Below are 57,584 nucleotides of genomic sequence, written 5' to 3'. Positions count from 1 at the left end.
CGGCTAAAATTTTAACCAACATCCCGGTTGATTGTCGCCCACCATCTTGGAAGCATCCTGATTGGAAACGAACTTCTATGACGAATTTGAACACATACAAGATTCAACGCCACCAAAAATCTCCGAACGCGAAACAGCAGAAACCTCCATCAACAGGGACAGAAAAGATGGACACAAGAGAGAGAGAGAGAGAGAGAGAGAGAGAGAGAGAGAGAGAGAGAGAGAGGAGAGAGAGAGGAGAGAGAGAGGAGAGAGAGAGAGAGAGAGAGCAACCGCGGAAGACAACATCCAATCTCCAGAGCCGATCTACGCTCAAGTAACATCAAAAACAAAATCGAAATTCAGAGTCCGCACGGCTTCGACACCAAAATTCTCTCCGGGTAGCCTCCTCTCGTCAACGATCCTTGAAGAATCTCCAAAAGGAAAAAGACGCCTTCCGAGGACATTCTGAGGAAACTCTCAATCTTCGAGGACAGCTGGAAGGACACATCGATCCGCGATGACTGTAAGAAGGCCTCGCAGAGTATGGAACATAGAACTTTGACTTTGAAATCAGAGTGTGATAAACCACTATCGGTCAGCTACGAGGAAACATGTAAATGTAACCAGAGACTGAGAAACTTATTAGACAAGAACATCCGGTCAATCGAACCAGTTCTCTTCGAGCCAGTGGCCTCTCCTAATTCATCAATTTCGGTTCGAGAGATCGTGAAGAAGATGGAGAACATTAGTATCAGCGAGAGCACTCCTGTGAAGCGATCCCATCTGGAATGGAAGAAACCGATGGTTCCTGAAGATTGGAAGAGCATTGAAGAGGTTTGGTAACGAGGCTTGGTAAAGAGGCTGTGGAAGGACAAGGAGATGGAGAAGAAGAAGATGGAGTCTTCCAGTACTAGAATCTCGAAGGCACTGTGTATTGGAAATGAGTGGTAGTATAAACGAAAACAGCGTATACTGTTAAAACTCTCGTTTATTTGACTGAGCTCGGAAGGACGTCGTATCGCGTTGAAGGCTATACTCGAAGTGAAGAGAAGCGAAAAATGCAACGTGGAAAAGTCCGTTGTCCACTTGAAATAATGGACCAGGCCTGTGTTCTGCCTTTTTCCCAGGCGGTTAGGTATGCTGAGAAGTCACAGGCCCATGGGTCCAAAAGCCAAGAACATGAGTGGCGTCACTCGGGAATGCGCCGAGGGGTGAATTGAAGAAAAGGCCTCCCTTGACGTTCCGAGTAAGCTGGAGTTGTTTCCTGTTGGAATGAAAAAAAGGCCCATGGGTCCGCTGACATCTGGTTTATTGTTAAAGCCGGTGATTCTCACACGAAACTAATTTCGTTTTTGCATTTGGACTGACGCAGTGTTACAAACAATCCAACACTGTGGACGTTCTCCGAGGACTGCGCAAACATATCGCAGATCTGCGGTGTACCTTACAGCTCTACGTACGTTACATTGGCCACGTTGATCTCTGTAGATTCCAACATCCCAATTGCATAATAATGTAGGACATAGTCACTAGCGGTAGCAGTATTATAGAGACCGCACAAACTCTAAAGAAAGAGGGCTTGAAGGTGACGGATGCTTTTGTGGTGATCGACAGAGAACAGGGTTGCAAGAAACACATCGAAACCCATGGTATAAACACGACGAGTCTGTACTCGATCACTAGTATCCTCGCTCACCTCCTGGAATGTAAGAAGATCACACCGAAAGTTGTGAAGAAAGTAAAAGACTACTGGTTGGAGTTCCAAGCTCCTGTTATGCCTGCTCAGGGTAAATACTTTGCAGAATATTTTCTGTTTTGAGAGGATGCTGGCGCAACAGAGGAAGGAGATGGAGAGAAGTAATGCAGACTCTCCCGCTACTAAATTCTTCAACTCCAGAAGAACGTCATGGGGGTCTCCCTCTCTCTCTGTCTCTTGCGAGATAAAGAACATTGAAGAGTCCTCGAAGGGGAAGAACACTGGCCAGGATCCTGATCGGGCAAACTATCCGAGCACCAGGTTCCTGAACTCAAGGAGGAAGTCGATGGATCTTGAGAATTTGGTGAGGAGCAAACAGCCTCCTAAACAGAAGAGCGTGGTTCGAGAGATCATCACAGCTATGACAGCGAGGGCTATCAAGAAAGCCCTGTTGCGAAAACAGCACAACGTTCCTGGAGCACAGCAGAATTTTGTGAAGACCGTGGTGGACGCTTTGGAGAAAGGGAACTCGTCGCTCTTGGATGACACTATTCAGGAATCATTCACTTCGACGATCAGAAATGAAGACGATTTAGAAAGTGCTAGCGAGTCAGATGCCAAATTCTGTTCAATGGCAGTGTTTTCCAACGGCACCGAGAGCAGCGACTCTGAAGGAAGGTCTCCAATTTTGGTGGAAACCGATGACAGTCGCAAAACCTTCGACTTCGATATGTCTTTGGACACCGGCAAGGCTTCGGAGCAGAAATATCGCAAGCAGAAATATATCAGCAATATATTATCTACTATTAAGAAAACAGACTTTTAATGTTTGTAATCTTTGTAATGAGTACCCTCCTGAGAATGAGGGTAGTAGAAGACTATTTTTAGATCTATAGACCATTGTAAAAACCAGAATCATCCCCCACGGGGCAATGTTTTTTCTGCGTTCGCGTTTTGCGGTTTTTCTGCGAGTTTCTTGTAATATTAGATTTGCTTGCGATCGAGTATTGATAGATTTAGAAACGTTCTTGCAACGTTTCTAAGCTGCGTTTTGCGTTTCGTCGTTGAACGGACCGCTGATTTTCATATTTTAATCCGCCGAGGACGAGTTAACTCGTCGATTGTCATCGACTCGGACTTCCTAGATATCATTGATGTTATTATATGCTAAAACAAGTCGCACTACAGTCGCCGAAATAATGATAGGTTCACTTCAATTTGTTGACATAATTTAAGGGGGATCTGTACCCTCAGATTTTGGGGTATTTATCAATGTTATCAACCTCTGTGCAGAAAAAAAGTTTGGTAACATTGATAAACACGCAACTGCCTAATGAACACGAGATTGAGTTGCTTGCAATTTCCATATTGTATTCAGCTCGTCGCGAATGCTGTTATACAGGGCATGATTTTGCTATGATTTCACGTTGACAGCAGTGCAGCAGTGAAATGTTGCAGCATATCGCAGCACTGATTGACAGTCCTCCTGACTAGACGCCATCTCGCCTAAACTAACTGAACTAAAATTGGCCTTAGACTGGCTCTGCATCAGAGAGGACCTCTGTCTTTATGAACGTAATATGGGGAAATCTCTGCTATGTGAATGAAATCACGCGCCTCGGTTTTTTCTCCTTATACGATCATATTTTGAGCTGCACGAAGTTTCATTTAATAGAGGAAGGTTCATCGCGGCGCGCTCTGCTCATCACATCAGTCAAAAAAGTCTTGGAGACAGAAAAATGCATTGAAATCTGCGGTTGTTTTTCTCGATTTTTGCTCTACTTTGGGAACTCATATTATTAGATATAAACATAATCTCGTTAAATCAATAGCAGAGCGCGCTGCGTTTAACCTTCCTCTATAGAACGAGCCCTCACCCAGCCCAAACTCTGTTCAAATAAGGAGAAAAAATCGAGGCGCGCAAACCCATGTTTCGACCCAAAATCTAGTAAGATTCCAGTTCCTTTCTAGTTACTTCATTAGGGTACAGTTCCCCCTTTTAATGCAGCATATTTGATTTTACTTAACAAAATTATTATTATTACTTAACAAAATTAACAAAATACACAGCTCAATTGAATAACACAATGTTAATTAATGTTAATTACAACAGTCGAATTTTTAGTTGCGAAATAAACATAGGTTCATTATATATTTTTACATAAAAAATTTAAAAAATCCTAATGAAGCGACAACAAGATCAGGAACAACTAATAATTAATAATGAACTGCTATGAACTATGTCTCTTTCTTTCCCATACGCTCTTTTTTGATCGTTCATTATTTTTGAAATGAAACTTTTTCTATGATTTTTTTCGTATTAGTTGTTCCTGATCTTGTTGTCGTTTCATAAGGATTATTTACCATTTCCAATCTTAATTTACTTCTAAACATTACCAGACTGCGAGAAGTTTTACTTATGCCGTGCGTGGTTTTCCACGCGTATGTTTTTTATTTTTCATTGTCTTTTTATGGGTCTTTAACCAACATATTCGTAATATTTTTCTAATGAAAATGATACCAAATATGATATAATTCCAATTATATTTTACATACTTTCGATGAAAGTTTCGATGAAAGTTTTGATGCGAAGAAGAACAGCGCATAGGAAAGAAAGAAATGCGGAGAGACGCAGCGCACCGGCACAGTTCAAAGTATAATATTTCCCATATATGCTGTTCTTCCTTGCGTCCGAAACTGTCATCGTTTATTACTAGACTGCACAGATCTTTATGCAAAAGAAAAATTCTCAGCATCGATTGCAAGAGATGGAAGCTAAGTTTAAAATGTCCCCATGTAAAAAAAAAACAGTGTGGTATAAGGGAAAAGAAAATTTATATTTTTTCTATAGCTACATTTATTTTAATGCTACAACATTGATTATACGCGAATTAAATTTTGTTTCATCTAAACAGAAACGCAACAAAACTAAATACACCAATCATGAATTTCATCTATTTAATTTTGAAGTTATTATATTAACGCGCGCGGTAGCGCGCGCACCAAGTTCCCCTCCCGCCACCTCTAAGCTGCCGAGTAGTTATTCTCGTACGATAGTTTAGCGCTTTTTAGCCATATTGCCACCGCCGCTCTCGCCGGTAACCGAGGTCAACCAAAACTTTTAATGCAAAAGCAGAATTATATAGGACCGCTGATTATGTAGCAGGCTTATTAAAAGGTATTATGAACCAATATAGTATAATTTATTTTCAGTACAATGTATTAATTCTTGTTAGCAGAGGAGCTACCTAAGCGACCGGAAAGTGGACCAGCAGCTCCCGTCAACTATATTTATGAAGAAAGCAGAGTACAAAATGTATGTAATTCGCAAGAATTACCTGTACCAGTTGTAGACTATAACTAATCGACAAGAGCATGCGCGTGGTTTCGGGATCGAGTCAGGGATTCGGGCGTAATACGAACATTTGGTCCCCGGATTCCCACCTCGATCAATAGTCGATGTGTGGAGGGCCGGTCCATTGACCGTCCATTGAGGTTAGGTTTTTAGTGGGTATGGGTACGCCGACCAAACGCGGCCCGAGAACCAGCTTGCGCGGAAGCTGCCCAATATCGGGGGGCCGCAGTTGAGTGTCTGCCGCCTCTATTTGGGGGTGGTGCGGTCCATTGATTGCCCTGTATGGGGCCCCCGTGTGGCACCGCTCGCTCGAGGCCAGCCGACGCAGCATCGCGCTCTTGGAAAGAGTGGGCGTCGGCTGGCCCTGCGGTCCATACGGGGTACCGCACCATCTCCACGGAGGTGGCGGGCCTCCTGGCCGTGGTTCCTCCTTTCACGTGGTGGCGGCGGGGCAAAAAAAAAAATGGGAAAATGCTCTATAAACTGTTGTAGAATATTTTAAAGCATTGGACATATGTCCGTGTGTAGTTAATACTGAAAGCAAAGAAGATACTTATCGTTTATTTTACAATATTTACACCGGTATTAGGAACGGTATCATTACCTCGCAAGGAAAGGTCTAATAACCATAAACACATGAATAGCAAGGTAGTGTCTCTCAGACACCAATAAATGACCCCGCAAATAGCCTCGTTTTCAATGTATACTGGGGACAAAGTAGTGATGGGCATTATCATCTTAAATTCAACTATCGACTAATTACTATTTAGTTACTACATACTATCGAATATTTAGTCGATAGTTTTTAGTCGACTGAAATTTCGTTTTAGTGGTTATACGTCTAGATTGCGGGCTATAGTCTATGCCTACGTATAGATCTCATTTCTCACTCACTCTTACAGCATTGTACTGCAGTGCTCACTCACAAGGAGAGCGCAAGGCCTTCGGGTCACCGATTTAGTTGAGACTTCGTATACTTATAGATTATGATCTCCCTTTCACGAATATATACCATTATAGGGGCAAACACTCAATAATTGTTGAGATATTTATAAACAAAGTTTTTTCATAATCAGTAGTGAAATATGCTGTTGTAGAGTTAATATACCGGGTGTCCCAAACTAAGTGTAAGTCCCGGAAATGGGAGGTTCCTGAGACCATTCTAAGAGACATTTTCCTTTGCACCAATGTCAACTTCGGCTTTGTTTAGGAGTTATTAACGAAAAACACGGACTAATCAGAGCGCGCCCTGGGCCGCCGCGCCACGCCGTGTCGCGCCTTGCCGGCAAGCGAGTGTCGGCGGTACGCCGTGACATCGCAACGAACAAGAGTTTCTCGATTATGTGAATGCTCTCCGATTTCAATGAGCTTTGGATATGTGGTCAAGATCATTATTCTGAACAACATTTCTCTTTAGACTTTTTGGCGATCGGCTTTAGTTTACGAGATTATCGCGAGAAACTTTACTTGTAAATCCATGGGATCGATGTACTACTAGCTTCTATCCGATTTCGATGAGCTTTGGATATGTGGTCAAGATCAGTATTCTGAACAACATTTCTCTTTAGACTATTTGGCGGTTGGCATTAGTTTACGAGGTTATCGTAAAAAAGAGAAGAAGCAGAAACTGATTGTATTAAAAACTCACGTATTCAGCCGTAAATCCATTTGCTGCTTCGAAATGTGTGTCTTGAAATTTCTCCACACTCACAACCACTGTTCACATTTGTCAACACATAGTTATGCACTAATAATAATTGCCATATCCCTTGTACTGCTGCACAAATCACAACAATCAGGTAATGCAAACACTAGACCGCGGGTTTCATGCATGTGTAGCAAACATGAGTAGGTGCATTTTAATACAGTAGAGAGATTAAAATAATTTCAAAACACCATAGTATTATTTTCAACTTCTTAAAATGATCACAGTGAGAATCAAATATCTGTCTGGCTCCTGTCCCTTGTAATAGCGGCAGCCAACATTAATTTTGCATAAAGATCCGCAATCTAGTGATTAGTTTAAATATCACTATCAAAAACACAGCTAATAGCAACCGTTAGCTTTGAATTGACAAGTCTTTGGAGATGTTCTCTCTACCGTGGCTCGAACGACACTGATTTTCCGCAAGATTTTTCTAAAGAATTTAGGAAGGGCATTTAGAGTGTCGAAATTCGAAATGCACGCTGTAGCACGGTTACGAAAACGACGGGACGGTTAGACGAAAAACAGAACGCGAGAAGGACCGCTGTAAGATTTACGGCAAACACATGTTTAGTTTTTCCTGCAGATTGGTACGCAGAGTCGATGGGTAACCGCGCGTTCGAAAACGTCATCCGTCCTTTTACCCAGCAAGGGGTAAAAATGTCAGGTCAGCGTAGCATCCCTATTGTCGATTATCGAACGTCGAATGGTTGACGGTCGGCGTGAATGCCGACCGATTTCAATGAGCTTTGGATATGTGATCAAGACCATTATTCTGAACAACATTTCTGTTTATAATTTGTGGCTGTAGGCTTTAGTTTACGAGATTATCGCGAGAAACTTTACTTGTAAATTCATTATGGGTGTTCATGATAGCGGACACGGCCTGCTAATGTCTCCGAAACTAAAGCCGACCGTCAACCATTTCAAAGGAAAAAGATATTTAAAACGTCGAGTTTTACAACATTATTTCAAGGTCATTGAAATCGATGACGACCCGGATCATCCTTACCCGACTTACGCCAACTTTACCCGAACGAGAAAAGAGGCAGAAACTGATTGTTTTAAAAACTTACTTATTCAGCCGTAAATCCATTTGCTGCTTCGAAATGTGTGTCAATGGGTCAGTCGGTGACGAACTGCACAGGTGTCTTCAGGTATACGACAGCACCGCAATCCAAGGGGCGTACAGCCAAGTCAATGAACTGCACACCTGGTGGTAGATAGCAGGTATACGACACCCTGACGGATACGCGATCAACGATCTGGACTTTTCACTTCCACTTTCAAATCGATAAATAAATCACATGTGTTTCTCACACAGATGCACTAATAACAATTGCAATATCACTTGTATTGCAGCTCAATAAAATTTAAATCACAATGTTCCGGCCGATCTAGACCCGGCTGATCCGCTCCAACCGACATCGCGTAGTCGAGCGGATGACGTCACGTCTGCCGCTCGACCCCCCACTTCGCGATACGCCGAACGCGTGATTTTCGGTTACGCACCTGCTGATCGAGATCACCAGATCACTGTTAACGGCTACCGCGGATCTACCTTCGTTACGACGCTCTCGCGTAACCGCTCTAAACTCTACTCAAGTCTAGTATTCATTCGTGGCACCGCATTTTCACGTAATTTAATGTACCTCATGGTTGTGTTTCGTTTAGTCTACTCATTAAACGTGTGTGTGAAACAACGTGTACTCGCTGCAATTTATAACCCACTGAATCCCACTGATCCTCGTATCCGATCTTCAACAACAACTTTCTAAAAGAAGAACATCCCGAATTTTTCTTTCACTTTTCTCTGTACGGTCAAACGTACGTCTCCACACTGGGAATATTTCACGGCGACAGTCGATCGTCCAGGTCGACGCACCTGTCACTTCAGCACGTACCAGGTAGTTCCTACGTGATTCCTGCGTTAAATATTTGGGGCCCTGAAAAGGGCCGATTACAATTGGACTCAACGCCTTAATTGTTCGAAATGTCCTCCGTTTTGTTCGATACATAGTCTGGCTCGCCGGATCGTCTCCCGCATGACGCGGCGAAGGGTGGCCGGCGTTATGTTCGCGATCGCACCGTGAAGTCGTGCCACCATCTCCTCAGGCGTGGTTAACGGGCGCTTGTAGACCTCATCCTGTGAAATGATATTTATAAAAGAAAAACAACACGTAAGTATACACGTATACAATAACGATTAAAAAATACCTGAAGAAATAAATGAAAATTGAAATTACCTTCAAGTAGCCCCAGAGGAAAAAATCCAGCGGATTCAGATCAGGTGACCGTGGGGGCCACGCAACAGGACCACCGCGGCCGATCCACCTGTCCTGGAAGGCTTCATTCAAATGGGCGCGGATATTTGCGGCGTAATGCGCTGGCGCACCGTCCATTTGAAAGTACATGTTCTGCCGGATCGCATAAGGAACATCGTCCATGAGATCCGGCAGAGCATGTTCTAAAAATGTCAAAAACGCCGAGCCGTCCAGTCTAGCAGGTAGCATGTACGGCCCGATAACATACTCGCCACAAATACCGGCCCATAAGTTGACCGACCAGCGGATCTGTGATGCGCGTTGCCGAACTGCCCTCGGATTCTCGACACTCCACATATGCAAATTGTGGCCGTTGAAGCACCCTTCTCTTGTGAAGAGTGATTCGTCGGTCCACAATATGCACGGGAGGAACGCCGGATTTCGTGACAGTTCATCCACCAGCCACCTGCAATACTCAAGCCGCCGGTTGAAATCCGCTGGTAGCAATTCTTGCACCCGCACAAATTTGAATGTGTAATACTGTGTAGAACAACAACATTATTTAAATAACATTTCTTTTCGCTTTAATGAAATATCATAGCGGTGTACTTTGACTTACCCTGTTTGGCGACTGACGTCGCGCACGCTTACGGTGCCATCCTCTTGCACAATTTCGCGGACACGATCCACATTCCGCCTGGATCTCGTTATTCTTCCTGTTCCGGTGTCCCGTGTACGGCGATCGAAACACCCCGTCGAATATAACCGGTTCGCCAAACGCCGGATGTAATTCGCTGACGAGAGTCGGATGTGTGGCCGCTCTCGCCTGATACGCCTGAACGCGGCCTCAGCATCGCCCTCGCAGCGGCCGTAAGTGAGAATTATGTAAAAATTGTCTTGCGAACTAAGCATGATGCGACAGAGACTTAGACTTTAGACTGACTGCAGCTTCCCAAAAAAGCTGCGAACACCCCCGAATATCCCCACCACGAAGGAAAACTGAGGATAAAGGAACATTCTAAAAAATCACGTGTTTTGCAGGCGTTGAAAGTGCAGCAGTTTGAAAGCTCTTGCCTTTCCTCCACGATAGAAAACAGGCATCCTCGTCTCCGCGGAAGGGATCGAGTCATAAATCAGAAATGTGCAGTTACTCGGGATTGTCCGCTGGACACGAGTTTTATGCGGCTTACGGGTTTGCTTGCCCATAATGCATGCTTCACACTGAAAATCTTCAATCTTTTCGAGCACTAAATCTTTATCCCTTAACACTTTGCTGGTATTAAGTACAGCCTGTATGTTTATATGTCCCATTCGCTCATGCCAGAGCTTTAGCATGCTGTGCTTGGGTTCGGCGACATTGCACGTATAATTATTGCACAATGAAATTGAGATTCCTTCATTTATCGTCCCCAAACAAGTATTGAGATTAATGGGAACTATTTCACGATTTTCTCGTCGAAGGTCACGTGAAGGTCAACATATCATACATCGTTGAATCTGTTTTTTATGAGCTATAAGGCTGTTGTAATGAAAATATGTAGTCCCGTTTAAAAAAACTTCGATAATCTCGAAAAGAGTGACCTTGAGAGAACATTTTTTGCCTATCACCGCATTTGCCCCTTTGAACCGAATACTCTTTTCCTTTCATCTTTTCTAATGTTCATGTCAATACGATTTTTACAAATTTACAAATGGACTTGTAATATTCGTCAACCTTGAAAAGCCCACTTTCCTTAATGAAAGCTGACGATACAATGAATGATAACAAAATGAAATTTGTCCACTTACGTCGTCAACATTCTTTGCTAACTCCCATCCTCCGAGCTTGATCCTCCCAGTGCCTTTTTTTTAACGTAGGAAAAATGCTTCACGCATACCCCGTCCTCCTGGGGGAAAGACGGGGTTATGTGGGGCTCGTCTGTCCAGAAGGGCCAGACCTACCCACTAAAAAACCTACGGTGACCTCCCTGAGCTAGTTTGGAGGTGGTCGGGATCTCGTAATCGAATGCAACCGACCACCTCCAGCCCCGGCTTGAAAGCCCCTATCGCGGGGGGAGTGAAGCTCCCCCCAAAATCAAATACCTAAGCTATTTGGACCCCGTGCAGGTCACCCACACGGTGTCCCCCTTCCCTGGGGTCGCGCGGCTGGGTGCCCGCGACCCCCGGAGACCCCACTCCTCGCTCGGGGAAGAGAACCCAGAGGGGTTCCCGCCCGGCCGAGGAGGGAGGTTTCCGCACGCGACAAGGAGGGGACAGAGGCGAGTTCCGGCTCGCGTCTTCCCCCTCCCCCCGTCCCACCCCCCTGGTCGACCCGCATAAAACTTAAAAATATGATAACATAAAAGATAAAATCAATAAATGAAAACGTGTATAGATCAAATAGATAAAATAAAAGTCAATAAATAAATAAATAATAATAAGTAAATAAATACAATGGACAAAACACAACAAACATAAGAAGGGGGGGCAAAATAAAAGGGAATAAAAGATAAAGATAAAATTTATAATATAGAATATAAAAAATATATAGAATAAAATGAAATATTATAAAATAAAAGGAGGGGGGTCGACCGGTAGGTCGCATCTTTGTAGAGGGGGGAGGGGATTATAGCTCCACCTCGCCCCCCGGAACCTGCCCACCCCGGGGGCGCCTTAACGGCCAGCCCCCCTTGGCGGCGGTGGAAGTACTAAGTAGCCCCACCGCCGCCATTACGTCTGCGGCCCCTTACAGGCAGCCGCGACCCTCGTCGAGAGTTTATGACCTGACCGATGCGGCCCGGCGCGAAGAAAAGTTTCGGAGAGAAACCGGACGGATATTTCCGAGGCCGGGCGCCCTATCCTTAAGCATTGGTGCCGGCCGGAGTCTGTGGCAAACTAAACAGTCCTTTAAGAGAATAGGGGCCTTGCGGTCTCGTAAAATTGGCCGGGACCGTAGCCCGCGCGTGCTTCCAGCGGAGGTTTGTTAATAAGCGGTCTTCCGAACGGTTTATTCCCTCGTACGTCTTCATGGAGAGTGGCTCGGCTCGAATGTAACGCGGTTACCATAGCTCGTTACTCGGCATCACGAACGGCATCGCGGAAGCCATCCATCGAGCGAAGAAACGGTGCAGAGCGGTGCAGAGCGGTGCGGAGCTAACAAACGAACCGCGGGAGGAGAGGCTGGCTTGTTTTTCCGCGGGGAAGGTTCGACCAATCGGCGAACCAACCCCCGCCCGGCCCCATCGGACGCCGCGCCGATAAATGAATACCGCGTCGATCCGTAATTAGAAATAATACTTCCATTCCCCGTCGCCCCTGATGTTCACCTCCCATTTTATCGGAGAGCCTGGCCGCTCTGCTCCGCTGGCTTCCGACTAATTATGTTGAAAACGCTGTGCAGCTTCCACGTTTAATCCTGCGCTCGTTGGATATTCCGCGGACGGCCATCGCCAGACGGAAAAACGACCACGCCGATAGCCCCACGCTCGCGATAAACACGAACGCCTTCACGATTAATTGCCCCGCGATCCTCGGTGACGGCGCCCGAGCTTTTTCTCGATCGATTCATCTAATTGCGTTGCGATCGGAATCGCTGCGTCCCCCCACCCCTGCCCCTTGTCTATCCACTAACCATTATGCATTCTTCTCCTCCTCCCGCTCCTCTCGCTCCTCCGCGACCGACGCTAGCACAGCAAGAACGCGTGTGCGCCGTACACGTGTTTCCACGTGTTTCTTGCACAGTGACAGCGGCGCGGCGCACACCCGTGTGCACGCCTCGAGCGGAATTACGATCGGAACAAAGTTTGGTGTATTAATTATTAGCCGTGTCGAGCGATCGACATGATCGGGCCGCGTTTTTTCCTCAATCGCAAAAAGCTCGCTGATTTACGCGCGTGGACGCGACACCGTTCGCTCTTTGTATCCCTCAAGCGAATTATTTCGGCGAGCTTTGCGTTTGTTGTGGCGTCACCGACGACGCGACGCGCGACGTTCTGAAAATTGTTGTATTATTGCGAGCTGCTTTCCAGGGCTTGCGATTTCGGCTCGGCCAATGCCAACGTCACGTTCAGCGAGATCTTTCGCCGCGCCGGAATCCGTCTGCTGTAGCCGGGCTCTGATTGGTCCGTGTTTTTCATTAATAATTCTATATATTATTAAAGCCGCGAAGAACATTTTCGCAAATTTTTTCGACACTGTATATGTACATGATGTTTTGATGGTGATTGTTCAAGATAAGCGCCCATGGATGAAAAAGAATCGAAAAGAAGCATACTAGAAAATATCCTCCGAAATATTAAGTCAGTGGCCATGACTAATAAATGTGTTTGGGGACGTTTTCGGTATTATGTCATGCCCGCAAGTTGGTGCGTTTTTCTCACGAAAATCCGCTGATACTTTCCAGCGATACACGGACCGTAAAGCAATAAATTCGTTCAAGAGTCACTCGGAGACTTTCTGAAAAATGACATTACCTAAATCGACCGTAGCGCAAACCGAGACTAAAATTGGGGTTGGGGACGCAACGTTGTCCAGACGCAAAAAGGTTTTCTCCAGCGAGTCGCGGAAAAATTGGAGCGCGGAATCGGTGATTTTGATTTAATGGGTGGAGAACCGGTGATTTTCATGATTCACCCGACGCGACGACGCGACGCGGTTTATGGTAAATCTGAATCGCCTGAATTACCTTAATGTCGCTATTAAGGGAACAGGATGAAAGTATACTTTGTTGCAACATAATGACACTTCGTATTAAGGTACCGCATATTTTGTCTTAATCGCTTCATTGGACGACGCATTATGCGTACACGGCGGCGGGGTTTACGAATAGAACTTTTTGCGCAGACGAGAACTTGCAAAAAAATTGTTCATAGGACGTTGTACGCTGTCCGCGAGTCTGGTTTTCACGATAATGATGTACTGCTTTCATAAATTAGATATCAGTAAAAGAGAAAAACGTAAACGTTTTCTTGTATTTTTTATGAATTTATGACATAACTGCGCAGATATTGGAAGAATTTAAAAGTGCTATTACGGTATTTTCGGCTTATTAACCGTTAGTTCGTATGGTGATACGTTAACAGATATAATCCAAACTAAATAGCAGTTTAACTAATGCTCAGGATTTATAATAAATCTACATTTTATGTAATTGCATAGCAATTACAAAGTGAACAATTTGACGATGAGGACGTGCGTTGTTCTGTGTGCTGTTTTATGTTATGTCGTTGTTGTGCTAAATTCATTTAAACTTTAAACTTTGAATAATTCGTTGTGTTCGCTCGGCTGACACTAGAGGGTGTTCTTAAATATAGGCGCTCTTAAAAACATCATCGTATTAGTTTCAGCTTAATAAAATAATTAAAAGAAGAAAGATATTTTTATTTAGCTTCTGTGTCTTGGAATCGACCCGAAAATTTGTTATATTGCTTAAAGATCCGCAGTCTAATCATCAGAAATAATTCGTAATTGTAACCACTTGTTTTGTTTAGCTATACGGACTCTCGTTGGATCCAATAAGTCAGGTCGGGCCACCTTAGGCGGGTGTCTCAACGCGACATAAAAATGTCGGGATTACCGGAGAAAATTTTATGAATTGGGTTCTGACCCAACTCAATATTTTCGGTTCTTGAAATGTAGATTGGTAATAGCTAATTGTTACAATATACCTATACATTCAGGATCCCGACCCGATCCTGAAATTTCGGGTACCCGCACATCCTTAACATTTCTACTATCGAGAACTGGATTCGCAAAGCGAGCATGATCGGCGTGCAATCACATCGTGAAAAACTAGAATGCAGGTCGGTATCGCAGCCTGTATCGTCTTCCACGCCGCGCCATAACCGGATGTCGCTAGTAATCGGCCGCTTCCGGAAACATTAATCGTGCGACGGGGGTAGAGCGGTTTATCCGCGCGAGTAAGTCATTAGCATTGCGGTTGATATTACGAATTAGAAAGCACGCGTTCCGTTCTGCTCTGGTTGCACGCCGATCGGGATCGGGGAATCCGATGGCTCGACTATCAACGACGAACCGCAGTCGCCACCGCTGCCGGTGTCACGTAATAATAACTCGGTTATTATAAAAAAAAACCAGATGCTAGACCGTTGTCCAGCACTGACTCTCTTTATTCAATATTTATGACAATTACACAAAGAAACCGACAGTATTTCGATCCGCGTACTTTTCTGGTTCGTTAGCGACTGACTATCCGTATCCGTTCTCCTGTATTTATAAGATGTTGTTATCAACCGGGCGAATTCCGGGCAACGGTCGATCCTTGGTGGCGGAAAATTAGGGGTGATGTCATCCATTCCCCTGTATTTGTCCTATGTTGTTATCAACTGGACGTAGTCCAGTCAACAGTCGATCCTTTGTGGCTGAAAATTCGGGGTGACGTCATCTGTGATAATCGGCAGAAACTTGGGCGTTACACTCCCCCCAACTTAGATTGAAGTTAGTCCTCTAACTTTGATAGTTCCGGAGGATAGACTTGTGGAATTTGACTGTCCTTGGCTGGAATAAGATCTCTGGTTCCGGTGATGGTTGTGATTGTCGTTGGCTATTCACCAATGTGGCTAAATCTGTGTAAATGTTTAGCAAAGGTGCGGTAGCGCCTGATGCTGGCGTTTCTACATTATTTTCTATATGAGTCGTCTTTGACTTACAACTGAGAATATGAATACAGAGTTTCGATGGTAGAAAGGATTTGATACAGTTAAAAACACCTGTTTTGTCTAGTCCCCAAATGACTAGGGCGGTTAATGCTGCGTAGCCGGCAATCTGCAGTGTGGACAGTCCCCACGACTTTACAGATTCGATTCGACGTTCGAATTGGAGTCTGTTAATTTCTTGCTCGATATCATCTAATGTACCGTGGTAACAGTTTAAGCTGTTTAATACTTTTGGTGTCTTGTCTAACTTTTGCAAGATTGATACATAATCGCTACTATTCGGCGTTCGAATTTCTTTGTGTCTGGTTTCGTATGATACGCTAAAACGGGTTTGTCCTATTCGCATATAATTGTTATTATATAATAATTCGCAAGATGTGTTTGATTTTAATAAACTAGGTTGTCGTAAATATACAATACTGTGTTGCGTTCCGCAAATGGTGTCAATCTCTATTGGTTTCTCTGGAATAGCTATATACTGATTCTGTTCTTTTAATGGCATAAAAGTAATATCGTCTATTTTCAAAATTACAATTTGGCATGAAATGATTTGATTATTGAAATTAATGAGCTCTGTGGTACAATCGTGTCGTGTGTTTCTGTTGTGAATTGGTTGAGTCTGTTTACACATGGTTATACCGGTTTTTGTTTTGCAATGTGTATTCAAATATTCTTGCTCCACGTTAATATAATTTAACCCTGAAATCAAATAAACTTGGTGTTCTACGAGTGGAATCATAAATACATTGTTCTTCTTCGTTGGGATGGGGTAGATTCGGTCTATATCCCATTGCAACGTAGGTAGAATTGGAACTGAGATTTTGAAAAATAATTTGTTGTTCGTAATAAACAATTTTAGTTCTGCAAGATCAAGTATGGTCTGGAAATTCTCGTGAGTTGGTTCTAATGCCAAGTGTGTAGTTTCGTTTTCGAGTGTGCGTTTGTATGCGTCTAGAAATTCTTTTGGTTCTAAAATTTGTGGGCTAATGATTCCCTGTTTCGCTAGTGTGATGGTGGTGAGTAGTTCGTCGTATGAAAAGTGTAATTCCGCGATTGCTCCTTCTGTTCTAATGATCCAGTTACTCATGAGTGCATCTCGTTCGGCTTTAAGTGAATTTGCTCGTGCATCTAAAGTGAGTTGATTTATGCGTCGTAAATTGTCGGAATCTAAAATTTTACGGATGAGAGCGGTTTGGTTACTGACTATCGTTTTCAATTTATTGTTCGCGTTGAAAAGTTCGTCTATGTTCGCGTTAACAGTGGTTAAGTCGTCTTCGTCTAACGTTCCGAATAATGATTTTGACAATGAGCCTATTGCGTTTATTAAACCTCTTTTAATTCTAGAATGAGTAATTATGCTCAGGTGGTTCCCGAGTGAACGGAGTTTCTTAACTCGCTCGTTGATATTTCTAACTTCGTCGGCGTAAGTACATTCTAAAGTGTTACAGTGATCATTAAGCGTTTGTGTAAATGATATTAGTTCGTCGAGTTGTTCTGGAATCGTGCTTATATCTAAACCTACATATATATCAATAACGTTGTTATACAAATACGCTTTGCCGGTCTTTTCGTGGAAGATCGTATTCTCTTTTAACTCTGCCACCTCTAGCCCGTTTGAGATGTGGAAGCCAATGGCTGCGATCGCCCTGGAAAATACAATTTAAGCCTATTCCCGTGAATTTTCCTAATAAGTCCGTCTATTAGCAGTTCGTAATATGGCGTACAACATTTTACAATCGGATATGGTCCTAACCATTCCGTGTCGAGCTTGTGCTCCTTGTGATCGTTATGCAAGAGAACTCTGTCTCCTTCGTTAAGTACTGTTTGACTTTTAATTATTTTTCGGTTCTGGTCCCTTTGATGTCGCTGTTTACTTTTAGTCAACGTATTGATTGCCTGTTGCAACCTTCCGTCCCATTCTCTTTTCCTAATTAGTACGTCGTTTGCGTAGGATCGTTGTGCGTCAGAGGAAATGGATGAGGGTAGGTTTGCTAACTGCCCAAAAGTTAACTCGAATGGAGTAAATCCCGTAGATTCATGCACCATCGTGTTATAAGCGAGACAACAGAAGTTCAAAATTTCATCCCATTCTTCATTTCGTTCTTTCTGCGTGGTTCTAATCATGTCCTTTAGAACTGCGTGAGTTCGTTCGAGCGATCCGTTGCTCTGCGGATGAAAACTAGTGGTCTTTATATGCTTTATTTTGAATGCTTTCTCGTATTCCTGCATGAGTTTACTGATAAAGTTATTTCCCTGATCTGTTAAAATCTTTTTGGGTGCTGAGAAAATATATATATAATGATTTAACAACCCCTGCCATATGCTCTCAGTTTGCTGGTCTTTGAGAGGTACAAGAATCAAATACTTCGTTAATTCGTCGTGAATAGAAAGTATGTACTGATGTCCTCGTTTAGTCTTTGGTAATGGCCCTACTATGTCCATTGCGATTTTATCGTTGGGTTTCAAAGGTGTGTCTGGCATAACCGGTTCTTCTTTCGGTCTAATACGCGTCAATTTATTTTTTTGACAGATATCACATTCTTTTATATAATTCTCTACTCGTTCAAATAATCGGGGTATCTTATGTCGTTCGCGTAGTCTATCATATGTTTTCTGAATACCTGAGTGTCCTAACAAGTCGTGATTCTCTTTTATAAGCTCTTTGATCAGTTCTTCACTAAGTTCTACAATTTGTTTCGATGCGAATGTTATTTCTTTAACGTTATTGTGGAAATATAAAATCATTAAGTAAATTTCGCGTTGTTCTTCTTCACTAAAATCGGTGTGTCGAAGTCCTATTTTGTTATAAGAATTTACTAAATCAGCAATTTTAATAATCCATTTAGACTTGTCGAATGTCCCTAAAATTCCTCTAGTGATTTGAAAAAATGATCTCTCGTTTGGTTTCATACTCATTGGTCGCGTTATGGTTGGTTCTTTTAGCCATTTGTTGTACAATTGTTCGTGACTGATTACTACTTTCCGTTTCAATATTTCGCTACGTGTAATTGCGTGTACTCGAGAGAGTGCATCTGCAGCTGTGTTGGCTTTGCCTTTTACATATTCTATATCGTACTCGTATTCTTCCAACCTGAGTCTCCAACGTATAAGTCTCGATGAAGGGTCTTTACAATTATGAAGCCATTTCAATGCCTGGTGGTCTGTTTTAATTATAAATTTCCGTCCTCTTCGAAATAAACGGTTTGAACACGGATTTCACCTGGTGGTGCCACGACCGGTTTCTGCAACTGAATAATATCGTGGTCTAATGTTAAAGAGTTATTGGTGAGAGCATATTCATACTTTTCGAGAAAAGGTAGGCCTGCGATGCCATCCTCAATTAATGGAAAGTTGTTTTCGACAATATAAAATGTATGGGTTTTGTTCAAATATCGTATGCTTATGCTTTCATTCGCGGTGTATTTGTCGTTTCCCATAAAAAATACGCGTGGTTCGCAATGCTTCGTTACGTGATCCGTTCGTCGCTTGATCAGATTGATCCCTGATCCTGAATCGATGAGTAGTCGCTCGATTCTTCCGTTGGAATTTCTTCTAATGCTGAAACTGGGTAATCTTCCTGTTGTTGTATTGACTCGAATTCTGTCTGTAGGTGGTCTTCCTCTTTGGTAATACTGTTTACGTGGTTGACTCTTCGTGGTGGTTGCACTTGTTGACTCGGTACGCGAAAATTTGCGCACTGGCTAGCGAGATGTCCTGTCTGGTTACAGCGGAAACATTTCATTTCCTTACGTTCCTGTAGCGGTCGGTTCTCGGCGTACTGGAATGAATTTGGCCTTGGTAGGGGTCCTTGGTGGCTTTCGGCTCGTACTGGGGGTCGAGTCGGCTGAAAAACAGTTTTTCCTTGCGAGCTTCGTAGTCGTCTCTTTTCGTTTACTATGGTTTCGGCACGGAAAGCTGTTTCCTGGGCCTCCATTAGCGTCTGTGGTGACGATGCGGACACTCGTGTCTCAATATCATCTCGTAAGTTGAGCATGAAGATCTTGACTGATCGTTTGTTCTCTAAATCGATTGCAATTGTTCTCTCCACTTCATTTTTATGTTCGTATTGTAGAGCGTATGTTAGCTCGTTCATTAATTTTCTGAATCTAATTATATAACTGTGCACGCTCTCTGTTGCACCTTGTCGTACCTGTCGCAATCTATCCCTTGCGCTATCGGCGGTGGTCGGGATGCTAACGAATTGTCGTAACGCTTCGAATAGTTCCTCGTACGTTTCGATTTCGAGGTGGCGTATGCTCCTCTCTGCGTCTTCTGTGACTCTTGTAGCTAATATCAGGTCGAGTAACTCGTCTCGTTCCTTACAATTCCTTCGCGCTTTACGCACTTTTTTTATGAATCTTTCCACCCCAATGTCGTCACGCCCTTTCAGCACTGGAATGAATTGTACTGATAGTTTAGCGGCATGCGTCGGATGGGTGTCGTATTCGTCTTCAAATACTTCATCCTCGGTGTCGGTGGATGGTTTAGGTATTCCCGGCTCTGTAGGCTTCGATGTTCCTGTTCCTCTCCTGGGCTGCGAACGCGTAATTCGTTGTCCTTCCGTCATAACCGAAGTGAAGTCAGAGGTGCATAGGCTTTCTCCTGCGACCCGTAGGCTCGCGAGACTTTTGCCTAGTGCCTCTATCTCTTTCGCACGTTTATTGTTTTCCTCATTCGCAAGTAAAATCATTTTCCTTAGTTCTTGCATACGCGTACGCAAAAAAGCCATTATTGATTGCCACATTTTGGAGCGTATTAGGAGAATGTCGTTCACACAATATTAAAGGCAATATGTTCTCAAACGGCACAGGCCTTGTATCGCTCAAAAGCGTTCTCCTTAAATTGCAGGTAACTTGTCTCCAATCCAAGAACTTTCTCCTGTTTTCACTGTAAGAAAACAAGTCCTCACTATACCGGTGTTCGAACACCATATGCTCTCCAAACATATTGCTCAAACTTAGGACATAAGGGTATCTAAGTTCTCTCCCCATCGGCACCAATTCGTCCTGGAATCCCATCTCATCGAAGTACTGAACCCAAAACTTAGTCAAGAGAGCCAAAATCAAAGCCACAAATAATTCAACGAAAATGCTCAATATACAAATCATTAACATTAGCAGAATCCAGTCAATAACGGAAGCCAAAGTATACTCGTCAAGCAAATTATACCTAACGAACCAAAGCAAATTACTTCTACATAACTTTATGATCGTCGCGGGCACCACAGCAGGATTGAGTTCCACAGCTTGCGCTGACTGGACAAAACCAACAAGGTAAAAACCGAGTAAGCATGCAATGCAGTTAGCCAAGTTTCCCCTAAGTAAGCTATTGTAAGCTACTATCAATATCGCGATGTACAAACAATATTTAAACCAATTTCCCTGAAACCAGCCCGTAATCTTTGAAACAAGTGATGCCAGGTTGAAGGTGCCGATCCAAGCCGTGAAATCACCCGCTATTTTAGATGGATCAGCTGCCATGACAGAACCCATTGCTATATTTGTCACCGTCGTTCTAAAAGGTATCCAATTTTTATTGACTTCCTTGATCGTTTCCAATTTAATCTTCCCATTGCTGTTGAGTTGCAAATTGTTGCTAGCGTTGCCGTGGCAGTAAAACTCAAGGCCAAGAGATCCGGAGGGGGGAAGTATCAACACAGAGGACTGCAGAGGCGTGCAGCCAGGCAACCAAGCCTGCACTTTACACGCTCCCGCATACCTATTGTGCAGCTCAACATGTGTGGATTGTCTAAATCCCCTCTCTCCCGGAATCGGTTTCACTGTTATAGTGTCAAGGTGACACCAACCGTGAGCCTCTACGAATGTTAAACCCTTGGATATCAGAGTCACCAGTGCCATGTTAGAAGATTCTGTGTAATATGCTTCTTCCCCAACGAAGCTGATATTGGAATCCCGATTACACAGATGGAATGAATTGTGCATTAGCGCCTCTGCGTCCTTCGGCTTAAACTCTACGTCATAAGTCGCACGGGCGTGGTTCCAGTCCAATTTAGTCTCATAGCAGTCAGGCGATATGTCGTTTGGCTTCAACAAGGTCAATGAACCACACAGTGACTGCAGCTCAACTGACACAGAACTGCAAAACTGCAATGCTCCGCGCTTAACTATCGAGAGCGGAACCTGTTTGTGGTGCATCATAACTCCTTGCAGAGTAATCCCACTCTGCGTCTCTCCCTCCACTAATCGGATCGGGTTCTTCTTACTATCTCCGTGGTACAGTAAATCACCCTCGATGATAATAACTGGGTCATATGATACATGTTTGTAAAAGCGACACTGACTGCCGAATTCACCAATTGAAAAACATAGATCTTGGCGCATCAGAACCCCTTCCCATAACGCAGCGCATCCGCTACCGGCAAATGCCGGAACTTTCTCTTGCGCAGTCTTGGTTACTCCTTGGGTGCAACTGCCAGCGCACTCATTTCCTCTATGGACAAGCTGACTCTGGCCACCCCCCCAACACGCCCAATCAACCTTGGCGCATGTTAGTTTGGTCTTAAAGGGAACTGTCTTTTCAAAACGATACAAGTGCCTCTTCTGTATTGAGGTCACATGTAGCATGCCTCCGCTGACGGACACGCACTGTCCACTCTGGATCTTGAATTCAGCCCTATATCCACTATTAGTTGAAATGGTATCCAAAACAGACTCAGTAGCCACTATGTTATCAACATTACACAAAGCTTTAGCTGCGGCCACGTGGTACACAGCCCACAGACTGAGTGCCAAGCCAGAAGCTGACGGGCTTATAACTAACCCAATTATCATAAGCAAAGGCAAAGCCAACTGATAATTCAACCCCAGCATTGTGTGGTATAAGTTGACCAATCCTAAGTACACACTTTCCACGGCAGCCACTGACTTCATGGAACAAGCACAGTGCTTATCCACGAAAACCAGGCTAGTCGGCGTTGCTGGTCCTCTTCCTCCACAGCAAGTAGCGAAATTGTACGTATTTTGGCAAACAAACTCCTTGTTTCCAATGTCAATGACCGTGTGGTGTTGGTATATGACGATGCTTTTAATGTCCATTGCCTTGTTCCGGTAAAGCTCATCAACACAAGTAGTCTCCCAAAAGACGTCCATATATGGTGTTATACAAGACAGGCATAGAGGTTGATTGGTGAAGCTTTCATATAATTCGGTGTAATCAAAACATCCCAAAGAGCAAGACTCGTTTCCATCAAGCATTGCTAGACCGTACTTGCCGTTGCTGCTCTTTCCAAATGCTCGATATCCAATTCGACAACTAAAGGCAGCCGCATTTACGTTCACCCTCACCTGTTTGCTGCATTGACGAACGTTAAAATCGAATGCATGATCCAAGCCTGTGGTACAACTAGCACCTCTTCCGTTGGTCAAATAACCCCATTCTTTCCAGTTATTCTCACCAGCACATCCATTACCTGTCGTATCAGGCAATTCCTTGCCAAATTCATGATGGTGAGCAGAATGTCCCAGGCTGATGGTCTTGTCCCATAACTCACGTACCACTTTTAACTTGTCACGGCAGTACTGTAAGTTCTTCGAATAGAGCTCCTTCTCTTTTAGGTCATGGTTCTGTTGCCTGAGAGCATCTACAGTGTAATTGTAACTCTGGATGCAGTTTTCCAAGTTAGCTAAGTAACTAGTTGCTGTAGTGTGCATCTGGAAGACCTCAGTTAACAAGTTATTGACTTGTCCATGGCAAGCAGATAGAGCATCAATTGAATCTTGCAGATAATCAAGATACTCCTTGTAGGCAGACAACTCGAGAGTTTCATAAGCTGGAGCTTGCTTGAATTTGACGTCTTCAGGTCCCTTAGCCGTCTTAAGCTGCGCTGATAACTCTCCTTTTGCAAAATTGTAACCCTTACACAAGAAGTGATCCACGGGTGCTCCTTTGTTTATTGTAGCCGATTGGGCAGCGCCAAACATCAATGACAGTAAGATCGTTATCCCTACTGCAGCAAGCAACCCTTTAGTTGGGCTTGCTTTTTTCTTCTTGCTCTTCCTACGGTTGGTTTTGGGAAGGCCTTGGTCAATTGAGGTGTTTAACAAGGAAGCTTGTTGCACCTTAATCTCCTCTAACTGACGGCTTAGATCTTTAGCCATTGTTGCAAGTCCGCTTAATTCAGCACCAGCCTGAGCCGATGCGGCCTGTAGGCGGACCGCTTTCTTGATTTTCTCCGATGAAACGATGAAATGACATACATAATTGACATATCGCAAGTTTTAGGTTATTGCCGCGTATCGTACCTATCATGTACTTATACTTAATGAAATGAATCGTTCCACATAGAGATTATAAACATTGTTCATTATAAATAAAATGAATTTCAGTATATATTCTCATATGACACATGATTTTTCGAAACCCTACTTACAATTTTTGAAGTACATTTTAACACATTTTAATCAATACAATCGCTTATTTCAATCACACGATATTTTAGTACATCAACTTGCTGAAGATTGTTAAAAAATAGGATTCATAGGGACCCATTTCATTAAAACAGAATTTTTGGAGAAAGACAAATTTGGAACATTAAATGCGAATGATACGAACACATTAGGCTTGATGTAATGGCACCTACAACGTCGACACCCTCGGACATAAGGAAGAAGAAAAGGTTGTGGTCGCGGCTGGTGCGTTCAAACAACATCCGAAGCAGCGGCCGAAGCAGCATTCGCGACCAAACCTTCTCGGCAGAAATGACGATCAGTCGAGCAGTACCGAGTCGATGATGGTATCGTCCAGAACACCGCCGAGCGGACGCAGTGTCATCACCAGTGATGCCATATGAGGGGAGTCAAGCGGAAATGATGTACCCCCTCTCTGATGACGGGGATTGAGTGGGGCGAATGGTAGACACGTTGCACATGCGCGATGGGGATCTTGAGTGGGGCGAGTGGAAGCCACGTTGCGCGTGCGCGATGCGTTCCAACATCCGTGATTTCTATTGCAATTGCTTGGATAAACACAGCCTCACGAACGGGTCGTCTGAGTGGAGATGAATTGAAGGAGGCTTTCCACGTTTACGCAGGGGTTCCAATAGCCATAACAATAATCACGGAGGGCATCAAGTGGATATCTAGTTGGAGAGGAGTGACCGAGGTCAGCCACAGTCTTTTGAGCAATTTGCTTATCACCATTCCAACAGCTTTGGCTGGGTTGTTCGGGAGTGTTTATTACATGAGCAAACCTGAAGTTAAAGAAGCTCTGGAGCAGGGATGGAGTTTTATGTGCGATACTATTATCAGCATGTTCAGGGGATTGATTGCTGCTATTGCCTACTTTTTTAAGATGAGCATAAAGTGGATAGGAAAACAAATTGGGGAAGGCATGCTGCAAAATCTGCCCAACTGGATGCGGCCGGAGCCATCAGATGAAATTGACTCCGTAACTTTAGGCGAAGCATTCTCAGGAATGCGGCCGGAACCTGAAGAAGTGGGAATCTGGATGAAGAAACAGTGGTTAGAGAAGGGCGGACTCACCTTGATTGAGAGATTGCACCTATCAACAAAGATAGGTGACAAGGTTAATAGTGGTGCGATGCCTCCTCTCGCTCATAGGAACTACCTGAAGAACACTGGTCAAGGGGTTTCTTTTATATGGGAGGGGGTTGCCAATGTTCCGTTTGTCATAACTAAGGTCGGATCCTCTGAGTTAAGATCTATATTGGGTCATTTCACCTTAGATACATCAAATGATGCTGGGACCATAACCATGAAGCGAAATGGATACGTCATACATATGGAGATGAGCTACAATGAGAGAGCGAGCGTATCATGGGTAGATGTGGTTGCAGGAATGTCCACATTTGGGATATTGATAGTTTGTTATCCTAGAGGTCAGGCTACTGGAGTCACTGTTGTCGGCTACAAGATATCGGGCGGCCTCATGCGCAGCACTCTGATGAGCTTGAGGAGTGTTCACCCTGTGATCTGCGAGTTGACCAACCTGAAGGATGCAACTGACTTGAACAATTCTTACATCGATCTGGACTCTAGGATTGACCTCAAGAGATATAACATCACGTTGGAATGGCAGGCCTTGAGGACAACAATATTGTTAGGAGCAGTAAGTCTATATTCGAACATCACTCAGAGTTTTACCAGAGAAATATTGACAACGAAATTTACGGCGGGGGCGGTTCCTGACGAGTGGATAAAATGCCCCAAGGAGTTGAGCTTAGATGAGTGGAGAGTCCTATTGTATTACATCTTTGCTACATATGAAGCAGGCATGTCTGTTAAGGATGCAAATGTACCACAAGCTGGAAGGGACCTACCACTGCAAATATATGCTCGGAGTCAAACACAATGGCGCAAAATACCGAGCGGGCTAGATGAGGACATGAAACATTCTAGCAAGAGGATAATGTTGTCATTGAGTTATAATAGTAGTGTCTTGTTGGTTAGAGAGGTTGAGGGAGTCAGGTCCATATACGCTCTTCTTTTCGAAGGTCGTATAGACGTAGTTGTAAGATTCCACTGGGCCATAAGGCCTGTAATTAGTCCCCTCAGTAGAGACATCAGGCAATATTTCAATACCAATATCCTCACTTACGTGGCTTGCCCACAATTTAATGTCGCGACAAACTAAACCCTTTCTGTTGCCTTCTATGTACATATCGTACTTGACCCCCCACTGATCTTCATACTCTTCTACGTTCAAATCGCTAAGTGGAGACCTCCTCAGTTGCTCCCTTCTACTAGGGTGACTTGGTTCAGAAGACGGACCAGGTGTAGGTGCAGGTGGATCTTCCTTCTTGCATACGCGGCACCTTACATCTATATCAAAGGGTGCAAGAGGCTTCGAAGCCTTTGGATAACTGACCAAGATACCATCATAGTAGTGTATCTATGGGGATTCTAACTCAGGAAGTGAATTTCCGTTGTCGTGAAATCGCGTTCGGCTCTGACGCGTGGCGCCATCTTGATTTCTTGCGGTTTTCCTTATCATTATCATTTCCTTATGATTTCCGACGCGCCTTGCTTGCTACCTTGCGGTTTTCCTTATCGTTATCATTTCCGGTGCCGTCTTTGTTTCCTTATCTTTTTCCGCGTTTTATTATTCTGTAAATATTATGTAGGTCAATCTTTTGGGTGGGGGAACACATCGTGTCTTGCAAGGATCGATTGATGGGGTCATCGTCCTTGTGGTTTTCCTTATCTTTTCCGGACCTAATTAGTTGCAATATTATGTGAAGCAATTTCCTTATCATGTTCGGTGAGGATTATATCATGTCTTTACGGGAAAGAGAGAGAGACTTTTATTTCTCTTAGGAGCATATGATTGTAGAAGAGGTATTTCTATATCTATGGGGGTTCTAACTCAGGAAGTGAATTTCCGTTGTCGTGAAATAGCGTTCGGCTCTGGCGCCATCTTGATTTCTTGCGGTTTTCCTTGATTTCCGACGCGCCTTGCGGTTTTCCTTATCGTTATCATTTCCGGTGTCGGCGCGTGCCGTCTTTGTTTCCTTATCTTTTTCCGCGTTTTATTATTCTATCTTTTTCCGCGTTTTATTATTCTGTAAATATTATGTAGGTCAATCTTTTGGGTGGGGAACACATTAGTATTCTTCATTAAATTTTTTCCGCGTTTTATTATTCTGTAAATATTATGTAGGTCAATCTTTTGGGTGGGGGAGGGGGGAACACGTTAGTATTCTTCATTAAATTTTTCCATGAAATAGCGTGTCATCGACCTTGTTATTTCATGCGTGGTTATCATTATCTTTTGGGTGGCGATCATGTCCGAACACGTTTCGCATCCTGTCTTGCAAGGCATTGTTATCTGTAAGACCACACGTATTTTTAAAGATTTTTTAAGTTGTAATATTATGTGGAACGATTTCCTTATCTATCACGTTTCCGTATTTTTTCAGTGGGGATTTACATTCTGCGCGATCGGGTTATCTGTAGGACCACATCCTTTGTATTTCAAGCTGTTTAAATATTGCGTGAAATAATGGGATGTGTAAAGAATGATGCGGTTCGCTAACGTGCCATCGTTGCAGGCGTTCGCTGCGACGAAGTTATTTGAATTCGGCATTCATACCGTTTTGCATCAGAATATTCTTGAACAATATTTTCGCGTTCTTTCGTGCAAGATTTACTGTGTTTTTCGTGAAAGATCGGTCATTGTCCCGTACGTGGTGGTTTCCATGTTTAGTCCGTTGGACTTGTTGAACGAAGTGCAGAAGGGGCGTATTGATATTTTAAACGTGTTTGTGTTTTTAAAACCTGAAGGACAGTTGGTGAGACATTTGAATATTGTGGTGCTTCGATACCGTAGAACCGATTATGTTCGTGTGGGGGAATGTCACCGTCGAGAATACGGTTTATCGGATTTGATTCCGCCATTTTTACCGTTGAAAAGACGTATACTTCATTTACGTATTTGATTCAACCTTTTTTTTTTTTTTTTTAAAAAGAGAGAGATGCCTGTCCCAACGTTAAAAAGTTTGGCTTGGGTTCGCGTTATAAATTTGTATTTGGACGATAGTTTTCCCATTGAGCAGAAAACGTTGATAGTACGTTTAATGCGAAACGATGCAACGAGTCGCGTATGTTTCTTTTATACGAAAAGATTTAGTCAAGTCGTGGCGCGATGGCCCGCGATCGATTCGCCAGCAACGATACTGGATATCATCGAGACGGGCGAACGCCGCATCGTTGGATGCGAAGTGTAATTACGTTTTTGAGAACAGGAAATTTAACGGATGACATTAAATTGAAGTTGAAAAAATATTTTGTGCAACAAGATGATTCAAACGTTGAAAAAAATGTTAAGGTGTTTGACACGCATGTCGATGATGGTTAGAACTGTCGATGAGTATCGCGAATGGTCTCGCTCATACATCGAGTCTCTACAGTGCTGTATCAATTATCTAACATGTATGAAGGATGAATTGACGATGGGCGCGAGATTTAGTTTAGCATCGATCATGTGTCGCATGAAAAGTTTGAACGTTTCGTTGAGCTATAATATTTCACGGGTCGGTGGAGGTTTACGTGGTGTTGGTGCGAGAGCCTCGACGCTTCGTTCGGAGACTGTCGAGTCGGCGTTTAGCAATCGCATATCGACCGGTATCGTTATTAACATCGAACATATCGATCCGCGCAAATTTTTACAACACGCGAAACGGATGATTACGGGACGTGTCACGGAATTTTTGAACGCTCATTCGTCGTTGAAAGTGAACGTTAGGTTGGAGGCGGAATTTGTGCTGCGCGACGAGGTTTCGGTGAAAAGTTTCGGTACGCGAAACGTTGTGCTGTTTCGAACCAGTAATCTACGCCGATGGTACCTGAAGGACGTTGTGCCGCCGATTTTAGCATCGATGGAAGAGTTTCAAGAACGAGACAGCGGGTGGGCGTTATCGAAGATACTGCATCTGATAGTGAGCTGCAACAAATACCAGCCATTACAGGCCGGTTGCTGCGTTATCGTGCCTCGAAATATACAGTTGAAGAGAGCGATCGTGAACGTGATCAGCAACGATGAAGCATGCTTTTTTTGGGCGATAGTGGCGGGTCTCTATCCGGTAGAAAAAAATACATCACGTTTATCATCGTATCCTCGCTACCAGACGGTGCTTCGAACCGAAGGTTATACACTACCGATGCCGTTCAAAGACATTCGGAAATTCGAAAGAGAGAACGACATTTCCGTGAATGTGTTCGAATGGGTGGACAAGAGGTGTGTAACGCTTCATCTGACCGAGAAGAAACGGATGAGGCACGTCAACTTGTTGTTTCTACAGAATGAGGCGAAAACGCACGGTCATTACGTGTGTATACGAAATTTGCCACGATTGGTTTCGTCGCAGCTTAGCAAGCATAAGTGTATGAAGTATATTTGCGATCGGTAAGATTGTTTTTTTAATTCTTGAAAGCAAAGAGAGAGAAATGTTTTTTTTCTTTCAGATGTTTACAATATTTCTACACGCTGGAGAAATTAAACGTTCATACGATCGATTGTGAACGGATGAACGATTGCGCTCTGTCACTTCCAGTATCGGAAGAAGATAAGTGGTTGCAGTTTAAGAACTATGTGCACAAAGAACAGGCGCCGTTCGTTATCTACGCCGATTTGGAATGTCTGTTGGAGAAGCAGGAAGGACAAGGTCGTGGAGCACGCTCGCTGTATCAGCATCACCACGCGTTCAGCATAGGTTATTACATGCATTGCCGCTACGACTCTTCTTTGTGCGAGTATCGAGCTTGTCGCAAGGAAGAGGGATGTGCCGCGTGGTTCGCTGCAAAGTTGCATGATATAAGCAATAAATTACAGCCGATATTCGACAAAACGGTACCTATGGACGAACTAACTGAAAGACAGGAGTTAAATTTTCAGACGGCTACGCATTGTCATGTGTGCGAGCAGCCGTTCAGCAGTTCCGACACAAAAGTACACGATCATTGTCATTTTACGGGAGCGTATCGCGGTCCGGCGCATATCGCGTGTAATTTAGGTTATCAATCTTCGTACGTGATACCGGTGGTCTTTCACAATTTGTCCGGCTACGATGCGCATTTCATTATTAAAGAATTAGCAAACACGTTCGAGGGTAAGATAGCTGTGTTGCCGTTGACAAAAGAGCGGTACATCTCGTTCACGAAAGTTGTTGCGAATAAAGATGAAAAGAGAAATTATGCAAAGTTGTTGAAGTTTCGATTTATCGATTCCTTCAAGTTCTTGAATTCGAGTTTGGACAAGTTATCATCGTATCTGGGCAAAAACAAATTACGCGTTGTACGAAATCAATTTGATCATCTCAACGTCGACGATTTCAATCTCTTGACTAGAAAAGGCGTCTTTCCGTACGACTATCTGGCGTCGTACGACAAATTAAACGACACGTGTTTGCCGTCGCGCGAGGCATTTTACAATCAGCTTTGCGACAGGGGGATATCGGACGCCGATTACGTTCACGCGAGCACGGTTTGGTCGCGTTTCGCTATAAAAACGTTGGGACAGTACAGCGATTTGTATTTGAAATTGGATGTGTTGTTATTGGCTGATGTTTTCGAAAATTTCCGCGACGACTGTCTCGAGAACTATAAACTCGATCCGGCGCATTATTACACGCTTCCCGGTTTCGCGTGGGACGTGATGCTGAAAATGACTAAGATCGAATTGGAGTTGTTCACGGACGTGGACATGCTTTTATTCGTGGAGCGAGGAATACGCGGCGGATTGAGCCAATGTTCTCAGAGATATGCGTGTGCAAACAACAAGTATTTACCAAAATATGACTCCAGCAAACCGTCAACCTATCTAATGTATTTCGACGTTAACAATTTATACGGTTGGGCTATGTCGCAACCTCTACCGTACAGAGACTTTCGATGGGTGGAGGACATAGAGAATTTCAACGTTGAATCCGTTCCAATCGACAGCCCTGTAGGATACATTTTGGAGGTTGATTTAGAGTATCCTAGTGAAATTCACGATGCTCACGCGGATCTACCGTTCTGTCCGAGTCACGACACGGCGGCCGACTCGAGCCGGCAGAGAAAGTTGATGGCAACGCTTCGCGATAAGGAGCGATACGTTCTGCACTATCGGTATTTACAGCAAAGTTTAAAGCATAACCTAAAATTGAAGAAAATTTATCGAATTCTAGAGTTTCAACAATCGCGATGGTTGCACGGCTATATCGATTTGAACACGAAATTACGCGCCGAGGCGACTAACGATTTTTCTAAAAATTTGTTTAAATTAATGAACAACGCTGTGTTTGGAAAAACAATGGAGAACGTTCGAAATCACGTGAACGTGAAATTGCTTTCCCGATGGGACGGTCGATACGGTGTCGAGCAATTGATAGCCAGACCAAATTTTCACAGTTGTACCGTGTTTTCGGAGGATTTCGTCGCGATACAGCTAAACAAGCTGTTACTCAAATTCCACAAACCCATCTACATAGGCATGTCCGTATTGGATATATCAAAAACTCATTTGTACAGCTTTCATTACGAGTACATGTATCCCAATTTCCAACAAAATTGCAAGATTTTGTACACGGACACGGACAGTCTGATATACGAGATCGCTTGCGACGATGTGTATGAGACGATGAAACGTGATATCCATCGATACGATACAAGTAATTATGTCGAGAACAACGCGTACGGCGTTCCGATCGCGAACAAAAAGATGCTGGGATTAATGAAGGATGAGAACGGAGGCAAAATTATGACTGAGTTCGTGGGGCTTCGCGCGAAAATGTATGCTACTCGCGTGCGCGACGACGATGATACCTGCCGCGAAACGAAAAAAATCAAAGGCATTAGGACAAACGCCACAGCCAGAGATATAAGTTTTGAAGACTATGTCGAGTGTCTTCATAATCATACGGAAAAGAGCATTAACAATAAACGTATAATGTCGGTACAGCATCGGGTGTATTCCATAGCTGAAATGAAATTAGCGTTAAGTCCGTACGACGATAAACGGTATATCTGTGATAATTTGGTCACTACACTTCCTTGGGGACATTACAATATCGTTTCATTGCCATAAAAGGAAGTGTTGGGATGGAGATTGAAAAAAAACTTTGTTGACCGCTATCTGTAGCAAGGAAGTGGTATGTAGATTAATGGTTCTATAAAACAATGCAATCCGAGCGTCAGGCCGAATACTCGAGCAACCGCCACGAAAACGTTTACATCGTGAGAGAGTGAGACGGTGAAAAGTGTGGGTTTGAACGATGTTCAACCGTCGTCAGCTCGACAACTGTCAAAAAATTGACGAGTCTGTGAAAAGCCAAGATGATATGTAAGTAGAAAAAAGATATATAAAAAAAAAAATGTGAAAGAAATTTAGAAAGATGTCTGAAAAATTAATCTGCTGTAGATATTCTCAACCAGAACCGATCGATTTGTCAACTAGTTCCCAATCACGTTCCGTACGGATTTTGTGTAGAAGATATTCCATAGCTGGGAATTATTTCAAATATTTGGAACTTGGCATACGGATCGGAGAGGACATTTATGCGGAGCTGGCTATCGGTGATAGCCGTGGAAATGAACTTCTATTTTCAATTAAAACATGGAGAGAGTTGCTGCGCGCGAAACCGATTATTCAAAGCAATATGGAGCGCATAAAACTTGGTGATAATTTGACCTTGGAAATGGTTAATCTGAATGGACGGGAGCTAATTAAAATAGCGAACTCAACCATAAATATATATATTACTGAGAAAACTATGTGTAACATATACAATTTAGAATTTTGTATAGATAGTATGTATATAGGATTAGTAGACAACGTTCCGGACGTTGCTGCAAAATTTGCCGATTTCGTTGTTATTTCAAAAAATGTTAGAGTAAAAAATTTTATCAAAACAATTGTCGAGAGCCGGTCTTTCGATCAAAACTCGCTAATAGATTGTGAACTGGTGACTTTGGGCGCCGAGGTTATAGCGCTAGAAGCGTCTAAGCGATGTTAATTTCGCGAGATTTTTTTTTAAAAAATGAAAAATGTAAAACTGATTCAACATCATGTCGTCCAGGTTAACAGTCTCGTTCTTTATCATACTTTTGCATCATCTGTTACTGGTCTGAGTTTAATCACGTGATCACCACCTTACTTGATATGCACAGACTAGGATTTTTGAAGGAATTGCTCTTAAGATTCGAGAACTGACCTCTAGATGACAGAATTTTAATTCTGTGATCACTGCATGAAATTGCTCTTAAGATTCGAGATCTGACCTCTAGATAGCAGAATTTTAATTATGTGATCAGAGAATTGTTTTTCTAAAGTGATACAGGGAAAGGCTGTGTTACCTACGAAAATCGTGTTCGATCAGTTTGATATCATTGAAAAAAATGTAAGAGTGTTACTGAAGAATAGATCAGTTTTATATCATTTAATAGAATAAATGTATAAGAGTGTTACTGAAGAAGAAGAATGTTGAAAAATGTAAGAGTGTTACTGAAGAATACGTTAAAATAAAAAAAATTTATTATTGTATAAGAATTTCCTCTCTCTCTCTTTCAGGTCAGGGAAAAAAATTGAAGAATACGTTTTACACATTATTTATTAATAAAAATTACATGAAAAGATCTTTTATAAAAAAGTAGAAATCATATTTGAAGTTTTAAACTATAGCAGTTTTAGATATCCACGAATTATGCGACGCGTCCAACCCTAACCATTTTACATATATTTTATTTCCTTTTCTGCGCAATATTTTTTCAATTAAATATACGTCGGGGTATTTAGCCGCGTGTATCTCGTGTTCATAAAATCCGCCGGCGATAGGATTGTCCTTTGAATCGATCAAGAGGTACGTGACAGGATTCGTTCGTTTCACCGTGATGATCTTAAATATTTCCGTCGACCAGTTCGGCGTGTATCCTTTGTCGAACAGAGTTTTGAATTTGCTGACGCGCACGCGATCGCCCACCTTGAATTTGGCGGGACCGGCAATCTTCACGTTGCTGTACACGGTGGACAGAAGATGCTCAGCATTTTTACGGTTCACATCCGCGGGGCGCATACGGGTGGTACGGTGTTTTCGATTATTGTAGTCCTCGATCAGCGTGGGAAGCGCATCGATCCAACGATATTTTCCGCTCAACGAGAAATATTTCCACATGCTGTTCTTCAACGTGCGGTTGAAACGTTCTACGACGGAAGCTTTCATAGCGCTGAAGGTCGAGTAATGACGGATGTTGTGGTTTCTCAGATATTCTTGGAACTGTGCGTTGTAGAATTCCTTGCCCATGTCGGTCTGCAAGTTGTTCGGAGCTCTGCCATCCTTCTTCAACGCGGACGCGAAAGCTTTACACACATCGCTCGCATTTTTACTCTTCAAAGGAACCGCCCACGCGTATTTGCTAAACACATCGATTATCGTAAGAATGTATCGATGTCCCCGATTATCTCGCGCATATTGCTGAACTTCGACGATATCAGCTTGCCAAAGATCATCGAATCCTCGCACGATCACCCGTCTACGCGGGAAGAAACGTCTCGCCGGGGCGTGCAGCTCTTCTACCAATTTCACTTTTTCTTTACTCATCGCCGATTAGTCTCTTTTCAATCGATTCTTTCCAGTCCTCGAAGCGTCGATGCACTCGACTATCTAGCTCGTCGAAAGCTGCGCGTATCATTTCTTGTTGCTGCTCCTCGATACGTCGCATTTGCACATATATTTCTTCGAATTTCTCGTTTAAACTTTTCTTGAAATCTTCAAATTTCCCAGTTATATTTCCCTCTCCCGTCAGCTCGGCCAATCTCTTGTGCATGCTCTCTCTATGCATTTCAAATCTCTTATCCAATTCCTGACCGGTTTCATAACCGCCAGTTGCGAATTTTTGTTGCATATCCGCCACATTGTTTTCAAGAAGCATCAACTTTCCCTGGCTCAACTTGTCCGCGTTCACCGTGTCCTTCACATCACTGATTTTACCAAGCAGCGTATTCTTCAAGTTTAATAGTATTCTTTCCAACTTGTTGTCGATTTTATGTTCCACGGCTGAAAGTCTATCGCTGAGTTTATCGGAAAATTTCGCAACAGCGTCCAATTTTTCATGATCCACCCTCTGCTCGTACTTCAATACTTCGATCAACCTGTCCTCGAGCTCGATAAATTTTTCACGGAGAATTCCACCATAATTATGCTCTATCTTCGTTTCAAACTCCGACAGCTTTTCTTGATTCTGTTGCATGCATTCCTCAATGTCTTTCAGTTTCGCCACCATCGATTTATCGGCGAGCTCGTTGTCCGTTACGATTTCATGGATGTGCTCGATCTTGTCTCGCGTGTCGTGAATATCCTCGGCGCTCTTATTAAATTCGTCTGCAAACACTTTTCTCAACAAATCGATCGTCTTATCGACGTAGAGTTTCGTTGCCGAATCGTTCTCGTCGGTTGGTGTCCCCAAATTTTTAATACGTTGAGATTTCGCATCGAAAAATTCGTTGTTGCTAGCCATCGCTTTGCTGCTGGCGACAAGATCATCCACGTAGCCTTTCGTTGCCGCGTCAGTCTTCTTAGCGGGGGCTTTCACATTTTGGATAGATAGAAACTCCGCATCGAAGTACGCGTCTTTTTTATCCGTCATGATCACAGCGTGTTTACGTATCGAGCTTAAAAGATCCAACAACAATCTATTGAACGGGATGGGATTGTTCGCTTCCTTGCAATCGAAATTCCGTTCTTCCTTGCCGATATTCGACGTAACGTCCCGAATAACTTTTCTTATAAGTTCGTAGGATGATTTGTTAATGCTCATCGTGATGAGATAGAGAGAGAGAGAGTACGACGTTTCCTTCTTGAATTGCCACCACGCAATGACATGATTCTCACTCTCTCTCTCGCTCCTTCTAGGGAGGTGGTGGTGGGGAGATGCCATTGTTATATTTTAGAACTTTCTTAGAAATCTTGAAATGAGACCTGGGAGGGGGAACCTCTGATCTAGACTTACCACACAGTACTTGTTCTCGCTACCTAGATATGGAATCGAGCTCTCACTGCTTTGTCCAGTTTCTTCGTGATTTCTGACCTAAACGTTTCGTTAGAGGTGTTCAGGTCTTTGTTCAGTTTCTTCGTGATCTCGGACTTCAACGTTCCTTCGGATGTTTTCAGTTTTTTGTCCAGTCTCGTCACATTGTCCAACACGTATATTTCCACCTTTGATTTAACATATTCGTCACCGCGTTTTACAATGTCATCGACGTACGATTTGGTCGTCGCGTGATCGTTTGCGGTGGGATACGCCACACGCTCGATCCCAGCTCCATTCGCATCGTACAAATTAGCGTTGTTCAAACATATTGCGTTATCGTGTACATATTTTTGTAACGAATAGAAAGGAACATCCAACTTTCGCTTGTTCGTTTCACGAAACGATGTACCAAATTTGTTGACATACATTTTTTTAGACTTCTTCGACCGCCTGATATGCTGTTTCCTGCGAAATACCTTATCTCTTGCTACCTTGTGGTTTTCCTACCGTCACCAACTCGTACAACTGCTTTTCGATCCGTAGTATTTGTTGATATATCTCGTCCAGTTTCGTCTCCAGATGATGAAATCTCAGGTTCCAGTTTTCACCGTCGTCTTCTCCTCCCGAGGATATCGTTTGATTCGTTTCGCAGCAATTCAAACGAACGCGCATTTTATCCAGCCGCAACAATGCCACAATTTTATCGACTGACATGTCGTCAACTCGTAAACTTTAATTTATAATTAAACCAGCCTCGCGAAGTTCCTCGATTATCGACATTATTTCGTTGTTATGCCCCGAATGGCCAGCGTTCCTCGAAGCCGTCAACAATCTCAGACGATCGACGAGTTCGTTCGGATCGTCCCAATGCACGTAATCGATTGGATGGTCGGTCACGCGCATAAAAGTTGGAAGCTGAATACCCCTTCCACTTGGCGACGAAAACAACGGTTTTATAATTTTTCTATACTTGAAACCTTTGTTTCCCATTATCTGATTCCCGCGTCGATGCGCTTGTGTAATAACGAGAATTCTTTTGTACGCGTTCTTATCATCCTCGGTGCACGCCTGCTCGTCGGGTACTTTATTGAATATCAATTCGTAAAGACCGCGAGTCCCTCTGTACCGTAGCCCTCTAATGATGATATCATCGTTGTTGGCCACCTCAAACGTTGAATTTCCCAGCATCAGCTTATCGTCCTGCAGATATACTCCGTACACGTTGTCGGAATTTTTCGTTGGGCCGGTAAAAAATTTTTGTAAATATTCGCGCGCCAAAGGTCCGAAATTCTCGGATAGCTGTTGATTTTCCTCGTGATGAATTTCAGGATTTTCAAAAATATTACGCATAGAAGATTCCAAAGATGGAGTGCGCGGTGATTGGAAGGTATCCTCCTCCTCCTGTCGCGGTACCATCATCGGCTCGTCGTCATCGTCGTCGTCGTCGTCGTCGTCAACATATATATTTCTCGAACTGACTTTGTCATTCTTTTTCTTCTTTATTCTTCTTCTTTTTTTCATAATGGACGACGGCGTTCCCTTAATATCCGAGAATCTTCTTTTTTTTCGCAATGGAGACTCCTTAATGTCGTCGAACACGTTGTCGTCGTCGCTCGGTTCGGCGGTAGCTGTATTTTTAACTAACTGTTTCAACGGTTCGACGATCGGTTGTAAATTTGCTTGCAAATTCTCCTGGGTAGCCATTTTCCCAACTTTCAACGCTAAATACTTTTTCCGTATGGTATCGCTGGTCTTCGCTATTTCGTTCGCGATCGAAGCTCGCAGCTTCTTCTCCTTCGACGGCATATCGGAACTCCTCTTCTTCTCTTTCGACGACATATCGGAGCTCCTCTTCTTCGATGACATATCGGAGATGTGACTCCAACGGCTCTTATCGAGCAAATGTGTCCGTTACAGTACGACAAACTCGTTAAATCCGCGTCTGTAACGACCTCGACTGACAGGACTGTCTTTATCGATTACGAGAAATCCATACCTCTTTCGCCAACAATTCATGCATAACGCGCTAAACGTTTCGAACGGCATATCGGTATTTACATGATCCTGATGAACGTGTCGCAGGTTCATGGCATCTTGTTTAAACAGAATCAGCAGATTAGCATTGTCGCGAATTAAATGTTTAGGTATTCTCGCATACGACTGTCCCAGGTAAAAGCAATCGACGTGCGAATGTCTACCCATCGCGAAATATTCTCGCATGATATCTTGCTCATCGCACGCCACATCGTCGAAGATGAATATCGAATCGGGCCGTGCTTCTGCGGGAGGGATTACGTCAACGTTGTCAGCAAACGCGAAGTAGCCCACATCCTTCCCCACGGATGAGAACAGTCTGCTCAAGTATTGGTATTTTGGCTGGCGCAACGATTTCGAGTACACGTATACATTGGCGAATCGTAATCCGTTCGCGCTCTCCAACAGGCTAATCATAACGTTCGTTTTACCACATCCTGACGGACCGCTTATCACACATCGTACATTACCGGGTAACAATGATCCATGTTTTCGCATCGCCTCGGAGTGATCGTCGAACGCGCGACGCGTCGGAACACGAATATCCAAAGATTGCTTTACGAAACGCATGCTTCGATTGATTCGATGGGTGGTGGGTAGTATTTATACGAGAGCTCGAACATTGTTGGTATCAGTCCCCCTCCGACCCTCGTGAAAAAAGGATTCGTGTTCTTTTTTTTAAAAACAGTTTATGCCGCGCCTCGGTAAGGGGCTTTTAAACAGAGCTGTAAACGCGTTACCGTTCGAATTGCATATACCTAGTTATCAATTCTGCGGTCCTGGTACGAAACTGCGTGCACGATTAGCCCGTGGGGACCGTGGAATAAATCCGTTGGACGCTGCCTGTCGCGAGCACGACATAGCGTATTCGCTGCACAAGGATCTGGGTGATCGTCACGTGGCCGACAATATTTTGGCGGATCGAGCGCTACAGCGCATAAAGTCCGGAGACGCTTCGTTCGGAGAGAAGGTGTCTGCGGCTGCTGTGTTGGCAGCCATGAAAGCTAAAACGAAATTAGGCATGGGCCTAAAGAAACGCGAGAAAAGGCGAAGAAAACGAATTCTCCCAATCGCCAAACGCGGTGGTTTTCTACCGCTGCTGTTGCCCGCTTTGTCAGCTATCGGAGCATTGACGGGCGGCGCCGCGGGAGTAGTAAAAGCTATAAACGCCGCGAAAGCCGCGAAGAAACAATTGCAAGAAGCCGAGCGACACAATCGCACCATGGAGGGTCGCGGGTTACGTCTCGCGCCGTATACGCGTGGAGAAGGCTTGAGGAAGGTTAAGACAAAAAAAAAAAAAGAAAGACAACACGACGACGGACGTCGAATTGACGACAGCGTGTGAAAGATTACCACATTTTCGCGGGGTTTTTATGCGTGACAATTTGCCGGAACGCGCATGGGTAAACGAGCGAGGTATCGTCAATCTAGATAATAGTCGCGGACCCGGAACGCACTGGGTTGCATACATAAAACACGGCTCGCGTGTCAAATACTTCGATAGTTTTGGGAATCTTCGCCCGCCGGTCGAGTTGATTCGCTACTTTGGCGCGTACGCGACAATCTCGTATAATCACAGACGTTTTCAAAACTACGACGAAAGCGTGTGCGGACAACTGTGTGTGAAATTTCTCCGCGAGTCGTAAAGATGCAAAGGTCATTCACGTTCACGTTGTCGGGAAGAAGCAGCATTCTGTCGTCTCAGCACTTTCCACCTATAAATCTGGACAACGACGAATACGAGCTGGGATTGCTCGATTTGCAAACTTATTACACGATACCGAACATCAGCGCTAGCATCGGTAACAATCTATTCTACTTCGGCGACAGAGACGAAGAGATCATCATCCCCGACGGCTCGTACGAATTGGAAGCGATAAACGCGTACTTGAGGCATGAAATACGCACGCGATATCCTCTCAAAGATGCCGATAATGAATATCCGCTGGTCCTGCAGGCTAACAACAACACCATGAAAAGCGAAATTATCAGCAAGTTTCGGATAAACTTTGCGAAGCCTCACAGCGTGGGGTCCATTCTGGGATTTTCCGCGAACCGCGTTTTATCGCCGAACACGTGGCACGCATCGAACGCGCCTGTGAATATCATTAACGTGAACATCATTCGAGTAGAATGTAACGTAACCACCGGATCGTACGACAACGGCAAACTCGTTCACACGATACATGAGTTCGCGCCCAAGGTACCGCCGGGGTATAAATTGTCCGAAACGCCCACGCGAGTCATTTACCTTCCAATCGTTGTGCGAGCAATCGATGATTTAACGATTCGCATCGTGGACCAAGCCGGACGTTTGATCGATTTTCGCGGTGAAGAAATCACGGTACGACTACACATGCGACGAAGCAATGTTAATTCATAACAATACGACCTTGAAGAAGAACACATCAATTCATAAGAAACCAAACGAGTGTAAAAAACTGACCGCGAGAAACGCAGAGTATCTGAAATCTTTGGGATTCGTTGTTAAAAACAAGTGAAAGAGGAAAAAAGTGTTTTTTTCACCATGTTCGAGGACATTTTGAGCATCTCCGAAGCGCCGATCTTCGACAATCGAATAACGAAGATCGAGCTGCACACATACAATCCATATGCCAACACAACGTTTGAAAACAACGATGAGATACGCATACCAATTCAACAGCAAGACTTGTACACGCTCCCGTGCAGAAGCTTCCTATACGTCGAGGGAAAACTTAGTTTGCCTGGGAAACTTGAATTACCAGCGGGATCAACAATCGAATCGGCGGCTCTCGATAACAATGCCGTTGCGTTTATGTTCGAGGAAATACGCTACGAATTGAACGGCGTTGAAATCGATCGGTCCAGAAATCCTGGTACTACAACGACTCTGAAGAACTACGTGAGCCTGTCCACGACGAGAAGCAGCGCGTTATCCAACGCGGGCTGGACGCATAACACCGAGGCGCAGAGGAAAACCGCGACAACCACAGCGGCGATAAACTTCAACTTTTGCATACCTATGAGCATGTTATTGGGCTTCTGCGAAGACTACAAACGCGTTGTAATAAACGCCCGCCACGAATTGATTTTAATTCGCTCGCGTACCAACACAAACGCGTTGTACAGTTCTTCCGAAAATGCGAAACCCGTTCTGGATCTATACAAAATTCAATGGCGAATGCCACACGTCACGTTGGATGAAATAAATAAACTGTCGATGTTACGTATTCTGGGCAACGACAAGCCGATCGATATGAGCTTTCGATCATGGGAACTGTACGAGTATCCTCTGCTCCAGGCGACTACGAAGCACACATGGGCCATAAAAACAGCTCCGCAAATGGAAAAACCGCGATACGTGATATTCGCTTTACAAACCGCGCGAAAGAATAATTTAACGAAAACAGCTACGCATTTCGATCATTGCGCATTAGCCAATATTCGGCTCTACTTGAATTCGGAAACCTATCCGTACGATGATCTAAATGTTGATTTCGAAAAAGACAAATACGCGCTGCTCTACGATATGTATACAAAATTCCAAGAATCATACTATGGAAACGGCGAGGCGCTACTCAACGTCATAGATTTCCTGAAATACGGTCCATTCATCGTTCTCGATTGTTCTCGGCAAAACGAAGCGCTGAAAAATGCCACGATCGACGTGCGAATCGAATTCGAATGTCGAGCCAACATTGCCCCCTCGACAACCGCATACTGCTTGATGATACACGACTGCATCGTGGAGTACAATCCATTGACGAACATTGTGCGAAAAATTATTTAAACTACCGTTAACAATATTTTAATCGAATAAATGTGAAAATGAATCTTTTAATAAATAAACAATGGAAAAACATCTTTTTATTAATCGAATAAACAAAAAATCTCCTCCATATTTATTTTCACACCGATAAGTATAGTGGTGGGGGTATTATATATACTATAGATGACTCTCTCCCACAGTCGTCGTTATTCAGCGAACGTGTGATCTTCGCTCCATTTCACGGTAAGTACAATTTTTATTTTATACAGAAATCAATCATTGGTTAGAAAACATTTTTTATTTAGATGGCTCAAATCACCCAAATCATTGACATGGATGGATTCATTGTCGAGAGAAAATTTTTATGCAAAGAATTAGCCATTATCAATGTTTACGACGGCTCGTTCGAACTCGCTGAATTTCGTTTGGGAATAAACTTTCATCGTTTATCAGATGCTGACAAAAAGTCGACACGGTACGTAAGCAATTTTGTACACGGGATTCCATTTATCGATTTCGGCTATGAAAAATATCAACAGAACGACGTGTTCGATGTTATACGCAATTTTGTGCGCGATCACGCGAATCCCGTCGTAGCGTACAAAGGTGGGTGTTTCGAGAGAGACATCCTTCGAAAATTAGAAATAAACTCGATAAATTTGGAAAATTTAGGATGTCCAAAATACGATGTATTAGTCCACGATCCCATGTACCGAACTGCTCACGTACCGTGTAAACTTCACTGTTGGACAAAACGCTCTTCAAAACCGTACCATTGCTGTCTGCGCGAAGTGCAAACATTTCGAGCATGGCTAAACAATTATATAAAAAAACGTAACTCACTTCTTTCACCCAGCGTTTTAAAAAAAAAAATGATTGAGATACCGGACCCCACACCTGATTTGCGTCTCGAGCGCGACAGACTCCAAACTTTCCGTTCATGGCGTTATTCACACATCGTCAAACCTGAAGACCTCGCAGCCGCAGGATTTTTCTCCTTGTGCGACGAAGATCTCGTCAAATGCTTCGAATGTGGTATAATGCTGCATCGATGGAAAGATGGCGACGTTCCCATGAATGAGCACCGCATCTGGTCCAGATGCTGCGGATACGTTCACGGGGCGAACTGTGGTAACGTACCGATCGGAGCTAACCCTAGCGCAATAACGCCACAACCGAGAGGGATAGACGTGTGCGGATACCAGGTAAAAAAAATTTTTTTTAAAAGAAAATTAATTAAGAAATGTTTTTATAAATTAAAAAAATATTTATTTAGGAAGACACCCAGAAACCACGTATGCACAGATTTTTGAGAGAAATGCAGCAGCAAACTAGCAGTCCGGACCACTGAAAGAAAAAAACATTATTTTTAATATTTAATCTTGTATTGTAAAAAAATAAATAATACTTGCCACTCAAATAACGTTGCAATTGATGTAACGAACTCCCCATCCCACTCCTCCACCTCCTCGCGACAGCGACGCATATTTAATCGCCAACCGCGAATAAACATGCACCGTTCGTAGTTTGTATCAAATGTCTGTAAGATAAACGTACAGTGTAAATTTTGTTTGAAAAATATATTTCACGATAACACAGTGATGAACACACGATACTTACCAGCACGCTCAACAGCTCGTTTAATGACAGATTTTTGTCAACGACCACGAAACGTGGCTCTCCTGGCACCATTATACTCAACATGATTGCAAACTGAAAATGCATTTGACCGTCGCCTCCTTTTAAACACCGGTAGAAAACGCGAGATTAAATGCGGAAGGAAATGCAAAACCATAAGAGAAAGATCGTTACAATAGGACCTTTCTCACTGTTTTATGAAACAGCGCGATAATTACGTCTTGCAGCTGCACAAAACAGCGGTTTAGATTTTAAGCATAATTAAAAACGCAAGATTAAATGCTGAAGTAAAACCATAAGAGAGATCGCTACAATAAAACCTCTCTCTGTTTTTGATAAAACAGAGCTATAATTGCATCGAATCTCTCTCTTACAGTTTTTAACTTGGTAGAAAATAATCAGAGGATACCTCTTCTACAATCATATACTCCTAAGAGAAAAAAAGTCTATACCAATTTGGCGTGGTTCCAGTCCAATTTAGTCTCATAGCAGTCAGGCGATATGTCGTTTGGCTTCAACAAGGTCAATGAACCACACAGTGACTGCAGCTCAACTGACACAGAACTGCAAAACTGCAATGCTCCGCGCTTAACTATCGAGAGCGGAACCTGTTTGTGGTGCATCATAACTCCTTGCAGAGTAATCCCACTCTGCGTCTCTCCCTCCACTAATCGGATCGGGTTCTTCTTACTATCTCCGTGGTACAGTAAATCACCCTCGATGATAATAACTGGGTCATATGATACATGTTTGTAAAAGCGACACTGACTGCCGAATTCACCAATTGAAAAACATAGATCTTGGCGCATCAGAACCCCTTCCCATAACGCAGCGCATCCGCTACTGGCAAATGCCGGAACTTTCTCTTGCGCAGTCTTGGTTACTCCTTGGGTGCAACTGCCAGCGCACTCATTTCCTCTATGGACAAGCTGACTCTGGCCACCCCCCCAACACGCCCAATCAACCTTGGCGCATGTTAGTTTGGTCTTAAAGGGAACTGTCTTTTCAAAACGATACAAGTGCCTCTTCTGTATTGAGGTCACATGTAGCATGCCTCCGCTGACGGACACGCACTGTCCACTCTGGATCTTGAATTCAGCCCTATATCCACTATTAGTTGAAATGGTATCCAAAACAGACTCAGTAGCCACTATGTTATCAACATTACACAAAGCTTTAGCTGCGGCCACGTGGTACACAGCCCACAGACTGAGTGCCAAGCCAGAAGCTGACGGGCTTATAACTAACCCAATTATCATAAGCAAAGGCAAAGCCAACTGATAATTCAACCCCAGCATTGTGTGGTATAAGTTGACCAATCCTAAGTACACACTTTCCACGGCAGCCACTGACTTCATGGAACAAGCACAGTGCTTATCCACGAAAACCAGGCTAGTCGGCGTTGCTGGTCCTCTTCCTCCACAGCAAGTAGCGAAATTGTACGTATTTTGGCAAACAAACTCCTTGTTTCCAATGTCAATGACCGTGTGGTGTTGGTATATGACGATGCTTTTAATGTCCATTGCCTTGTTCCGGTAAAGCTCATCAACACAAGTAGTCTCCCAAAAGACGTCCATATATGGTGTTATACAAGACAGGCATAGAGGTTGATTGGTGAAGCTTTCATATAATTCGGTGTAATCAAAACATCCCAAAGAGCAAGACTCGTTTCCATCAAGCATTGCTAGACCGTACTTGCCGTTGCTGCTCTTTCCAAATGCTCGATATCCAATTCGACAACTAAAGGCAGCCGCATTTACGTTCACCCTCACCTGTTTGCTGCATTGACGAACGTTAAAATCGAATGCATGATCCAAGCCTGTGGTACAACTAGCACCTCTTCCGTTGGTCAAATAACCCCATTCTTTCCAGTTATTCTCACCAGCACATCCATTACCTGTCGTATCAGGCAATTCCTTGCCAAATTCATGATGGTGAGCAGAATGTCCCAGGCTGATGGTCTTGTCCCATAACTCACGTACCACTTTTAACTTGTCACGGCAGTACTGTAAGTTCTTCGAATAGAGCTCCTTCTCTTTTAGGTCATGGTTCTGTTGCCTGAGAGCATCTACAGTGTAATTGTAACTCTGGATGCAGTTTTCCAAGTTAGCTAAGTAACTAGTTGCTGTAGTGTGCATCTGGAAGACCTCAGTCAACAAGTTATTGACTTGTCCATGGCAAGCAGATAGAGCATCAATTGAATCTTGCAGATAATCAAGATACTCCTTGTAGGCAGACAACTCGAGAGTTTCATAAGCTGGAGCTTGCTTGAATTTGACGTCTTCAGGTCCCTTAGCCGTCTTAAGCTGCGCTGATAACTCTCCTTTTGCAAAATTGTAACCCTTACACAAGAAGTGATCCACGGGTGCTCCTTTGTTTATTGTAGCCGATTGGGCAGCGCCAAACATCAATGACAGTAAGATCGTTATCCCTACTGCAGCAAGCAACCCTTTAGTTGGGCTTGCTTTTTTCTTCTTGCTCTTCCTACGGTTGGTTTTGGGAAGGCCTTGGTCAATTGAGGTGTTTAACAAGGAAGCTTGTTGCACCTTAATCTCCTCCAACTGACGGCTTAGATCTTTAGCCATTGTTGCAAGTCCGCTTAATTCAGCACCAGCCTGAGCCGATGCGGCCTGTAGGCGGACCGCTTTCTTGATTTTCTCCGATGAAACGATGAAATGACATACATAATTGACATATCGCAAGTTTTAGGTTATTGCCGCGTATCGTACCTATCATGTACTTATACTTAATGAAATGAATCGTTCCACATAGAGATTATAAACATTGTTCATTATAAATAAAATGAATTTCAGTATATATTCTCATATGACACATGATTTTTCGAAACCCTACTTACAATTTTTGAAGTACATTTTAACACATTTTAATCAATACAATCGCTTATTTCAATCACACGATATTTTAGTACATCAACTTGCTGAAGATTGTTAAAAAATAGGATTCATAGGGACCCATTTCATTAAAACAGAATTTTTGGAGAAAGACAAATTTGGAACATTAAATGCGAATGATACGAACACATTAGGCTTGATGTAATGGCACCTATATCGTCGACACCCTCGGATGTGACCTCAATACAGAAGAGGCACTTGTATCGTTTTGAAAAGACAGTTCCCTTTAAGACCAAACTAACATGCGCCAAGGTTGATTGGGCGTGTTGGGGGGGTGGCCAGAGTCAGCTTGTCCATAGAGGAAATGAGTGCGCTGGCAGTTGCACCCAAGGAGTAACCAAGACTGCGCAAGAGAAAGTTCCGGCATTTGCCGGTAGCGGATGCGCTGCGTTTTGGGAAGGGGTTCTGATGCGCCAAGATCTATGTTTTTCAATTGGTGAATTCGGCAGTCAGTGTCGCTTTTACAAACATGTATCATATGACCCAGTTATTATCATCGAGGGTGATTTACTGTACCACGGAGATAGTAAGAAGAACCCGATCCGATTAGTGGAGGGAGAGACGCAGAGTGGGATTACTCTGCAAGGAGTTATGATGCACCACAAACAGGTTCCGCTCTCGATAGTTAAGCGCGGAGCATTGCAGTTTTGCAGTTCTGTGTCAGTTGAGCTGCAGTCACTGTGTGGTTCATTGACCTTGTTGAAGCCAAACGACATATCGCCTGACTGCTATAAGACTAAATTGGACTGGAACCACGCCCGTGCGACTTATGACGTAGAGTTTAAGCCGAAGGACGCAGAGGCGCTAATGCACAATTCATTCCATCTGTGTAATCGGGATTCCAATATCAGCTTCGTTGGGGAAGAAGCATATTACACAGAATCTTCTAACATGGCACTGGTGACTCTGATATCCAAGGGTTTAACATTCGTAGAGGCTCACGGTTGGTGTCACCTTGACACTATAACAGTGAAACCGATTCCGGGAGAGAGGGGATTTAGACAATCCACACATGTTGAGCTGCACAATAGGTATGCGGGAGCGTGTAAAGTGCAGGCTTGGTTGCCTGGCTGCACGCCTCTGCAGTCCTCTGTGTTGATACTTCCCCCCTCCGGATCTCTTGGCCTTGAGTTTTACTGCCACGGCAACGCTAGCAACAATTTGCAACTCAACAGCAATGGGAAGATTAAATTGGAAACGATCAAGGAAGTCAATAAAAATTGGATACCTCTTAGAACGACGGTGACAAATATAGCAATGGGTTCTGTCATGGCAGCTGATCCATCTAAAATAGCGGGTGATTTCACGGCTTGGATCGGCACCTTCAACCTGGCATCACTTGTTTCAAAAATTACGGGCTGGTTTCAGGGAAATTGGTTTAAATATTGTTTGTACATCGCGATATTGATAGTAGCTTACAATAGCTTACTTAGGGGAAACTTGGCTAACTGCATTGCATGCTTACTCGGTTTTTACCTTGTTGGTTTTGTCCAGTCAGCGCAAGCTGTGGAACTCAATCCTGCTGTGGTGCCCGCGACGATCATAAAGTTATGTAGAAGTAATTTGCTTTGGTTCGTTAGGTATAATTTGCTTGACGAGTATACTTTGGCTTCCGTTATTGACTGGATTCTGCTAATGTTAATGATTTGTATATTGAGCATTTTCGTTGAATTATTTGTGGCTTTGATTTTGGCTCTCTTGACTAAGTTTTGGGTTCAGTACTTCGATGAGATGGGATTCCAGGACGAATTGGTGCCGATGGGGAGAGAACTTAGATACCCTTATGTCCTAAGTTTGAGCAATATGTTTGGAGAGCATATGGTGTTCGAACACCGGTATAGTGAGGACTTGTTTTCTTACAGTGAAAACAGGAGAAAGTTCTTGGATTGGAGACAAGTTACCTGCAATTTAAGGAGAACGCTTTTGAGCGATACAAGGCCTGTGCCGTTTGAGAACATATTGCCTTTAATATTGTGTGAACGACATTCTCCTAATACGCTCCAAAATGTGGCAATCAATAATGGCTTTTTTGCGTACGAATGGGAGGAAGGAAAATTGATGCTATACCTCACTGCCCACATTGTAGAAATAAATACTCAAAACATGCGGAGGATATACGGGGATGTTTATGCGACAACCTACAGAAAGCCATCCCTCGTACCATTGGACGGGGAGACACCTAAAGGAGCCGTTAAGAAGGGACAGGTTGTTGGCATCGCAGATGATGAGAGACTGAAGGGACTATCTGGCTGGACAATTGCTACTTCTACGCACTTTTATGTTATTCACGCGAGCAATGATGGTATCTTGGTCAGTTATCCAAAGGCTTCGAAGCCTCTTGCACCCTTTGATATAGATGTAAGGTGCCGCGTATGCAAGAAGGAAGATCCACCTGCACCTACACCTGGTCCGTCTTCTGAACCAAGTCACCCTAGTAGAAGGGAGCAACTGAGGAGGTCTCCACTTAGCGATTTGAACGTAGAAGAGTATGAAGATCAGTGGGGGGTCAAGTACGATATGTACATAGAAGGCAACAGAAAGGGTTTAGTTTGTCGCGACATTAAATTGTGGGCAAGCCACGTAAGTGAGGATATTGGTATTGAAATATTGCCTGATGTCTCTACTGAGGGGACTAATTACAGGCCTTATGGCCCAGTGGAATCTTACAACTACGTCTATACGACCTTCGAAAAGAAGAGCGTATATGGACCTGACTCCCTCAACCTCTCTAACCAACAAGACACTACTATTATAACTCAATGACAACATTATCCTCTTGCTAGAATGTTTCATGTCCTCATCTAGCCCGCTCGGTATTTTGCGCCATTGTGTTTGACTCCGAGCATATATTTGCAGTGGTAGGTCCCTTCCAGCTTGTGGTACATTTGCATCCTTAACAGACATGCCTGCTTCATATGTAGCAAAGATGTAATACAATAGGACTCTCCACTCATCTAAGCTCAACTCCTTGGGGCATTTTATCCACTCGTCAGGAACCGCCCCCGCCGTAAATTTCGTTGTCAATATTTCTCTGGTAAAACTCTGAGTGATGTTCGAATATAGACTTACTGCTCCTAACAATATTGTTGTCCTCAAGGCCTGCCATTCCAACGTGATGTTATATCTCTTGAGGTCAATCCTAGAGTCCAGATCGATGTAAGAATTGTTCAAGTCAGTTGCATCCTTCAGGTTGGTCAACTCGCAGATCACAGGGTGAACACTCCTCAAGCTCATCAGAGTGCTGCGCATGAGGCCGCCCGATATCTTGTAGCCGACAACAGTGACTCCAGTAGCCTGACCTCTAGGATAACAAACTATCAATATCCCAAATGTGGACATTCCTGCAACCACATCTACCCATGATACGCTCGCTCTCTCATTGTAGCTCATCTCCATATGTATGACGTATCCATTTCGCTTCATGGTTATGGTCCCAGCATCATTTGATGTATCTAAGGTGAAATGACCCAATATAGATCTTAACTCAGAGGATCCGACCTTAGTTATGACAAACGGAACATTGGCAACCCCCTCCCATATAAAAGAAACCCCTTGACCAGTGTTCTTCAGGTAGTTCCTATAAGCGAGAGGAGGCATCGCACCACTATTAACCTTGTCACCTATCTTTGTTGATAGGTGCAATCTCTCAATCAAGGTGAGTCCGCCCTTCTCTAACCACTGTTTCTTCATCCAGATTCCCACTTCTTCAGGTTCCGGCCGCATTCCTGAGAATGCTTCGCCTAAAGTTACGGAGTCAATTTCATCTGATGGCTCCGGCCGCATCCAGTTGGGCAGATTTTGCAGCATGCCTTCCCCAATTTGTTTTCCTATCCACTTTATGCTCATCTTAAAAAAGTAGGCAATAGCAGCAATCAATCCCCTGAACATGCTGATAATAGTATCGCACATAAAACTCCATCCCTGCTCCAGAGCTTCTTTAACTTCAGGTTTGCTCATGTAATAAACACTCCCGAACAACCCAGCCAAAGCTGTTGGAATGGTGATAAGCAAATTGCTCAAAAGACTGTGGCTGACCTTGGTCACTCCTCTCCAACTAGATATCCACTTGATGCCCTCCGTGATTATTGTTATGGCTATTGGAACCCCTGCGTAAACGTGGAAAGCCTCCTTCAATTCATCTCCACTCAGACGACCCGTTCGTGAGGCTGTGTTTATCCAAGCAATTGCAATAGAAATCACGCATGTTGGAACGCATCGCGCACGCGCAACGTGGCTTCCACTCGCCCCACTCAAGATCCCCATCGCGCATGTGCAACGTGTCTACCATTCGCCCCACTCAATCCCCGTCATCAGAGAGGGGGTACATCATTTCCGCTTGACTCCCCTCATATGGCATCACTGGTGATGACACTGCGTCCGCTCGGCGGTGTTCTGGACGATACCATCAGCGACTCGGTACTGCTCGACTGATCGTCATTTCTGCCGAGAAGGTTTGGTCGCGAATGCTGCTTCGGCCGCTGCTTCGGATGTTGTTTGAACGCACCAGCCGCGACCACAACCTTTTCTTCTTCCTTATGTCCGAGGGTGTCGACGTTATAGGTGCCATTACATCAAGCCTAATGTGTTCGTATCATTCGCATTTAATGTTCCAAATTTGTCTTTCTCCAAAAATTCTGTTTTAATGAAATGGGTCCCTATGAATCCTATTTTTTAACAATCTTCAGCAAGTTGATGTACTAAAATATCGTGTGATTGAAATAAGCGATTGTATTGATTAAAATGTGTTAAAATGTACTTCAAAAATTGTAAGTAGGGTTTCGAAAAATCATGTGTCATATGAGAATATATACTGAAATTCATTTTATTTATAATGAACAATGTTTATAATCTCTATGTGGAACGATTCATTTCATTAAGTATAAGTACATGATAGGTACGATACGCGGCAATAACCTAAAACTTGCGATATGTCAATTATGTATGTCATTTCATCGTTTCATCGTCGTTTCCCCATCGCGCACGCGCAACGTGGCTTCCACTCGCCCCACTCAAGATCCCCATCGCGCATGTGCAACGTGTCTACCATTCGCCCCACTCAATCCCCGTCATCAGAGAGGGGGTACATCATTTCCGCTTGACTCCCCTCATATGGCATCACTGGTGATGACACTGCGTCCGCTCGGCGGTGTTCTGGACGATACCATCAGCGACTCGGTACTGCTCGACTGATCGTCATTTCTGCCGAGAAGGTTTGGTCGCGAATGCTGCTTCGGCCGCTGCTTCGGATGTTGTTTGAACGCACCAGCCGCGACCACAACCTTTTCTTCTTCCTTATGTGCGAGGGTGTCGACGTTGTAGGCGCCATTACATCAAGCCTAATGTGAAAAATGGTCAAAACAAAAAAAAAAGATCAATTCATTTCGAAAAATTTCATACGCGCTATTCTACATGTGTGTATGTATATACATATATATATCAATTAATTATCTTTTTTTAACAATGATAACAGACAGTAAATAGAGAATAAAATAACAACAAATTACACGTCTATCAAAGAACTCGTTGTCGTAGCCGTCGTCGTTAAGGTGAATATATCAAAATATTACAACGCAAAACAGTTAAATATTAGACAGATGAACTTGCCGCCTCGTATCTCCCTATCTCTCTCTCTCTTTATCACTGTGTTTCTCTCTCGTTCTCTCTCGTAATATGGTTCTCTCGGATCACACAAGTATCTGGAATCTGTAACAAAATACTCAAAATTAATAGGGAAATGAACTGCACAACTCGAATCTCCCACAACTAATAGTGTGTCCAAATTACGACGCGCACTCTGTACATATATAAATATATGTATATATGTATATCTACATATACATATATCAAATCGTAAAATTACAGACTTTTCTACTGAAAATCACAAATAATCGAAACACTACAGAATAGAAGAGCAACATATTTAGAACGCATATCGCGATGTTAATGTTATTTTTGGTATAGTATATGAATCGCGTATGCTTCTATTGGAAAAATATGTACCTTTTTTATTTTAACTTTTTATTAAACATTCTTCCAGCGTATGCCGCGCAGAGTCCTGGGCCTCCTCGCAGTGGTGGCACTGCGGCGTCGGTTCCTTCCCGATGCGACACAGATACTCCCCGAAGCATCCGTGCCCGGAGAGCATCTGCGTCACATGGTAGGTGAGCCTTACCCGACTCCTGCACCATTCCTCCAGAACGGGCAGGAGTGCCCGGACAATTGGCCGGTCCGAGTTGGCGGAAGCGACTTCCTCCCGCCACCGGACCAGGATGTCCTGTCGGGCCTGGCGCCTCAGCACTTCGACCTCCTCCCCCTCGGGGCATAACTCCCCACGGCGGATGGAGCAGGCAATTTGGTAAGTAGTTGCCCGCTCCACCGCCATGAGACGTAGGGGAGTCATACCCGCAAGGAGACACGCCGCCTAACCGGAGATGGTGCGATAGCCCCGTATGGTCCGAATGGCCAGCCGTCGTTGCACGCGGTTTGCGTGCAACATGTTACGCCGGCTGGCCAGTAGCTGTTCGGACCACACGGGGGCTCCATAAAGGAACTTAGCATGCACCACCCCCGAGTAGAGGCGACGTATCCGATCATCGGGCCCCCCGATATTGGGCAGCAGCCGTCCTATAGACCGCGGACTAACCCTAACCCAAACCCGGTTAACCGAGCGAGGTTTTTCTAACCCACACTAACCCAGAGAGACCGGGCCTTAGAGCCCAGAGAATGCCGGTTAACCCCGCTCGGAAGCGGGTTAACCTGCACGGAGCGGGTTTCACAGCCTAGAGACACCGGGTTAACCGGGTTACTATTGAGATAAGATAGATACTTTTACACAGTTTACTTCAGAGTTCAGAGATATACGAATATATGTACATGTATTATGGAAAAAAGAGATCCCTCAACAAAATTAATAATTCAATTAGTCTTATAATGAACTTGATTATTACTAAATATATTTACTTACTTCGTCATCGTGGTACGATCGCTTCTGGTGGTAAAGGAACATTTGGCAGCTTTTCTTTGTGTAAGTCGAGCTTCCATGAATATTTGTTTTATAGAAGCTATGTATTATACTTTATTGACCAATGGAAAGTGCATTCGTATTTCCTCCGCTATTCTGTACAATTCATGTGCTACACATATTATACGTACCACACACATATTGGGATAAAATAATCATTATTATTAACGATATAATGATATTATTAACTGTTTCTTAGGCCGTGTTTATACAGAGAGCGACAAGCGGCATAGCAATTTATTTTTGATTATTGTTGCATGAGAAAAATGCAAAAAATATGCACTATGCGCAACATATGCTGAATACAAAAAATGCAAAATAAAAAATACTGTTACGTCCCGGGTCGGAAATGATCCGACGAAACGAGCCCGGACGGGGCGGGGACGTAACCGACCAATTTATTTAAGACGATCTTAGATCCACGTGGCGCGTAACGTCCACGTCTGATCAGGGACCCGATACCGGTGTTCGTCGTTGTTGAAAAGGCGAAGAGGGGAATAAATGCGAACCGAGACGGACGTCGTCTGTCGTGAACACCGCGTAGAACTAACACGCATCGCGGTAGTAGAGATGGTTCCCAGTGGTCGAAGTGTCACTATGCGGGTGTGTGCAACTCGTCCGAACGCGTGGGTTTGCTCGATTTGTGACAGGAGATTTCGATCGAAGGGAATTAGTGTTCTCTCGGTACCGAGCACCCTCTGGGCTCAGACGTACACGATTGACACACCAATTTTTGGGTTAGAAGAACGGACGTAGGAAGTCTAAGGAATTTGCGGAACCAGGTCGGAGTCGAACAACCCGATGAAACACCACGCGCACACTCACTTTCGCGATCACTTTAACCGGTCACTGGGAACGACACTTTAGAAGTGGAAGATATCGAGGAGCAGGATGTTGCTGAATTAAAGCTGCGAAATAATGCGTTTAAACAAACAAAGTATAATGAACCAGAATAGATACAAAGTAATGATTTGCGAGCAGAACTCGTGAAACAAAATATAGTGACGGCTTGCGAGCAAGCTCGAGCGAAATATATGGCACAGAATAGCAATGGTAATATAAAAGATGGTGCGAGCGAGCTCGTACAAACAAAATGACACGGAAATAGCAATTATAGTATGAAAGATAACGCGAGCAAGCTCGTATAAACAAAATAGCACAGAGAAATCAATTATAATACGAAAAGTAATGCGAGCGAGCTCGTGTGAACAAAAATAGCGCAGAAAGGCAATTATAATGTGAAAGATAATGCGAGCAAGCTCGTATAAACAAAAATAGCGCAGAAAAGCAATTATAATGTGAAAGATAATGCGAGCAAGCTCGTATAAACAAAAATAGCGCAGAAAAGCAATTATAATGTGAAAGATAATGCGAGCAAGCTCGTATAAACAAAAATAGCGCAGAAAAGCAATTATAATGTGAAAGATAATGCGAGCAAGCTCGTATAAACAAAAATAGCGCAGAAAAGCAATTATAATGTGAAAGATAATGCGAGTAAGCTCGTATAAACAAAATGGCACAGAGAAATATCTGTAAATTTGGTATAAATGTCTACGAGCAAACTCGACGAATAATTTAGAACAATTTAGATATAACAGTAATGAAAATGGTAGAAATGGTAAGATGCAATACGACCTGAGTATCGTGAGCGATTTGGGACAGAGTCCGAAAACGCGAGAAAATGGACTGAACTAGATTAAAGTCCGAAAACGCGATTTAAACTCGACTGACGACGCTAGAGAACTGTACTGTATGAATTCCGAAACTGGAAGAGAGCGATTCGCGCGATTTCGTCTTATTTATAATAAGAGCGCGGACCATAGGGATTCGGTGAACCGTGAAATCCTTTTGTCTAAATCGTACCAGGCACGGACGAATATGTTGTCGTCGATGTATACTTTTCGCAGTTCGAACGAAACGACGGTTTAGGTGTACGTACACCTGTACTCGCGGTTGCCATGCTGGCGTCCGCTTGTACCGGTGACTATCGCTTCTTTCCCGATTCCCTATGTTCACTCTCACGGGGATATGTATATGATATATATAAATACGCGTAAGATATATATATACATATCGCTGTGTACGGATTTAAACGCGATTTCGGTTTGGATTTTACGAAGGAAGTATACGTATAACATATATATATATATATATATGTATATATATATATATATATATGTATGTACAGCGAGAATTTGCTCATGCGAACAAAACCGACGCAACACGTCGGTACGACGTTACAATACATTTTTGGAATCATCTAATTATGACATAAATTTCTGTCCAGGTCCCATTTGTCTACCCATTTTTTATAAAAATATGCATTCGCATAAACATCCTTTTTTTTAACATTGGCCACGACCACACGGGTCGCACCTCGTGGGTCTCAATTTCCTCTTCCACTAAGAAGAAATTGGTTTGTTCCTGCATAAACGTGACGCATAAACCGTTGGTTTGTATTTACGAATGATGTCCGGGACTTAAAAATGATTTTTGAAAATCACTTAATTGGGGGTACATCTGGAAGGTCTTTGGTTTATAACGTTTTATTACGGACACAGTAGATACATTGTCAGTGGAGAGTTTACGACAGTTTACGTACCTGAATTCGGATCCGCGCTTATTCCTTCGCGCGGAGGCGCGGTGGGCTTTACGGGTTTTACGAAGCGACGTTTTACCTTTTACTATTTATTAAGTTATTGTTATTAGACCTTACCCTTGCGAGTGTTAACTATTTCGGTTTTTACCATTTTGGCATTATTTCGGTTTCAATATAGCAGCATACTGTCGAGCGGACAGTCGTTGAATTTCGGGAGTCGGGAGAATTAATTAATTAATGTGGATTGAATGAAAATCAGTGGAACAACGAAATATGAAACCTAGTGTCCTTGAATTAATTAATTAATAATTGGTGGTTTTTAAATAATTTGTCGGTGAGCAGGCAATATTTTAAATTTTAAATAATTTACCGTAGCAGGCAATAAAATAACGAAGCACTTCGGTCCTAACAAAGCATACTGACAAGGGAACATTTTCAGTTGGTACAAGTCGATTTTGATGAAACTTATGTGAGATATAGTTCTTCGATTTTTTTCGAATTTTCTTCGAAAATTTACATTAAAAAGTTACAAAGGTATTCATGATCCTCCTACTGTAGTCTTGTGTAACCGGGTTAATTCTAACCCGAACTCGGTTCTGTTCTCCTAACCCGAGTAACCCGCCTAACCGGGTTCGGGTTAAGGATTCGCATCCCTGGATATAATGAGGCCCGTCAGGGTTGATTGGTTCATTTTGCGGCACACGATTTCTTTGTGGAACGTTCATTCAGTCGACTAGTTATCCATACCTGACAAACTTGCGGCTCCGTTGATTTTCAAACAGCAACATGACGGAGGCGATCGACGACTTTATTTGTAAACACGCGTTTAGTTTAGTATCGTGTAGTTCATAGTTTAACAACTAGATCTCGAAGTTGTGACAATTATCCCGTTTGTTGCATTGTGTTGACTTGGAATTTTTACGAAAATGTCTGTGCCGCTTGATGTGGATTAGAAAAAACATACTGACCTTGCGACCAACACGTAAGTGTTTGTTTTAAATACTATTATTACACTATGGATTTTATGCATTTATAATAAAAAATTGGCAGGTCCAATTTCTCACTGTAAAAAAATTTGAATGATTTTAAACGTACTACTATACTAGTTTTAACCTATTAAACATATTCAACAAGAAATTAAATATTTACAATTTCACCCCAGCTTGTTGCAATTCAGATAGAAAGTGTTGTAACTTTTATTGAAGGTATGTAGACTTTTACAAGTTTAGGATATGTTTCAAGTGTACGTCTGCTGGTTTTGACTACCAGTCGATGTCTGCTGCGACGCGCTTGTCGCCGAATTCGCTTCGCGAACTTTCTTTCTCTCTTCTCTTCTTCATTCTCTCACTCATTCTTTCCTAATTCGACCTATCGTTCATTCTGTTTACTCATTCGCTCACTTCTCACTCACTCAACTTCCTTTCTCACTTTCACTCACTCATTGCATACACCACAAAAGTTTCTATTTTGCATAAAGATCTGCAGTCTAACTGT

The 57,584-nt window shown here is 43.4% G+C and overlaps 4 protein-coding genes across 4 annotated transcripts; all 4 read left to right on the top strand.

The window, feature by feature from the left end:
* The first annotated feature begins 28,472 nt into the window (after positions 1-28,472).
* LOC143220354 (uncharacterized) lies at positions 28,473-29,617 on the top strand. Its single transcript, XM_076446018.1, has one exon. It carries the CDS (start codon positions 28,473-28,475, stop codon positions 29,538-29,540), a length of 1,068 nt encoding a protein of 355 aa, XP_076302133.1. The 3' UTR covers positions 29,541-29,617.
* Positions 29,543-32,199, top strand: LOC143220351 (uncharacterized). The gene has a single exon (XM_076446015.1). It carries the CDS (start codon positions 29,657-29,659, stop codon positions 32,195-32,197), a length of 2,541 nt encoding a protein of 846 aa, XP_076302130.1. The 5' UTR covers positions 29,543-29,656; the 3' UTR covers positions 32,198-32,199.
* Positions 32,200-40,696: 8,497 nt separating this feature from the next.
* LOC143220353 (uncharacterized) lies at positions 40,697-41,941 on the top strand. The gene has a single exon (XM_076446017.1). It carries the CDS (start codon positions 40,697-40,699, stop codon positions 41,939-41,941), a length of 1,245 nt encoding a protein of 414 aa, XP_076302132.1.
* A 172-nt stretch (positions 41,942-42,113) lies between these two features.
* LOC143220352 (uncharacterized) lies at positions 42,114-43,978 on the top strand. The gene has a single exon (XM_076446016.1). It carries the CDS (start codon positions 42,226-42,228, stop codon positions 43,231-43,233), a length of 1,008 nt encoding a protein of 335 aa, XP_076302131.1. The 5' UTR covers positions 42,114-42,225; the 3' UTR covers positions 43,234-43,978.
* The last annotated feature ends 13,606 nt before the right edge of the window (positions 43,979-57,584 follow it).

Source organism: Lasioglossum baleicum, unplaced genomic scaffold (genome assembly GCF_051020765.1).
Source record: "Lasioglossum baleicum unplaced genomic scaffold, iyLasBale1 scaffold0800, whole genome shotgun sequence".
In the NCBI taxonomy this organism is placed as follows: Eukaryota; Metazoa; Arthropoda; class Insecta; order Hymenoptera; family Halictidae; genus Lasioglossum; species Lasioglossum baleicum.
This window is presented reverse-complemented; position numbering and strand designations above follow the sequence as displayed.

What these genes read in the sequence shown, in the direction of transcription:
- LOC143220353 (XM_076446017.1), top strand. Translation starts at nt 40,697, where the DNA reads ATGTTCGAGGACATTTTGAGCATCTCCGAAGCGCCGATCTTCGACAAT.
- LOC143220351 (XM_076446015.1), top strand. Translation starts at nt 29,657, where the DNA reads ATGAACGATTGCGCTCTGTCACTTCCAGTATCGGAAGAAGATAAGTGG.
- LOC143220352 (XM_076446016.1), top strand. Translation starts at nt 42,226, where the DNA reads ATGGCTCAAATCACCCAAATCATTGACATGGATGGATTCATTGTCGAG.
- LOC143220354 (XM_076446018.1), top strand. Translation starts at nt 28,473, where the DNA reads ATGTCGATGATGGTTAGAACTGTCGATGAGTATCGCGAATGGTCTCGC.